General features: G+C 40.4%; 3 protein-coding genes across 4 annotated transcripts; 2 read left to right on the top strand and 1 right to left on the bottom strand.

The window, feature by feature from the left end:
* The first annotated feature begins 652 nt into the window (after positions 1-652).
* On the top strand, positions 653-5360 carry LOC131943346 (cytochrome P450 3A41). The gene is made up of 4 exons (XM_059303416.1): positions 653-699; positions 3026-3268; positions 3446-4618; positions 4966-5360. The coding sequence occupies exons 2-4, from the start codon at positions 3053-3055 to the stop codon at positions 5098-5100; spliced, it is 1524 nt and encodes a 507-aa protein (XP_059159399.1). The 5' UTR covers positions 653-699; positions 3026-3052; the 3' UTR covers positions 5101-5360.
* A 14697-nt stretch (positions 5361-20057) lies between these two features.
* On the bottom strand, positions 20058-25450 carry LOC131943317 (filaggrin-2-like). Its single transcript, XM_059303355.1, has 4 exons — positions 23164-25450; positions 22688-23003; positions 21604-22442; positions 20058-20236 (listed from the first exon to the last, which is right to left on the bottom strand). The coding sequence occupies exons 1-4, from the start codon at positions 25448-25450 to the stop codon at positions 20058-20060; spliced, it is 3621 nt and encodes a 1206-aa protein (XP_059159338.1).
* Positions 25451-29887: 4437 nt separating this feature from the next.
* Positions 29888-57315, top strand: LOC131943354 (homeobox protein Nkx-6.2-like). Of its 2 annotated transcripts, none has more exons than XM_059303431.1 (3): positions 29888-31117; positions 42316-42512; positions 54825-57315. In XM_059303431.1, the coding sequence occupies exons 1-3, from the start codon at positions 30601-30603 to the stop codon at positions 54999-55001; spliced, it is 891 nt and encodes a 296-aa protein (XP_059159414.1). In that variant the 5' UTR covers positions 29888-30600; the 3' UTR covers positions 55002-57315. The 2 variants fall into 2 exon arrangements, with proteins under 2 accessions (XP_059159414.1, XP_059159412.1); XM_059303429.1 differs by having other exon boundaries at positions 42313-42512.
* The last annotated feature ends 14774 nt before the right edge of the window (positions 57316-72089 follow it).

The raw sequence follows: 72089 nt of genomic DNA, 5'->3' as shown, positions 1-72089 counted from the left end.
TTTTTTTTTTGCACCATTACAAGACTTGCTCTATAGGCCTACTTCGTATATACGAGAAAGTAAAACTGAGCAAACAAACTATATTAATAAAAGTAATTAAAGTCGCCATGAATAAACCTACCAGTCGCCATGAATCCAGTCGCCTTGAATAAACCCACCATTCGCCATGAATAAATCAACCTGTCGCTATGAATAAAGTCGCCATGAATAAACCCACCATTCACCATGAATAAACCCACCAGTCGCCATGAATATACCCACCATTCGCCATGAATAAATCCACCTGTCGCTATGAATAAAGTCGCCATGAATAAACCCACCATTCACCATGAATAAACCCACCATTCGCCATGAATAACCCACATGAATAAACCCACCATTCGCCATGAATAAACCCACCATTCGCCATGAATAAACCCACCAATCCCCATGAATAAACCCACCAGTTTCCCGTCCCATCTATTCCAACGCTCACACAAGAAGCTCACACCAGCATTAACATAAAAACTATGTCCATTAAGCCCGCGCTAAAAGCATTTTGTCATTAACTGTAAATGAAACGAGACAGTATTGCCCTATTCCTAATGCAAAGCGGTCCATTTGTATTCCATCAACACAAGTTAAAAAGTAATTGGTCCTGAACCGTCCAGGTATTGCTGGGGTGACCGGTCGCTGGGACGGCTAGAGCTTTCATTAAATGTAAGTTTTCGGTTCTCTTCGTGATTGTGTGTACATTGTTTCGGTTTGTGTCGTTAACTCACGACAATCGTTGTTTTGTCGTCTCATGTGTGAGGCCCCCGGCGTTTGTTGACTGACGATTGCTCTGCGCCGGTGAGTTGTGTGGGTCGCGACCCCCCCACCCCCACCCCCCGGTCATGCGTTGTGTTGAGATGATACCTCCGCACGTTTTTAACAGGTAGATAGGTTTCTCTTTTGCAAGCGGATTAAAGAAAGTGATTTCATTTTGTATCTTGCTTCAAGCAGACAGGTTATATATAGTTCGTAACAGAAAACTTTAAAAATATTAATTGTGACTGGAGTAAGATGGAACGGCGTGGTCGAGTGTTAGACTGCTACCCTGCTAACCTGAAGGGATTGTAGGAAGTCCCTGTCCACTAAGCTCTAATGCGTCCTTTGTGCATGTTAGGGAATGTGAATGCGGCTGAGCATAATATCCCTTCATATTATGCCGAGGTCAAGAAACATGAACTCTACTTCATCTGCGCTATGGATCTTCTCGTCCGAAAGGGAACTTAGAAAAGACAACTTAAAATCTACTTCTGACAAAAAATAAACCGGGAGTGATCTCCCCTAAACTTTCTCGAATATTCTTATATAAAATAACAGGGGATGGGAACTCGGGCTATAGACATGATTTTTAATCCATTTTAAATACTTAAAGTTTTAAAAATAGAATAAAATCTCGTAGACAAATTAATTGCACACCAAGTGAACGCGAATAAAAAAGCGCATAATAGTGCGCAATATTATTAGTACTTTTAAAATTTACATTAGTTTTTTGAGAAATCGGAAGTAGCGTAAATAAGTACTTCCGGTCAACGAAAAATTCTCAAAATTTGACAGAAGGTAGAGAATTAGATCTTTCACTTACATATCAAATTTCATCTATCTATCTGAAATAGTACTCAAGTTATAGGCTTTTGAAAAATTCAAAGTAGAAAAAGTACCACTTCCGGTTATCCGAAATCGCTCAAAAGTTGATACGGATCTACGATTTTGATAAAATACTTGTATATGAAATTTCATCAACCTAGCTGTAACGGTACTCAAGTTATCGTGTTTACACACGGACACACACACACACACACACACACACACAGACACACAGACATACGGACAAGATTGCAAAATTGTGTTTTTCCGTATCAGTGAGATGTAAAACGTCGAGATTTGCAAAAATCTCGATTTTTTTTTTTGCACGATTACAAGACTTTCTCTATACTTCGTATATACGAGAAAGTAAAAAAAACACTTTTTGACGACTTGTTTTATTTTCCATTCGACTAAAATAAACCGGGAGTGATCTCCCCTAAACTTTCTCGAATATTCTTATATAAAATAACAGGGGATGGGAACTCGGGCTATAGACTTCTAGACATGATTTTTAATCCATTTTAAATACTTAAAGTTTTAAAAATAGAATAAAATCTCGTAGACAAATTAATTGCACACCAAGTGAACGCGAATAAAAAAGCGCATAATAGTGCGCAATATTATTAGTACTTTTAAAATTTACATTAGTTTTTTGAGAAATCGGAAGTAGCGTAAATAAGTACTTCCGGTCAACGAAAAATTCTCAAAATTTGACAGAAGGTAGAGAATTAGATCTTTTACTTACATGTGAAATTTCATTTATCTATCTGAAATAGTACTCAAGTTATAGGCTTTTGAAAAATTCAAAGTAGAAAAAGTACCACTTCCGGTTATCCGAAATCGCTCAAAAGTTGATACGGATCTACGATTTTGATAAAATACTTGTATATGAAATTTCATCAACCTAGCTGTAACGGTACTCAAGTTATCGTGTTTACACACGGACACACACACACACACACACACACACACACACACACAGACACACAGACATACGGACAAGATTGCAAAATTATGTTTTTCCGTATCAGTGAGATGTAAAACGTCGAGATTTGCAAAAATCTCGATTTTTTTTTTGTGCACGATTACAAGACTTTCTCTATACTTCGTATATACGAGAAAGTAAAAATGACGAATTCACTATATTATATATTGATGTACAAAGCGATTATCTAAGCTTTGATCAAATCTTTGATGTGACTGACTGTTAAATCTACCTTCATGTGAAGCTTGGTTATACTGTAAAATCTTACTTTTCGTGTCTGATTGTGTTAAATTAACCTTCATGTGAATCTTATGTTGAGTGTTAAATCTACCTTCATATGAAGCTTGGTTGTACTGTGAAATCTTACTTTCAGTTTTAAATCTACCTTCATGTGAAGCCTGGTTATACTGCTAATGTTACTTTCAGAAAGTAGCGGTTCCGACAAGTCTGTGAATGTTTGATCTCAGCCAGGTGCCAACATGGCTCGCACTTGCTGCGACCTGCGTCCTACTCTACGTCTACCTCATGTCCTCGACACACAACACCTTCAGGAAACTTGGCATCCCCGGCCCCCGCCCCCTGCCGGTGCTGGGAAACACCTTGTACACCTTCAGGCACGGCTTGTTTGACACGGTCATCAGAGGATACAGGCACTTCAAGAAACAAAAGGTCATTGTATCAAACTTAAATATTTTAAGAAATTAGACATTCGAATTCAGACTTTCGTTATATTATGAGTAATATACCATAATACTTTAAAGCTTATTAATGGCAGTAAGTCTACATTTTGTAGCTCTGAAATATCTCTATAAGATGATAAATTAATTGTGCTTCCTTTTTGTTTAGTGTTATGGAGTTTTTGAAGGCCGGACGCCAATCCTGACGGTCACCGACCTGGACATGCTACAGGAAATCATGGTAAAAAAATCTGGCCATTTCATCAACCGACGTCAGTATGCCAGTTTGAACCAGCCCCGCGTTGACAGCATCATGTTCAACGCTACGGGCGAGCAGTGGAAGCAGTACCGCTCCCTACTGAAGCCGGCTCTCAACCCCGCCCGTCTGAAGGCCGTCTGCCCCAGCACGCTTCACCTGCTGGAGAACGTCTGCAGCGTCTTCAAGGAAAAATCCTGTAACGGCGAGGACGTCGAGCTGTCGGAAGTTCTGGGCTGTTTTTGTATGGATCTCATCGCTCAGCTGGGTTTCGATCTCGAATGCGACTCGCTGAGAAACCCAAACCACGAATTTGTTCAAAAAGCTCGGCATATTCTCAACGAATTCGGTCCGCGAACTTTTATTTTTGAGTTTTTCGCGCCGTCAATTTTAAAGCGTGTCTTAGATTTTTTTGGAATACTTATCCTCCCCAAGAAAGATATCCTTTTTCTCCGAGATTTTACTCGGCGTGTTTTGGAGCTCAGGAAATCAAGAAAAAACAACCCCGCCGATTTCTTACAGTACATGATTGACAACAGTGAACTCAGCGACACAGCAAAAAGCAGCCGAAAATTTACTATAGAAGAAATGTATGGCTCGTCCTTGACGTTGATTTTGGCCGGGTACGACACGTCTGCGAAAGGTTTTTATCATGCTTTGTATTTACTTGCGATGAACCCGAAATGCTTCGCGCATGCGCAGAAGGAAGTGGATGAAGTTCTTCAAGGCGAGGCTCCCAACACATCCAACATCCAAGGACTTCACTACCTGGATATGTGCATCAAGGAAAGCAACCGGCTTTATCCACTGGGATATTTTGTGGAGCGAAGATGCAACAAGGAGACGACTATCCACGGATTACGGATACCAGCCGGGATGGTTATCCGTATCCCGACCGCCGGGATCCACCGTGACCCGGAGATTTACCCCGACCCAGATACGTACGAGCCTGAGAGATTTACTCCAGGTCAGACTGGGGCCAGACACCCCATGGCGTACATCCCGTTTGGTGCTGGACCGAGGTCATGCTTTGGTGAGCCGCTGGCACTGATGGTCATCAGGATGGGGATGGCTAAAATTCTACAAGTGGGTCAATTCTTTCTAGAGCCAAATGTTTTATATATAGGCTTATAAATATTTACTACATTAGAGTAAGCTATATCTACACAAACACACACACACACACATATATATATATATATATATATATATATATATATATATATATATATATATATATATATATATATATATATATATATATATATATATATTTATATATATATATATATATATATATATATATATATATATATATATATATATATATATATATATATATATATATATATATGTATATATGTGCATGGAAATAGAATTAAATCAATAAATATTGTTTCGTATAATTTGGTATTGTTATTTTTAATTTTCAGGAGTTCAACATCCGGTCATGTGATAAATCCGTGTATCCAATCAGATTGAAGCCCATGGATGACATCATAGCAGACCACGGGTTTTGGGTGAATGTCACACCCAGAAAGTTGGACAACCACAAAAGTTGTAATTGATATCAATCGGCGGGTTGCTGGGGTTGCTCAAGCAAAGCGTCACGCATGGCAGCTGACGTGGACACGTTCGATTGGTCACGTCCGTCATGAAGCATGATAGACGAGAATTTAAAGTTGTTTTAAGTTTTCATTACATGACGTCTCCATCAGCTTAATCCAAATCTGTTTCCCCAACACCAGCCGTTATTTTATTTGTTGCACGATCAAGTTGTCAAAATTCTGCTTGAAGTCAAGACCTCGTTCTAAATTATGAAATCTGGCATTAATAAAAAAAAACGTAAAGAAGTGGTGGTTTTTTTGTGGTGTAATGGTGGTAAAATGGAGCCGCGTGAAATTAGTGAAAGTCTTTCTTGTTTTCTACCACGCCCCGCCACGTCGGTTAAACCTTGATACGTCACGCTTCGCTGCATGCAATCGTATTATCCTTACACCAAAAATATAATAAAAAATTGAATTATTTTTTTCTTTGAGATATTTTTTACGCTAATTAAGATAACTTAATAAATGAATGATTAGTGGCCAGGATTCCATCTGTTTGACAGGCCAGCTAGCGTTGTGCTGTCGAATTGTAAAGAAACCGAAAGAAAGACCGAAATGGGGCCTCTAGAGACTTGCCTATACACTGGAAGCAAGTGCTACATAGAGACTTGGACGCCGCTGTAAAGTGTTTACCATGCCTGGCCAGTTACCGCCCTTTACCCGCCTATCAGAAGCGGTTTCTAAACCTTTAGGAAAACGAAGTCTTTCAGAAGCCGCCAAAAAAAATCGATTTGCTTTTTTGAGTTACTGTGTCGCCTGCATAATTTTCTCTGTTCGTCGGGAAAAGGCAGTTTTGTAATTGTATGTGTGAAGGCGCTATCAATCATAGAGGTCATGGATTGCTACATGATCAATCAATGGCAAACGAATGCTTAATTAACGTCTTAAATAAGCGACTAATATAAGTACACAGTCAATAGCACACGAATGCTTAATTACACTTCAACTATATATATGCTTCTTTTTTATGTATGGAATAAATAGCTGGTAAATGCTTAAATGGAGTAGAAAAATAAGTCGTTATTATGTACAGGTTAAATGCAGATCCCTGCCAAGAAAGTATTAATGTATAGGGACATTTTCTTATCGAAGCGAGAGTGTTTATTAAATGAATTGTATATGGGAAAATGAAATGAACATCTGAACGAAATCTCATGGTGATTATTTGTGGTCCTGGATTTTACAAGAAAACATCTGGTTGTTGGCTGAATTAGGGGTTGTTCATTTGATACTCCTAAAATATGAGGGGTGTTTCCTGTGAGGTTTGGGGGTGGGGGGGGGGGGGTGTTGATATGTCACCCCTAACATCTGAGAGACCAAAAGAATGCTTCAGTAAAGTAAGTAGTAAAGTGACCAAGCTGGTCATGTGGGTATCTGTGTGGTTGTGACGTCATATGGCCAGTGTTGATCGCACTTGACATCATTTACGTAGATTTTGCCGACAAATTCTTTTACAATCATACCTAAAGAATTTATAGATTCTTTTATGTTCTTATTTTTGCTGCATTTTAAGATTTTTATTTTATTTTCAAGATTTATTTTAAAATTGAATACATCTTTCATATTCTTTTTTTTTAGAATCATTATAGTATGTTGACATATAGACCTGCATTCTAAAAATCATTTTATACCGTATTTATTTTTCTATCAGAAATCCACAGGACTAAAATCTTTGCTTATAACCAGCTGGCTGCAATAAATGCCAGTTATCTGCCCCTTGATAGATCTTGTAATGGAGTGGTCTAGTGGTAAAGCGCATGCCTATTAACCAGAAATCTTGAGTTTGGATTCTGTACTGGAGGCCACAAAATATCCCAAGTTCAATAATGGAGATTAAAGACAGAGCATAGAAGTGACCATACTAGCTCTATCTTATCTGCCGTCCCAAATGGTAACCTTGTTTACTTTTACTATCGCCAGTTGTTTGTGAACACAGCTCATAAGGCTGACTGAGTGATCGGGATTGGTTGATTATCTCCCCTTATGTTATTGAAACTAATAATCTTCTAATATCTAATTAAATATCTAATTAGATTAAAAATTATATACTTTTGCGTTTTAATTGAAGATGCACTTATCTAAAAGTTTGAATGAAGTAGTTTCATTAAAAAATGTGTCCAAAATTAATTAAGAGAATATTTGGCCACAAACCCCCCCACACACACATAGACGAGTTTAGTTTTGTTTACATTATGTACAAGAAGTTCTGTGTGTCGTCTGTTCAGTTGTCTCTAGACTAGTTTTCATCCGCTAGTACGGGCGATTTGACGTCATTATTTCATTATTATTTTAGTAAGCTTTTATGCTTGTGCAGGGAAAAGGTGTTAAAATAATTTTGATAAATATTAATTACTTGTAAAATTTTAAAAAATTTTTTACAAGTAGTAATATATTTTCTTTTAAAAAATACACATTACAATTATATACAAATATCTCTCTGTCATTTAAAAATTAGCACAAATAAATGAAAAATATTCATATATTTATTCCTTTGAAATTGATATCATAATTATTTCAACCCAATTTAAAACGAAAATTTAAATGAAGTTTGAGGTAAGACCTAGGACAACATGCACAGTGAACCGGAGCTATGAAAAGTTTTAACTAACCTTTCGAGTAATAAAAAAAAATTCAATTACATCTAAAAGCTGTTACAAAACGCCAACTCACAAAAAAGCTGCAGAGATTTAAACAAAAAATTAAAAAACTGTAAAAAGATTTTTGTTAGAAAAAAAAACGGAGGAAACCTGAACAAAAACAAAGCCGCTTCGACATTTCATTAAAAACTCCAGGCTATAAAAAGATTTGGCCCTAACTTTTGGCTTCTTGTCAGCGTTTGATTTAGATGGCAGTTACAACGTGTGTGTTTTGTTAGTGCCCAGAATGTTATTTCAAAGATTTGGCGTGGTCGCCCACCAGTGAATGCTATTGACACGAGCAATCGGTGGTTATTATGGCAACTTGGCCCGCATTACTGCTATCCAGAGTTTCCAGGGGCTCGGTAGAAAATTAAACCGGAGGGCTAATCTTCGGTTTAGGCAAGCCAATGCGGAATGATCTTTTTACATACACAATACTCCAGACTAATGACGTCAAGGATTTTCTACTGCTAGATACGGACTATGGTTAGTGGGGAACAGTGGCGTTGTCAGGATTTTCGCTATAGGGAGGGGGTTTGAATTCTAATTGTTTTATTGTTTTTCCGTATATATATATATATATATATATATATATATATATATATATATATATATATATATATATATATATATATATATAAGCGACATAAGCGCTCAGTCGCTAATAGCAGTACTGTAGAATGATACTGTTGTCATTTAGGGGTTGCAGAAAGATGGGGGTTCTGATCCCCCATAACACCCCCTAGCTACGCCAATGTAAGTGAACATTGGTGGTAGATCGGAGGGGGCGGGGGGGGGGGATAATATTGCAAAGAATGGGGCGCAAGTGGTGAAACAAGTAGCGGGTAGGTCTGTTGTTAGGGACAGGGGTAGGGGTGGGTGATCGGTCGGTGAGAGGGATTTAAAGATTTCGTTGTTTTAGTAGCACTGGCGTCTTAAAGAGGCGTGGGATTAACGCGGATTATCGGCTCTTACCGCAGACGATACGAGGCTCATTATAACAAGCGACGTTGTCGGATGTTTTTAGCCAATAGATAAGCCAAGTAGTATTATTAAAACCTGGTGAAATTATTGCCAATTATACCGAGAATTCGCATTCAATTTTCTCTTTAAAATTTAATTATTTTTTCTTGCACTAACCAACAGCCTTGCTGTGAACTTCAAACAAAGTCACGCGCTAAGCGTCTTTGTCAAGTCATTAATATATTTCCGGAAACAGGTCAATTTTGTGTAATTATAGCAACGCAAATATTTGGCTACATATTTTACGTGTTTTTGGCCACGAGTGTAGAAAAATCTGGCCACGAGCCATTATATAAAACTACAATTTTGTTTCGCTTTCAAGCATTGTTTTTTTAATCTGCAGGGCGGGGCTAGATGAATTGTTCTTATCAAAACAACGATTGCTGACACAACTATATTCTGACACTGTGATCCTAATCTGGTTATTGGGTTTTCCCCATTATTGATTTTTTTGTGCAGTTCATTTGTGTTTAGAGATCATCTAGTTCGCTTCCTGCGTTGTCAAGAAGCCAACTTCTTGGCTAGACAAAGACAAGCGCTGCTAACATTTGGGATAGGTTTGGTTTAAGCAGGTTATAAATCTAAAATGTGGGATCGAGTACCAGTGACACCGACATTTTGACAGATTTATTTATTTGCAAATTTTATACAAAACGACTAACTCGTACATCACTGACTAACTGATTCAACAAATATTAGTGGTGTCACTGACAAACGGATCATGTGACAGGTGTCACTGACAAACTGGTAATGTGACATGTGTCACTGACAAAATGATCACGTATAATAATTATAACTGATAAACTGATCACGTTAGAATAAATAGTCCTCATTATTATCTTTTCCGTTTGTGCCAAAGAGGGAACATTAGTCAGCACTATGCAGAGCCTGGAGGGAACATTAGTCAACATTATGCCCAGCCTGGAGGGAACATTAGTCAACACTATACCCATCTGAGAGGGAACATTAGTCAACACTATGCCCAACAAGGAGGGAACATTAGTCAACACTATGCCCAACAAGGAGGGAACATTAGTCAACACTATGCCCAGCCGGGAGGGAACATTAGTCAACACTATGCCCAGTCTGGAGGGAACATTAGTCAACACTATGCCCAGCTGAGAGGGAACATTAGTCAACACTATGCCCAGCCGAAAGGGAACATTAGTCAACACTATGCCCAGCCAGGAGGGAACATTAGTCAACACTATGCCCAGCTGAAAGGGAACATTAGTCAACACTATGCCCAGCTGAAAGGGAACATTAGTCAACACTATGCCCAGCTGAAAGGGAACATTAGTCAACACTATGCCCAGCTGAAAGGGAACATTAGTCAACACTATGCCCAGCTGAAAGGGAACATTAGTCAACACTATGCCCAGCTGAAAGGGAACATTAGTCAACACTATGCCCAGCCAGGAGGGAACATTAGTCGACACTATGCCCAGCCAGGAGGGAACATTAGTCAACATTATGCCCAGCCAGGAGGGAACATTAGTCAACACTATGCCCAGCTGAAAGGGAACATTAGTCAACACTATGCCCAGCGGAGAGGGAACATTAGTCAACACTATGCCCAGCCAGGAGGGAACATTAGTCAACTCTATACCCAGCCGCCTTTGTTTCCCTAACGTGAGTTAGGTATCCACCGAAACTGAGTGGTATCAGGATGTTTTACTGATTTGAACCCGGATCCGAACTTGAGACTTTCTAGTTAGCAGTCTAGTGCTCTACCCGTAGAGTCCTGATATTGTCAAATAAATGTCTGGTTTTTGTTCGTGTAAGTCTTGAAGTCTCGAGTTCGGTTCCCGGGCTCGAGTTTGTAGCACGCCACTGAGTCCAACCAGCTCTCTTGAGTGCCTGGTCCACGTTAATATACATGTACATGGCCAATGAAGCAGATAAACTCTACTTCATCTGCCCCATGAGTCTTGGGCATGAACGGGAAAAGATTTTAATGATAGAAGAGCGCATAGCTATCAATTTGGCAAGAAAAAAAACCTAATATCACAAAACACATTAATTCGTTGAAAAATAAACGAAAACCAGCGTACACTTTATACAACAAAAACGTTTTAATATACAAAGGTCATGACCCACGAAATGTGATCGATTAATATTGCATCCGGGCATCTTGGCGCCCCAGTCGTAGAATGTTTACATGAGCCGATAGACTGGTTTTACTGTATAACTTCTAAAAGATCAAACACACCGCTAAAAACACAGCAATCAAACTCTCCTACCCTAGCTCATCCTTGAGATTTTTTACACAACAATGGTGCGACATTTAATGGTCCTTGTAGCTTATAAACACCGTTTTAACACTGAGGTTATATGGGTCTATCTGGGGCCATCATCACCCGGAGTCAGAGATGATGTAGGGCTGTGTTATCAGCATTCTCTTACACACAATCGCTAAAGCATGACAATAAACGTATCAGCGTCGTATCGTTACCACATTTCGTTCCTACGAGTTTCCTCTTGATCTATATAGAATGTCAGCGTTGCGCTGTTTGCGCTATCTTGCGCCGCGCTGCGGGAACTGACCTTTCTGTTGGCGCGGCCCAGGATTTGACTCCCCTGTTTACGGTGTTCCGTTTAACCGGAATATCAGCGTCTACTTCCGCTCTGCAATGCCGGAGTGGAGAAGTGGTTGGCATTTTCTCTGTTTATTGCTGGGAGAATTGGGAATACGAAGATGATTACCTGAAAATTTTAGCGGCGTCGTTTGGAACCTTCGGGATGGCAACTATGGAAAGGTTTGCTGTTGGGGTGGGAAACAATTGGATTGTTTTCTGTTTTCCAAAGCTATCTCCGGGAGAGTAAAGACGGCAATAGACAGAGTTGACAAGAAGATTCTTGCCATATGGTGCGGCTTTTGTCCCAGCGTTGTTGTCAGGATCATCAGGTTTTTGTTGTATCCCTGAAGTGTTGGCATGTCACGTGGTGAGGTTCGGCTATTTTTATCCACGGAGGAATGGTAAGGTCAAGGTCGAGTGAAGAGAGTAGACACGTGCGTGGGAGATTGGTGTGGGGGGGGGGGGGTAGGTGAGGACAGGGCCACACAGAAATGCTGGGCCCCGGCGGGCTTCAAACTATGACAAATTTTATGGCGCCTAGAAGATTGTAACACAAGAAGAAACAAAGATCTTATACAAGTTCAACTCCCCCCCCCCTCCCCATTTTTTCCACCGGATGCTGAATTAACTTTGGTTGCTATTGTTGATTTTTTTTTCAGATTTATGAACGATACTTGAAATCGATTTTTACTTTAGTAAAAACCCTACTAAAATCTAAGAGCATCCGAAATTTAACTGCTGTTTTTCATCGGCATCGTTTTCCAAACATGGGTCCATCAATCGATACACTCAAGGACGAGTATCGATATTTCTTACGGCGCTCTTCACTAGAGGATTTATTTTTAGCTGTAAACTTAAAGCAAGAGGAGAAATTAGCTTACAGGCCCATCATTACCTCTGTCAACGGCGTTGTTCGTCATGTAACTGTCCACTGTCATTTACGACTTTCGATAAACAAGGTCGAAAATTATATAAAAAAAAGTGAGTTTACTGAACGTGTTAAAATATGCGTTTACTAAACGTGTCAAAATTATGTTTACTAAACCTGTTGAAATATTCGTTTACTAAACGTGTTTAAATTAGGGGCGGAACTACCATACCGCCAGACCCCGAAATGGGGGGGAGGGGGTGGGGGGCAGGACGTTTTTTCATGTTTTTCGTGCATCTTGAAAGTGGTTTTGTAAAAAAAAAAACAGGTCTACTATAGCAGAGATTGTTGCGTAGAAAAATATTTTAAAATCTACAAGAGCTATAGTTTGAAAGGTAGGTAAACATTCACACTACCTCCATGACTTACTGCCCTTCTTTAAAATAGGGATGCCCACGAAGCTCATTTAAATAGTTTTGTACTATGTATATTAAAAAGCAATTGATTCTTTGAATTGTTACTTAAATAAGACGTACTATACAATAGTATAGCTATAAAGATCAATGTTTTCAAAATTGATATTATAAAAGCCAAAAATGAAAAAAATAAACATAACGCGGGAAACCATTTACAAATCAAGCTAACGTCTTTATATATTTTTGACCAGCATGCTTTGAAACATTTGGGATGCAGCATAAGTTTCGACTAAAATTGTTCTGATTTGTTCACTCAGAATGGTTATATATTGCAATGAAGTAGACTAAATTACTCAGTTAGGATATGTATTATATATATATATATATATATATATATATATATATATATATATATATATATATATATATATATATATATATATATATAGGGTGCCCTAATTTTTTCTTTGCGGGGGAGCCTTTTTTTCTAGTTCCGCCACTGGTTTAAATATGTGTTTACTTAACATATTAAAATATGTGTTTGCTGAAAACTTCTAAAAAGTTGTTTACTAAACACGCAATATATGTATTTTCTAAATATATGAAAAACATGTGTTTACTATGAAACATATGTAAAACATGAGTTGAGCTGATAGATATGAGATATGTGTATGGTGATCACGGAGAGGATTCATTTAACGGCGCGCCAAATGAAACGTTAGAAAATATCAGAAACGTACCGTAAGACTTCTAAAATTCCAATCAAATCTAACTAGATCTGATATTACTTGAACCGCTCTGACGTCACATGCTGGACCTCACTGAAATATTGGGACCACGGGCAGAAAGCTGGATCATGCTGTTACTTCAATTTCTGTGGGTTATTTACGGGTTAGGGAGAGGGGAGGTTGTTGAGATATGCATGTGTATAAATGCATAAAACATAAACGCGCGCGATATCCATATCTATTACAATCTACACAAACTAACATGGAAGCGGTGTTCATGAGATAAACCACCCCGGTATAATTGCTTTCTGTCACAGCAGTTCATCATTGCTTCCATCTGTAGATGGAGCTTTCGAATATGCCGGATAAAAAATCCGGGGCTAAAAAGTTTCAGTTCACCGGCGATATGGAAACATGGCGTTCCCGCATGGGAATACGGTGGTTAAAAACCCGTGGAGAAAGATGACAATTCTGACGCGGTTAATTTTGATGAATGGCCAGGAGAAAATAATTTAAGGGGATCAATCTGTGTTGTCACCGGCTCCACTGCAGAACGTGGTGTCTTGTTTTTAGACTGCTAAAGACTAAATCAGTGCTAAAAAGTGGAGTATTTATAAAACGTTGTTAGAGCAAAAATAAAAATTGGGTGTTGTAATGTGTTAGTCATGTTGATAATTTCAAACATTGACGTAGACAAAATGGCGCAGCTTTGTGGAGGGGAGATAATTTCTTCCAGCTCATCCTGTGCTGTGGAGATGAGAGAGAGGGGATGAGGGAGTCTGAGCACATCCATCATCCGAGACCGGAGCGTGAGATTCTTACGCGCCAGTGGCCTCACAACGACCGCGGATATTAGATTCCTTCCGCGAATCATTTTCCTCAATATTGGGATGGCTTCTAGCTCGCCTCAATCGCTCCTCTGTAGCCGCGAACCGAAGGAGAATATAATAAAAACAAAATGAATGCAGGATCTTACGCCCTTACACGTTTCTTTTATAGCGGCTTCACGGGCAAGGTTTGGTCGGGTTTGATTTATTTCACATAAAGACGTTGAAACGAGGGACCATCAATATACAACCAGGGACGGTCCTCTATTGTTGAACGTGTTAGAAGGCAAAGCTTTGATACATAAAACAGAAAATATATCAATATCTAAATGCGTGTGTTGCTGGGGGGAATGAATACATCCAATATGGGCCAGTGGAAATGATGCGTGTTTTTCTTGATACATATGTCCACATTATTTCATATTTGTACATGTTCTCGCCAGAGATGCTTCGAAACCTATGAAGGCCTTTGACGTGAACAAAAAAAAAAGTTTCACCGGAAATTAAAGTAAAAAAATCCAATAAAATATGTTTTGTGTATTAGAGTGACTTCCCTTTGTTGTATGTTTATGTAACAGTGGCTTGTAGGTTGGTGACCTACGTGTAATCGACTTGTTTGTTTGATTTGCCGGGTCGTCTGCTTGTGTCACGTGTCCTAACAAACAGCGCGTGCCGGAAGTCGGCGCTTCTTCGCGCGATGTAATCGTCGAATTTGTAAAGAAAACAAAAAATGGCGAAAGCGAGGCTGTGTGAAAGCAGTAAGGTGCCGGTCCGGAAGAATCTGTCCAAGACACACGAGCAGCACCAGATGGTTCTAGACAAGGGATTGGTTGGGGGTGGGGGGATTCCCTGGGTAGGGTGGCAGGGTAAGGTCATGGGCGGGTTAACTCGACATACTTACACCACGGACATCATATACATATGCGACATACATACATACACCACGGACATCATATACATATAGTAAAGACATACATAACACATACACAATCGACATAAACTACAGACATACATAACATATATATACCACAGACATACATAACAGAAAACAACAGATACACAATAGACATACGCAACAGAAATACACATGAGACTTACATAAACAAAGCTACATCACATAAAACATAAAGACATTCACGACAGATCATACACAACAAACAGAAACAGCAGACATACAAACCAAGGTAATCACAGAAAACATAAGAGAGTATCGCAAATATTATATTTCTATTTTAAAAGTGTTGCTATAAGCATATACCTTATTTCATTATTGAAGAATCACAATATTAATTTTTTTTAGTAAAGTATTAATATACCAGAACAAATATTTCCTCTAAAATAGAGTGTCTGTATTTACATTTTCGTTAAGAAAGAGCGTGTATCTTAAAACTTTAATTAAACCTGTGTGGCTATCTCTATATTTGTTTTAAGAAAGTGTGACTACCCTACTACTTTCGATAAGAACGTGTGGCACATTATACTTTCATTAAGAAAGCCTCCCCCCCCCCACATATTTTGTATGCTGCGACACACCAGAAGGATATTGGAACTGGGTAAAGATGTCGGCCGCCAGACAAAAGAAACAAGCACCTAGACCCTCCAGAGTCTCTGGTCATTTGTCACGCTCAAGGCTCTTCAGTCCACTAATAGAATTCCAGCTCGTATTTAGGACCAAACCTTTACAGCCAGTCTCCGTAGGTTGGGGGAGGGGGGAATGGTCCTCGATGATGGCCAGAAATTGGGGAATTATTCCCCTAAATTGGGGAATTATTCCCCTAAATTGTCGCTAATACGACGGCTGGGTCGTCAAAACAATGGCGACCTAATACGATTGTGGTGGCCGCATTTGTAAGCCCTCATCAATTACTGTTTATCACTGGCGAGTGGGTTCAGGAGCTCGTTAATATAGTAAACTGGTGGAGGTGTCAGCTTAAAGGACAGGAAGTTCTCGAGGGGGGGGGGGTGGTTGGTAGGGGCCCGGGGGTCAGGTAGTTCTTTATTTAAGACAAATCTGCGAGACCAGCCATTGTTTAAGTGGAAGACATCGGGTCAAGTTGGTAGATCAATCAGCCCAATACATTAGCAAACACTCAATACATCGGAACACTCAATACACAGGAGCACTCAATACACAGGAACACTCAGCTAGTCCAGTAGAATGCAATCTGTGAGTCTGGTATACAAAACATGAGCTTGTGTATGTCAACTATTTTTTTAAAACTCTGTATATGTTTGATGGCATGAGGGCAGTTAAAAGTAAACCTCCCCTTCTGAACCTGAAGTTCTATGGGGCAAGTGAAGTAGAGTTCACCTGTTTCTGTGACCTCGGCATATGAAGGGATATTGTGGTTAGCACTTTGCCCAGCCGCGTTTACTTTCCTTAACGTGTGTTAGGTACCCATCAGAGCTGGGTGGACTCAGGGACGTTTTACTGACTTGAGACGTTCGGGTTAGCAGTCTAGCTCTCTACTACTACACCACTCCGTCCCCATGAGGACATTGACCCAGGACAGAATAATAAAATGTGATAATTCTAGCTTGAAAGTACGAAATACAAATTTTAATCTGGTATCAATAGGAAGTTTAATTAAGCAAGAAAATATGTTGGCGTTGTTTATTAAAAAAAATATGTAGGCCTATATCAATTTTGAAACATACATTCGTGGGTAACAGAACACAATGAGGCTAGGATATTCATTAACTCATATTTTGTTCAGTTTTTACAATCCGCTCCTTTGTGTTCTACATTTTTAGACTCTGTGGATTTGGTGGGATATAAAATGTCTGGGCGTTAGCTTAGGTGCAGAGGACGGAGGAACTAAATTAAATTATTTATGAAAGAGTTTGTTGGTCCGACTGATATATACATTTATAACGAGAACTGCGGGTGATAGAGTCGTCTTCGACCTAGTTTAGTCACGTGATCAGACTGTCAATATCGACCTAATTTAGTCATTTCAATATCGACCTAATTTAGTCATATGATCAGACTGTCTATATCGACCTAATTTAGTCATTTCAATATCGACCTAATTTAGTCATGTGGTCAGACTGTCAATATCGACCTAATTTAGTCATTTCAATATCGACCTAATTTAGTCATGTGATCAGACTGTCAATATCGACCTAATTTAGTCACGTGATCAGACTGTCAATATCGACCTAATTTAGTCATGTCAATATCGACCTAATTTAGTCACGTGATTATAAGCAGCTAACCTGCTGTCAATATCGATTAAACTTTACGAGCAGACGTGTAATCAGCCGACATTAACAGGTGAAGATATTAGATCAGTTTTTGTAACAACAAAAACGGCTTAGCACCTATTCAAGTGCGTCGAAATGTTGGATCGGTTGTTCACTGCGCATTGGATTTAACACGGTCAGCAACACACGGTGCCCCGGCAAATTTAATTAAATAACACTCACTTTTATCTTGGGTATTAATTTTTGTAATAATTCGATGGGTTGGGCATGCGCGATATTGCAGGACCGCGGCATAATGAAGATAAAATGAACACGTCATAATTCCCCCCTCAATCCTAGTTCAACACCTGCTAAATGCGAACACAGAGTTTTTTCCCTTCATAAACTCGCTCCGCCTATCGGGTCGATTGTCTCCCTTTGATTGTCTCAAGTTTATTAAACAGGCCAACAAAGGCGAGACAAGGTGTCGGATCTTGATTTATCTAGAAATAATTAATTGTCCTCCGGTGTTATTAGCACTCATCGGAAATTATATTAAAATAGCTCCGGTTTCATTTATCATTCTGAAAAGAAAAATGTGATCATAACATTTGCAAGGAGGGTTCCTGCGTGGTCTGTGTGTTTTTTTTGTCTTTATTTCTTTAATATAAAATCCTATCTTTTGTTGTTCCTACATTCGGAACTTCCCGTGATTAATTACGACGACTTGTGGGAATCCCCGAATTCGCGTTAAGCGCGCACAACTGCATCACCTCGGCCACCGGCGCGGGATGATTTGTCGCTATCAAATTTTCCGGGTTGAATACGGCAGAAATTAGAACAATTATCACGATGCTCATTAGTATTAAATATAGTGAATGTTATTCCGTTGTTGGATTGTGAATATGGGAGGGGGCGCAGTTTTATCCCCCACCCCCCGGGCTTGGTGAATAGAAACAGAAGGTTAATGTGTCAGGCGCGTATTTTGTCTAGCCCCTTCTGATCCTGGCCAATCTCGACTGTGGGGAGCGGAGCGGCTGTTTTTATCGTAAATGTCCACAGCTGAATGGCTCCTCGAATCACACAACTTGTCCTGGCAACCCCGCTTTCACCGAAAACCTTTTGTGCTCTGCCGGCAAGACTGCTCTACCCGTGGCAATAGCCGGCTTTTGCCGTGAAAATAGCCGGCTCGGGACTACATTCCCAACATCCGCCTGATATATCACTTTTTTTTTGTTTTGTATCTTTTTATTCTAATGTGTTTTAGTAGCGTTGTCGATGTTTTAGGAAAAGTTGAAGAAGTTTTAATGGCGAAGCTCTGAGTGTTAGGGTCACGTGGCTTGGTGAGAGATGTTCACAGAGAAGTTGTCAGAGATCCTAATGTCCGGCTTTGATTAGATAATGGCAGTCCAAATGTTCGGTCATTTCAACAGGAGGTACTAAGACCGTCCAATTACTCAAGGAATTCAGCAATAACTGGCCGTCCAAATCTCCGATGAATTCAACAGCAAGTGACAAGAATGTGCAACGAATCAAGCATTAAATGGCCGTCCAGTGTCCGGTTAGTCCAACAACCAGCGACTGGCCGTCCAATGTCCGACAAGTCGAGCGACTGGCCGTCCAATGTCCAATGAGTCCAACTACCAACGACTGGCCGTCCAATGTCCGACTAGTCCAACTACCAACGACTGGCCGTCCAATGTCCGACTAGTCCAACTACCAACGACTGGCCGTCCAATGTCCGACTAGTCCAACTACCAACGACTGGCCGTCCAATGTCCGACTAGTCCAACTACCAACGACTGGCCGTCCAATGTCCAATAAGTCCAACAACCAGTGACTGGCCGTCCAATGTCCACAGATAAGTGCTGTTGAAAGTAATGTGTTCACAGTTCTAGCCTCCTAATCGCTTGACCTCCAGGCTCGCAGACCAAACGGTCAGTCTGGCATTAATCCCTGTACCTGAATGGCCCTCCGTTCTTTGGGTACCTGATATTTATTTCCCTCAAGGTACCAAGTCAAACAGCGCAATCGATGTTGGGGCTCACAGAATCTAAAGTTTATTATTTGTAACTATCTTATGGTTTAAAATATATGCTTTGTAACAACAACAAACAAAAAGTTGAAATGTCAAAAACTTTTGTAAATGTAACTTTTGTTATAAAATATCATTTGACAATCCTCGTATCATCGCTATTCATCACACGCAGCTAAAGGCCCAGGGGCGTGTTGAAATACACCTTATGTGGGTGGGGCTGATAACAACTTGTACCAAGAAATATTTGTGATTGTGTCAGGTTCATTGTCTGGATAGTGTGGCCAACGAGTCTATTGGAAGAATTTAGCATCTACATGGCATTTCTATTTGCCGTGTCAGCGAGGGTATGCCAAATTTATCTGCTGTGAGGGTATCAGTATGTTAATTCTATCTGCATTAAAGGCATCCGTATGTCAATTCTATCTGAGGGCATTAGTATATCAATTTTATCTGTTGTGAAGGCATCAGTATGTCAATTCTATCTGAGGGCATCGTCACTTCTATCTGCTGTGAGGGTATCAATATGACAATTCTATCTGCATTGAAGGCATCAGTATGCCTTTCTATTTGCTGTGAGGGCATTAGTCGAACAATCCTGCCTTGTTATCAAGGCACTATCCAGAAACTTCTGCCATGTATCCGGGCTCTGCCCTCAAACATGCTATCAAAGTACCTTTCTGCACTTCTGCCCTGTCTGGGCACCACTTCTGCCTTGTCTGGGCACCACTTGTACCATATGCCAGGGCATCACGCTTCCACTCCACTCCCGTCAACATAGAGGCGCCAGTCTGCCCTGACAGCAAGATAAATGTTTGCCACTAAGTTTAACGGATTAGCTCGGCCTAGCTAAATCCCTCTTGTAATCGGCCTTCGATTAAAGTACAATAAAAAGTAATGAAGAAAACTAACAAGACTTGAAAGGAGCACGGATACTGAACCTATTTATAGCAATGTCATGCTATCAAGTAGTGGGGGAAACCCAATCGGAAAAACCCAATTTTTGCTGTTTTTCAAATTTTAAAGAAGAAAATACTTTGTTGAAGTGCCAAATTAGCGACGAGATGAAATAAAAAATATATTTGATCGATATAGATCTTATCTTTTATAAGTTGGCGGTTTAAAAATTAATAGTTCAACAATTGATTGTAAAACCTTGCAAATAATTTTTTAGACGACTTAGATGTTATTAGGTTTTAAAAAATTGTTTGAGAATTGTTTTAATAGGGGATTAACACTATTTAAAAAGATACTATCCCAAACTACTTGTGGCTAACGACGTACTTTAACTAACATTATTGCTAGAAAATAGTTTACATACCCCTGACCTTAAGCTTTCACCTAACTCACACATTTAATCCTAGAATACGAACCAGAGGCGTCGCGAGGCGGGGGCAGGGTGCGGACCGCACCGGGTGACACCATTTATGGAGGTGACACCAAGACATAAAAAATGCAAGATTTTTAGCATAAATATGTTTTTTTTTTAAAGTTCAAGGAATGGTTAATTAGATTTAAAAAGTATTTTAAATACATACTTTCGATCCCGACAAGGGAGGGGGGGGGGGAGGAGGAGGAGGTGACACCATGACCTAATTATGCAAATTATAGAGAAAAAAATGCTACACCCTGTTGTATTAACAACCGATTATAGATAAACATCATTAGTATTAAATGCAAACAATTTATAGCTTTTACCCGGGTGGGGGGGGGGGGGGTGACACCAAATGCAAAATTTACAGATAAAAGTAATTGGTGGGGGGGGGGGGGGAGATAACACCATGAGGTGCCGCACCGGGTGACACCCGACCTAGCGGCGCCAATGCTACGAATTAATACCCGACCACCACCTTTACTTTTCTTACTAACCTAAAGCCAACACATGGTAAAGTTACAAATTGCAAGCCTGACAAAATGTAATTTTTAAAAATATTTGTTTCGGCCAAGTTTTTCGACAGAACGACAAATAGAAATGCTAGTTGAATTGGTCGATAAAATAGTTCAAAAATGTCTTTTAAAGCTTTAATTTAAAGGACTTACTTATAAGTTTTTAGTTTGAATCTTTTTTATTAATTTTTTAAAAATGTTTTCAAATGAACTTGAATTTTTAGTCAGTATCCCTGTTTTAAAAAAAAGTTTCATTTTGTTTACCACATAGGATACGTGTGGAGTAATTTGTGTGGCCGGTGGAGTAATGTGTATGGCTGGTGGAGTCATTTGTATGGCTGGTGGAGTAATTTGTGTGGCCGGTGGAGTAATTTGTGTGACCGGTGGAGTCATTTGTGTGGCCGGTGGAGTCATTTGTATGGCCGGTGGAGTAACTAGTGTGGCTGGTGGAGTCATTTGTGTGGCCGGTGGAGTTATTTGTATGGCCGGTGGAGTATTTTGTGTGGCCGGTGGAGTCATTTGTGTGGCCGGTGGAGTATTTTGTATGGCCGGTGGAGTCATTTGTGTGGCCGGTGGAGTATTTTGTGTGGCCGATGGAGTCATTTGTGTGGCCGGTGGAGTATTTTGTGTGGCCGGTGGAGTCAGTTGTGTGGCCGGTGGAGTATTTTGTGTGGCCGGTGGAGTCAGTTGTGTGGCCGGTGGAGTATTTTGTGTGGCCGGTGGAGTCAGTTGTGTGGCCGGTGGAGTTATTTGTATGGCCGGTGGAGTATTTTGTGTGGCCGGTGGAGTCATTTGTGTGGCCGGTGGAGTTATTTGTATGGCCGGTGGAGTATTTTGTGTGGCCGGTGGAGTCAGTTGTGTGGCCGGTGCAGTAACTAGTGTGGCTGGTGGAGTCATTTGTGTGGCCGGTGGAGTTATTTGTATGGCCGGTGGAGTATTTTGTGTGGCCGGTGGAGTCAGTTGTGTGGCCAGTGGAGTAACTAGTATGGCCGGTGGAGTTATTTGTGTGGCCGGTGGAGTCATTTGTGTGGCCGGTGGAGTCATTTGTATGGCCGGTGGAGTATTTTGTGTGGCCGGTGGAGTCATTTGTGTGGCCGGTGGAGTAACTAGTGTGGCTGGTGGAGTCATTTGTGTGGCCGGTGGAGTTATTTGTATGGCCGGTGGAGTATTTTGTGTGGCCGGTGGAGGTGGCCGGTGGAGCCATTTGTGTGACCGGTGGAGTTATTTGTGTGGCCGGTGGAGTATTTTGTGTGGCCGGTGGAGTCATTTGTGTGGCCGGTGGAGTAACTAGTGTGGCTGGTGGAGTCATTTGTGTGGCCGGTGGAGTTATTTGTATGGCCGGTGGAGTATTTTGTGTGGCCGGTGGAGGTGGCCGGTGGAGCCATTTGTGTGGCCGGTGGAGTAATTTGTGTGGCCGGTGGAGTCAGTTGTGTGGCCGGTGGAGTTATTTGTATGGCCGGTGGAGTATTTTGTGTGGCCGGTGGAGTCATTTGTGTGGCCGGTGGAGTTATTTGTATGGCCGGTGGAGTCATTTGTGTGGCCGGTGGAGTAACTAGTGTGGCCGGTGGAGTAACTAGTGTGGCCGGTGGAGTCATTTGTGTGGCCGGTGGAGTATTTTGTGTGGCCGGTGGAGTCATTTGTATGGCCGGTGGAGTTATTTGTATGGCCGGTGGAGTTATTTGTATGGCCGGTGGAGTATTTTGTGTGGCCGGTGGAGTCAGTTGTGTGGCCGGTGGAGTTATTTGTATGGCCGGTGGAGTATTTTGTGTGGCCGGTGGAGTCATTTGTGTGGCCGGTGGAGTATTTTGTGTGGCCGGTAGAGTCATTTTGTGTGGCCGGTGGAGTCATTTGTGTGGCCGGTGGAGTCATTGGTGTGGCCGGTGGAGTCATTTGTGTGGCCGGTGGAGTCATTTGTGTGGCCCATGGAGTCATTTGTGTGGCCTGTGGAGTAATTTGTATGGCTGGTGGAGTCATTTGTGTGGCCCATGGAGTCATTTGTGTGGCCTGTGGAGTCATTTGTGTGGCCGGTGGAGTCATTTGTGTGGCCGATGGAGTCATTTGTGTGGCCGGTGGAGTATTTTGTGTGGCCGGTGGAGTCATTTGTGTGGCCGGTGGAGTAACTAGTGTGGCTGGTGGAGTCATTTGTGTGGCCGGTGGAGTTATTTGTATGGCCGGTGGAGTATTTTGTGTGGCCGGTGGAGTCATTTGTGTGGCCGGTGGAGTAACTAGTGTGGCTGGTGGAGTCATTTGTGTGGCCGGTGGAGTTATTTGTATGGCCGGTGGAGTATTTTGTGTGGCCGGTGGAGTAACTAGTATGGCCGGTGGAGTTATTTGTGTGGCCGGTGGAGTAACTAGTATGGCCGGTGGAGTTATTTGTGTGGCCGGTGGAGTCATTTGTGTGGCCGGTGGAGTCATTTGTATGGCCGGTGGAGTATTTTGTGTGGCCGGTGGAGTCATTTGTGTGGCCGGTGGAGTAACTAGTGTGGCTGGTGGAGTCATTTGTGTGGCCGGTGGAGTCATTTGTGTGGCCGGTGGAGTCATTTATGTGACCAGTGGAGTCATTTGTGTGGCCGGTGGAGTAACTAGTGTGGCTGGTGGAGTCATTTGTGTGGCCGGTGGAGTTATTTGTATGGCCGGTGGAGTATTTTGTGTGGCCGGTGGAGTAACTAGTATGGCCGGTGGAGTTATTTGTGTGGCCGGTGGAGTAACTAGTATGGCCGGTGGAGTTATTTGTGTGGCCGGTGGAGTCATTTGTGTGGCCGGTGGAGTAACTAGTGTGGCTGGTGGAGTATTTTGTGTGGCCGGTGGAGTATTTTGTGTGGCCGGTGGAGTTATTTGTATGGCCGGTGGAGTATTTTGTGTGGCCGGTGGAGTCAGTTGTGTGGCCGGTGGAGTTATTTGTGTGGCCGGTGGAGTAACTAGTGTGGCTGGTGGAGTATTTTGTGTGGCTGGTGGAGTCATTTGTATGGCCGGTGGAGTTATTTGTATGGCCGGTGGAGTATTTTGTGTGGCCGGTGGAGTCAGTTGTGTGGCCGGTGGAGTTATTTGTATGGCCGGTGGAGTATTTTGTGTGGCCGATGGAGTCATTTGTGTGGCCGGTGGAGTCATTTGTATGGCCGGTGGAGTCATTTGTGTGGCCGGTGGAGTCACTTGTGTGGCCGGTGGATTTATTTGTGTGGCCGGTGGAGTCATTTGTGTGGCCGGTGGAGTCATTTGTGTGGCCGGTGGAGTCATGTGTATGGCCGGTGGATTTATTTGTATCGCCGGTGGAGTCATTTGTGTGGCCGGTGGAGTCATTTGTGTGGCCGGTGGAGTCATTTATGTGACCAGTGGAGTCATTTGTATGACCGGTGGAGTAACTAGTGTGGCTGGTGGAGTATTTTGTGTGGCCGGTGGAGTATTTTGTGTGGCCGGTGGAGTTATTTGTATGGCCGGTGGAGTATTTTGTGTGGCCGGTGGAGTCAGTTGTGTGGCCGGTGGAGTTATTTGTGTGGCCGGTGGAGTAACTAGTGTGGCTGGTGGAGTATTTTGTGTGGCTGGTGGAGTCATTTGTATGGCCGGTGGAGTTATTTGTATGGCCGGTGGAGTATTTTGTGTGGCCGGTGGAGTCAGTTGTGTGGCCGGTGGAGTTATTTGTATGGCCGGTGGAGTATTTTGTGTGGCCGATGGAGTCATTTGTGTGGCCGGTGGAGTCATTTGTATGGCCGGTGGAGTCATTTGTGTGGCCGGTGGAGTCACTTGTGTGGCCGGTGGATTTATTTGTGTGGCCGGTGGAGTCATTTGTGTGGCCGGTGGAGTCATTTGTGTGGCCGGTGGAGTCATGTGTATGGCCGGTGGATTTATTTGTATCGCCGGTGGAGTCATTTGTGTGGCCGGTGGAGTCATTTGTGTGGCCGGTGGAGTCATTTATGTGACCAGTGGAGTCATTTGTGTGGCCGGTGGAGTCATTTGTATGGCCGCTGGAGTCATTTGTATGGCCGGTGGAGTCATGTGTATGGCCGGTGGATTTATTTGTATCGCCGGTGGAGTCATTTGTGTGGCCGGTGGAGTCATTTGTGTGGCCGGTGGAGTCATTTATGTGACCAGTGGAGTCATTTGTGTGGACTGAACTGACGGATATCATCGCCAGTGGGGGGACGTTTGTAAATCATAAAGTGTTAATAATTTTTTTTTTGTCATGTAAAGGCTGAACGGTGGTTAATATTGCCTATGTAAACATTGTGTGAAATGTGTTATCGTATATGGTGGTGTTGTGTTGTGTGGAATTTATTATCGTATATGTTATTATTGATTATGGTAATTAAACTGTATGAGGTCAACTATAGGTACAAATACAAGATACATATAGTAAGCAAAATAAACATGAAAAAATAATAGTGGATATACATAAACAGAACAAACCACAATTAATCATAACAAAGTACTTAAGAACATAACAAACCACATAAAAACATAACAACCGATACAGGAACAAAATAAACTAAAGAGGAACATAATAAACATAACAAAACACCGCACACTACACACATATGTAACACATTACATATACAAATTAACAGCTTGACATAAACATTACAAACTACGCATAAACATAACACAACTACACAAACATAACTAACTACACATAAACATAACAAAGGCATATAACGCAATTATACTTCAAACTAACAAGAGCAGATACCGTAGTACACATACACCATACAAAAATGCGCATGAACATATCAATAATAGTAATATGGTGAAACGTACAGTGCTATACAAACACAATGAAACAGATACATCGTGACTACACGGGGTGGGGGAGCAAGGGGGGGGGGACAATTCTCTGGTGCAGTTGTCTGCCATCATGGAGCAAAACAATGATGAAATACTTTCCTTGTCTAGACGATCAATTTCCTGTTTAACACCAAGTTGAACCGGAATAAAAAGGCCGGCTCGATCAAGTTGAACCGGAATGCTAGCCGTGCCGTAGCTATTGAGTACATTGTTAGAATTCATTTCCTCGTGTCCGAGTCATTGTCCCCCCCCCCCCCCTCAGCTCGTGACGTAGGTCCATGACAACCAGAGTGATCGTCCCTGATTTAATCTGCCGTGAAGAGGGAAATTTAAAAAGTTGAACCTATGATCAAACTTTTATTTCACTAATCTCACCGCATCAATAATTCTGGCGTCGATTAATTAGAACTTTATATTTTATTCATAAGCAAACGGTCGTTGTATATTTATTTTTAAACAGTATTTGAAGGAGTATTGACTTCTACGTAACGTATAAACTAATTAAATTGTACATAAATTTTGGATAGGTCTGTATAATTGTAGACAAAATTTGTGGTCGATATTATACTTAAGTCTAGCGTCAACTGGGGATAGGAGAGGTTTATAATGTCATCAGTAAGCAAATTAATTAATTTTTACACATTAATCACATCGTAGAACGTATGGAAATGGCTGGGTGATTGGTTTTAAAAGTTTACTTTTAAAACATTCATCAGGACAAGTTAAGTTTAGTTGACAGGTGAGTCTAGTTTGACAGGTTAGTTGACAGGTGAGTCTAGTTTGACAGGTTAGTTGACAGGTGAGTCTAGTTGACAGGTGAGTCTAGTTGACAGTGAGTTGACAGATGAGTCTAGTTGACAGGTTAGTTGACAGATGAGTCTAGTTGACAGGTGAGTCTAGTTGACAGGTGAGTCTAGTTGACATGTGAGTTGACAGGTGAGTCTAGTTGACAGGTGAGTCTAGTTGACAGGTGAGTTGACAGGTGAGTCTAGTTGACAGGTGAGTCTAGTTGACAGGTGAGTCTAGTTGACAGGTGAGTTTAGTTGACAGGTGAGTTTAGTAGACAGGTGAGTCTAGTTGACAGGTGAGTCTAGTTGACACGTTAGTTGACAGGTGAGTCTAGTGACAGGTGAGTCTAGTTGACAGGTGAGTTGACAGGTGAGTCTAGTTGACAGGTGAGTTGACAGGTGAGTCTAGTTGACAGGTGAGTCTAGTTGACAGGTGAGTTGACAGGTGAGTCTAGTTGACAGGTGAGTCTAGTTGACAGGTGAGTCTAGTTGACAGGTGAGTCTAGTTGACAGGTGAGTCTAGTTGACAGGTGAGTTTAGTAGACAGGTGAGTCTAGTTGACAGGTGAGTCAAGTTGACAGGTGAGTCTAGTTGACAGGTGAGTCTAGTTGACAGGTTAATTGACAGGTGAGTCAAGTTGACAGGTGAGTCAAGTTGACAGGTGAGTCTAGTTGACAGGTGAGTCTAGTTGACAGGTGAGTCTAGTATCACAGGTGAGTCTAGTATCACAGGTGAGTCTAGTATCACAGGTGAGTCTAGTTGACAGGTGAGTTGACAGGTGTGTCTAGTTGAAAGGTGAGTTGACAGGTGTGTCTAGTTGAAAGGTGAGTCTAGTATCACAGGTGAGTCTAATATCACAGGTGAGTCTAGTATCACAGGTGTGTCTAGTTGAAAGGTGAGTCTAGTTGACAGAAGAGTCTAGTTGACAGGTGAGTCTAGTTGACAGGTGAGTTGACAGGTGAGTCTAGTTGACAGGTGAGTCTAGTTGACAGGTGAGTCTAGTTGACAGGTGAGTTGACAGGTGAGTCTAGTTGACAGGTGAGTCTAGTTGACAGGTTAGTCTAGTTGACAGGTTAATTGACAGGTTAGTTGACAGGTGAGTCTAGTTGACAGATGAGTCTAGTTGACAGGTGAGTCTAGTTGACAGGTGAGTCTAGTTGACAGGTGAGTTGACAGGCGAGTCTAGTTGACAGGTGAGTTGGCAGGTGTGTTGACATGTGTGTCTAGTTGACAGGTGAGTTGACAGGTGAGTCTAGTTGACAGTGTGTTATCAGGTGTGTTGACAGGTGAGTCTAGTTGACAGGTTAGTTGACAGGTGAGTCTAGTTGACAGGTTAATTGACAGGTGAGTCTAGTTAACAGGTGAGTCTAGTTGACAGGTGAGCTTTAGGACAGGTAAGGTTTGTTGCACACAACGTATATCGTGGAAAAAAACAACAATTCTCAACAAAAATAGGAAAGGTTGAGAAACGATGTGTATCTTAAAACTGGTACAAATGGTAGGACGTTGAACTATCTACAGAAGGCTTTCGATCGAAACCACTTTGCAACTATTTCGATTATTTTCACCATCTGCTCTCCCACATTCAAAAGTTAAACGTCTCCCACAGCTTGGTTGGTTGACTTGAGCATGACACAGTCATCTTAAGCTGGATGACATCAAATACAGAGACTTCACTTAATCCTCTTTACTCCTTGTGGAGCATAGGGCCTCAACCACAGCCTTCCATTTTGTCCGGTTTCGGCTGTTATTTGTCTCCCTGTCTTTATTTTTTTCAATGACTTCGCCTCCAAAATGCACAGTATTAGATGAAAAATACGCGTTTATAAGTTTTGGCTAGGACACGGTTTTGTGGTGGCTAAGTCCTGGTTAAGTCCTGGTTAAGTCCTGGTTAAGTCCTGGTTAAGTCCTGGTCTAGTCCTGGTCAAGTTCATTTCCTGTCATGGCTTAGTCGTGGATAAGTTCAGTTAAAGGCATGATAAGGAGGTAGTTTAGTCCTGGTTAAGAGCCGTTATTTAAATGTGCCATTTAATTTAGCACAAGAGAGTGACCAAACAAAAAACTTTTTCTCTAAATGTAGTTTTTTTTTTTCATGTGTGTGCGCAAGATGGTAGGCCTTTATAATAAAATAAGCCTATCGAGAGGCTTGTTTTGTCCGTATGTCGGTAAGCCTGTATGTAGACAGGCCCATCGAGAGGCTTGTTTTGTCCGTATGTCTGTAAGCCTCTATCTAGGTAAGCCTGTATAAAGACAAGCCCATATTGAACCTGTGTTTTCTTGTATGTAGACGAGCCCGTAGAGAGGCTTGTTTTGTCTGCATGTAGGTAAGCCTGTATATAGACGAGCCCTGTGTTTTCTTGTATGTAGACCAGCCCATAGAGAGGCTTGTCTTTTATTTTATTTTTTCCCCTTCCCCCTGGACCATAAAAAACTTTGCGGCTTGCCCGGCCGTGCTGAAGTGGACAGATGTCAAGCAGCGCCACAGGCCAGTGAATGTCGCGGGCCTAACTGCTGGGAACTTCACGCTTGGGAAGGTTGGACAGATTCTATTTCCCTGCTGTGTGGCCGCCTGCTTCGATCAGCTCCGCTTGGCATGCTCACACCCAACAGCACAAGCAGCGAGTTGCCTCCCCTCAATCCCCGCATTCAAAAACTATCGACTGGAATAAAGATCTCAAGTCTGCAGGGGAAATAACCCGTGATATCTCTCTACTAAACCGCAGGGCCAATAGCGACGGATAAACCATCCTCCCACTTCTGACAGCTTATCGCCCGGCTCGACCAATGAGATTGCAGGAAACGAAATCGGTTCGGCCCCCAGCGCGTGAAACGAAAGCTGGGTCAATGATGGCGGACAGAATTAATGGTGAAGGCTGGGAAATGGGCGGTGAAATGGGAAATGGTTCAGGCTTGTAGGGTCAGCCCCCAATTTACGAGCGGTGGGTCCCGGCAAGTTTGTAGCCCCGCAGATAGCCGGATTGTAACCTATGATTGAGGAGAGTGATGCCGTCATCACAATACCACCCTTCTCATTAGAAGCGCGTGTAGGGTGTATAAAGAAGTTGGATAGTGACATTTTATTGCACAACGCAGAGAGTAGTACGCTTAAGAACTCCATCGCTTTCGTATAAGTAACCCATCCATGGTCCACGGACGTAGGGACTAGCTGGACATTCGGACTTGGTTGGACATTCGAACATCCTGACCAGTTGGATTCTCAGTTCGTGTGTGCGTCGTTATTTACTTCAAGTGATAGCTAGAAATAATTGTTATATTAATAGTATAAACTAATACGGAAAGTTTGTTTCGTTATATCGAGCAGAGACGTGAGTTTTACATTAATTTTTAAAATTTAAATACAAATTATGTGACAAATAATGATTTTATATTGTGAAAATAATAATAATTTTAAAAAGAATATTGTATAGGTTAAATTTGAAAGATATTTATTACAAGTTAAAAAAAACCGTGTCGTGTGATGATTTAAACTAAGCAGACGACTTAAGGTAGCCAGGCGAGATTAACGCCTGGGGATTTCTGGAACAATTCTTTCCTCAAGACGACGAGCCGAGAGCTCCCTTCCAACGGCAGGCTGACGCACCACAGCTCCCCCTACAACTACGCAGACTTTGCTGCCTGGTTCCCCGGACACATCACATCGCCAGCGTCGTCGTCGTCCTCCTCCTCGCCGGAGACCAGCGTCGCCGAGATGTTGGACTACTGCAGCAACGTCGGCAACGACGCGGCTCAGAACGGCTACGGCAGCCACGGGCATCACCACCACTCACACCACAGTCCGGTTGCCGGAGCCGGTGCCGGTTCCGGGTCCGGCGGACCTCCGTCTATGGCGTCTATCTTGAACATGAACCACCAGAGCGGGCTGGAGTCTTCCCGGCAGCAGAGCGCGTTTGTCTTGAGTTCTCCGCCCCTGGCAGCCCTGCACAACCTGACGGAGATGAAGTTCCCCTCGACATCGTCCTCGTTCCTCTCCCAGGACTACTCGCCGGATACCCTCAAGCAGATGCAGGCTGCCATGTCACACGCCTTGTCCACCCCCCATGGCATCAATGACATTCTGAGCAGGCCACACGCGGCCCTCGGTCTCCCCAGACTGAGCACCAGCATGTACCTGGGCCATCAGACCCGGTTCCCCAAGTTGGCCGAGCTGCCGGGTCGGCCACCCATCTACTGGCCAGGTGTCTTACCCCAGCCGTGGCGTCCTCCAGGTGAGTCAAACATTTCCCTTTCATCTTTTCTCGTCTTGCGACCAGCGAGAAAACAGTGGCTGCTATAGTTCTATGATTTCAATATTCTATTCATCAGCTTTTAATGGTAAATGACAGCAAAATAATTTTATACCGCTAACAAATAGTCTTGTATACTTCAAAACAGATTTTTATAGTCTAACCATAAAGATTTATATTATTTTTACAATTTTTAGTGTTATTATCATTATTATTATTATTATTATTATTAGCCTAGGTCTATTTATTATTATTTTTTACTATTATTATTATTATTATTATTATCATTATTATTATTAGGTCCTATTATTATTATTATTAAGCCCTATTATTTTATTATTACCATCATCTTCATTATAATTACTATTATTGATATTATTATCGTTAGTAGTTGTAGTAGTAGAAGTATTATCCATTATCATCACTATCGCCATCATCACCTATTATTCTTATTATTCTTAACGGTTCCCATTGTTATTACTTTATTATTTAAAAAGCAAGATTTAACCCATAAATCAGTAGTTTAAATTAAATAACCAAAAATCTTTTTCCTACTTATCGAGACTGAGATTTCCAAGCCAAATAGTTACATCCGTTTCAAATTGTTAGTTTTTGTGTAAAAGGCCTGTCTGTTTCACATTGTTAGTTTTTGTGTTATATCTGTTTCACATAGTTTTTGTGTTATATCTGTTTCACATAGTTTTTGTGTTATATTTGTTTCACATAGTTTTTGTGTTATATCTGTTTCACATAGTTTTTGTGTTATATTTGTTTCACATAGTTTTTGTGTTATATTTGTTTCACATAGTTTTTGTGTTATATCTGTTTCACATAGTTTTTGTGTTATATTTGTTTCACATAGTTTTTATGTTTTATCTGTTTCACATAGTTTTTGTGTTGTATTTGTTTCACATAGTTTTTTTGTTTTATCTGTTTCACATAGTTTTTGTGTTATATCTGTTTCACATAGCTAGTTTGTATCTGATTATTTTTTGTTATTTTCGAGCCATTATTCCACCAGTGTAGTTTATACACTTTTGATACGTGAAGTATCTGCCTAAATATCTTTATTACTGATTTCATCAATTATTGATCAAACTGTATGATCAAACGAGCGATGAATGTATTAGAGCCACAAAACTAGCGTTTGTCTATAACATGTTTAAAACTTTAAAACATTTCCGTTCGAAACTTAATTATCAAAATAATTAATTGGCAGGTTCGGATAAAAAGTCGACATTCAAAACATAGATCAACACATATACACACAGATTTTAGATCACACATCAACACACACAGATTTTAGATCACACATCAACACACACAGATTTTAGATCACACATCAACACACACAGATTTTAGATCACACATCAACACACACTGATTTTAGATCACACATCAACACACGCAGATTTTAGATCACACATCAACACACACTGATTTTAGATCACACATCAACACACACAGATTTTAGATCACACATCAACACACACAGATTTTAGATCACACATCAACACACACAGATTTTCGATCACACATATCTTATACCAGACATCAACAAACGCATATTTTAAACCAAACTTCAACACACACGCATATTTTAAATCAAACATCAACACACACACAGATTTTAAACCAAATATGAACAGACACAAATGTTTGACCACACATCAAAACACGCACACAGATTTTAAACCAAACATCAACACACAGACACATGTTAGACCACACATCAAAACACACACACACACACACACACTTATTTTAAACCAAACATGAAAACACACAGATTTTAGACTACACATCAACACACACACACAGAGAATAGATCACAGTCCAACACACGAAGTATAAATACCACCCATCTACAACTTAGAATTTACAACATACACCTGGGGATTGTAAGAACGCACGCGTATATTAGAATACATCGATACACAGAGATTTCATAACACATATACAAACTTAGACCTTATGACTTACGACAGATCTAAACACTATTAAAATTATGTCGGCGCATTAAACACACACACTAACACATGCAGAACCATCTTCTATGAATCACACAAACACCTAGAGGATACTTCGGTACTTTTAAAACACAACCTGTTTAACAATTTTCCAACAACGATGTACGTTGATACGTCTATTTCATTAAAATCATTTTCTCAAACACCCTAAACATTACAATAACAATTTATAAATAACCTATTTGTTTACTGTCGTATTAAAGTCTTCATATTTCTGAAATAATATAAGTCTAATACGTTTTTGTTTTCTTTTGTCGGTGTAGGAAAATGTTTATAATCCAGTAAAGATTATTTTTTGTTGTTCTTCTAACACAATCCAAACTTCAAATTACTAGAAGCATTAATCTAAAACTAGAAACAACTTAGCCTAAATATTTATGAAAAAATAAAACAACAGCTTAAGTAATAACAAAATACGAATTCCAATTTTACCAAACATTCGAAATAAAATAAAAATATTTAAAAAATCGGCATTATTTATGTTTATTCTAGTTTTTTGTAGACTATCTGATAATATTAACTGGAATACTTAACAAAAAAAAATAGTCTTTGGTTAACAACCTAGCACACCTAGCGGTATAAAACATAAAATTATGTTCTTAAAATTTTAAACTAAATAGGAATTAAAATAATCTGTCTATTAAAATTATCCGTGAAATCAAATTTTCGAAATATGTTGTTAAAGTTAAAGCTAATAAAGAAGCAATTTTAATTCAGTGTAGGCCTTATAGTCCCAAGGACTGGTGTAAAGTTGTCTAAAAGATCATTAACTAACTATCTGGTGTAAAAGACCATTAACTAACTATCTGGTGTAAAAGATCATTAACTAACTATCTGGTGTAAAAGATCATTAACTAACTCTCTGGTGTAAAAGATCATTAACTAACTCTCTGGTGTAAAAGATCATTAACTAACTATCTGGTGTAAAAGATCATTACCGTGTTGTGGGGGTGGTGTAACGTTCCCCTGGGGCCCGGGGCAGGGCTGTACTGGTCAAGATGTCAGCGGGGTGCCTCTAAGTGACGTTAAGTGAGCGGTCAGTTCCTGGCCCCGTACAGAGCCCACAGTTGTAGCTGTTGACGTCACGAGATCCGTTCACGCTGGGCCCTATCAATATCTAGACAATAATTGTACCAGCCCATAGGTTATAAACATTTTCCTATCGATATCTAGACAATAATTGTAACAGCCCATAGGTTTTACAGTTTCCTATCAATATCTAGACAATACTTGTACCAGCCCATAGGTTTTAAAGTTTCATATAAATGCGTCTACAATAATAAACAACAACTTAAAGCTTATACACTCTTATCCCTATCAATATCTAGACAATAATTGTAACAGCCCATAGGTTTTACACCGTTTCCTATCAATATCTAGACAATACTTGTACCAGCCCATAGGTTTTAAAGTTTCATATAAATGCGTCTACAATAATAAACAACAACTTAAAGCTTATACACTCTTATCCCTATCAATATCTAGACAATAATTGTAACAGCCCATAGGTTTTACACCGTTTCCTATCAATATCTAGACAATACTTGTACCAGCCCATAGGTTTTAAAGTTTCATATAAATGCGTCTACAATAATAAACAACAACTTAAAGCTTATACACTCTTATCCCTATCAATATCTAGACAATAATTGTAACAGCCCATAGGTTTTACACCGTTTCCTATCAATATCTAGACAATACTTGTACCAGCCCATAGGTTTTAAAGTTTCATATACATGCGTCTACAATAATAAACAACAACTTAAAGCTTATACACTCTTATCCCTATCAATATCTAGACAATAATTGTACCAGCCCATAGGTTTTACACCGTTTCCTATCAATATCTAGACAATACTTGTACCAGCCCATAGGTTTTAAAGTTTCATATAAATGCGTCTACAATAATAAACAACAACTTAAAGCTTATACACTCTTATCCCTATCAATATCTAGACAATAATTGTACCAGCCCATAGGTTTTACAGTTTCAAATAAATATCTCTACAATAATAAGCTCTAACCTAAAGGCTATACACTATTATGCCTATCAATATCTAGACAATAATTATACCAACATGCACTCTTATCCCTATCAATGTCTAGACAATAATTATACCAGCAAATAGGTTATAAACACTTACCTAAAAATATCAATACAACATTATTCCAACATATAGCATATACACTCTTATCCGTATCAATATCTAGACAATAATTGTAACTGCCAATAGGTTATACATATTTCCCCAAAAATATATATACCATATTATACCATCATATAGTATAATTATACACTCTTATCCCTATCAACATAGAGGCAATATTATGGCAACCTACCCAACCCAACAGAGGCGTAGCGATGGGGCGGGGGGGGGGGGGGCAGGGGGGCGCCAAAATGGGTTGTAAAAACAAATTAAAATGTCAATTTAGCTGTATTTTTGCAGTTTGAGGGGGGGGGGGTGCAAATCGAAAAGTTGAGGGGGGTGCAAATCGAAAAGTTGAGGGGGGGGGGGGGTGAAAATCAAAAAGTTGAGGGGGGTGCAAATTGAAAATTTTTGCTCCCTAGGGGGGGCGCCAAATTGAAAGTTTGTCCCCGGGCGCCGGGAAGGGTCGCTACGCCTCTGCAACCCAAACTATCTCAGCGATATGTAGGTCTATGTTGCAGAAAAATAAATTTCCAACCGCAGCTAGAATTTTAAGCTCGCTGTCAATCATCTTAGGACCAATGTCTCACACATAACATTGTGGTGTGTACACTCGCTTGCCAATACTTAATTAATTACATATTTTTGCTGTTTATTTAAAACGTGAGCAAAAATGGGATTAATTAAATAAAACACTAATTGTTAGCTGCAACTATTTTCTTTATCACCGGCGGTAAGATAAAGTTTAAAAAAAAAAATAGATGTTTCAATTAATACAGTGAAAAATCTAAAACAAAAATAAAAACAAACTATGTACACTTATCCTAATTAATTTTATGTTAATTATTAATTATTTTTTAAAATAAAAAACGTTTGCACCACTGACTGCGGGTTGTACCACTGACGTCACATTTAACGGTTGCACCACTGACGTCACATTTAACGGTTGCACCACTGACGTCACATTTAACGGTTGCACCACTGACATCAGTTTTAACGGTTAATAATCCTACCACAGTAGGGTACATCTAGGTACGGTGGGAGAGCACTGCTGTTCAACAAGACATATCAACAAACAAGGGTTTCAACGCGTTGATCAACTCTAAAATACACATGTTCATCAACACGGTGATATACATTGATAAAAAAATATGACGTCTTTCAACGCTTTGATATAATTTTTTTTTACACTTTAATATAAAAATTATCGTCGTTTCGTACACAATTTTTCAACACGTCAACCTATAATTTATCAACACATTAGTATAGAATTATCAACACGTTTAACTACACTTAACAACATGTGTACCAACACATTGATGCTTTTATCAACACACTGACGTTTATATATATATATATATATATATATATATATATATATATATATATATATATATATATATATATATATATATATATATATCGATAAATCTTCCAATACACTATACACGCACCTATCTTGTAATGTTGACTATGTCACATGCTATTCTTCTTTTTCCTTCCGAACTCAGTAGAATTCTCTAACAGTGCTTAAATATCCGACCAGCCATCCCATAATTCTAAGCAGTCGTCTTAGTACTCAACAGTTCAAATACATGCAGTCTGCAGTACAACCAACAAACATGTACAAACTAAATTACAGAACATGTAATAGATCGACATAATATATTTAAAATTATGAAAGCAAAATTTACACAAAATTAGATAAAGCCTGAGCAAAAGTAAGAGAAAATGAAAATTTAAAACCCAACTAAGATAAAAACATCCTTCAAAAATGTGATATTATTTAACTGCTGAAAGCAGAATTCACATTTTAAAACATGCCAGATAATGAGTCACAATGCCATGCAATAATTAACGTAAAATTACTTTATTTTTAAAGGTTACCATTCGTTTCATAAGTACAGAACTAAAACCCATCACAAAAAACCAAAGAAAATTTATCGACAGAAAACATTCGATACAAATTAAAATTAGCACCCAACCAACCACTGCTTGTTACCTGCAGTTTAATTAATTATCTAATTAGGTGCGCACAGAAAACATGCAGACAAAGAAGCATCGCGTTAATTAAAATCGTGTTAAGCTTTAATTACTTCTCCCCCCCCCCCCCCTTTCCCCATATCACTCTACAAACTGTACAATCAAACCAGCCGAAACAAAGTCGATGATGACTACAAATAAAAACATTCGCTCCGTTTGATTCCGCCGATAAGCCTGCAATCAGCAACACTCTTCTCTAGGTTAGTTCATTTCAAACACTCATCATCGGCACGTGCATTCGATTCAATAGGCCAGGCCAATATATCCTTTAGGGTTTTATTGATCATCAATAGGGGCGGGCGGGTAGGTGGGGGTGAGCATAAATAATACAGCCTGTGTGTACCATTTCAGAGGTTTTACAGCTAAATGGAAGGGGAAGGAATCCATTTGCATGCCACGTAAAAGGGAAACTACTGTATAGAAAAGAAGAGAGATGGCCAATATCTCGAGAAATATTCGGCAAATTTAGTTTAAATACCCCAATCAAAGCGTGGGCTTGCTTGCTTGCTCATTTCCGGAAGTTTAATGAAAACTCATAACGAGGCAAGCTAGCTGCTAATTTGATTTCGTGTTGAATAGTCGGGGATTGTCCGCAACATAGTGGTTTTTTTCTTTCGTTTTTTTTTTGTGTGGTTCTGGTTTTTAAAAAACCGTAAGAACATTGCCAGAACTGATTGGTGGGTTGCGGGTTGTTCTATAGAAAGTAACAACCCGGGATGATCGTTGCAACAACAACCGTCTCCTCCGGTCTTCCCATTCATGTGGACGTGCCTTCTTTCTGCGGGTATTGATTCTGACACAAAACTCCATGAGAATATTAGCAATAAAGTTTTTTTACCTATAGAAGATGGGACAGCCTGAATTGCGGGTTGAAAGGTTGCTGTATGCGAATACGATGTGACAACAATTGTGTACAAAGATGTATTTTATTGAAATAATTCTCTTTAAAAAACTGAACACATTTTATAGATATGGAGATTAAATATTTTTTTTAGATAAAGAATCAAACTAGTAAAATTGGGGTAAAAACCTTTAGAATAAGTACTCAGTCCGTTTTCCGTGCAAAGTTATCGTTCTTGATGCTCCAAAATATTAAAGGGCTCTAGAGTATTGTCACAACATTGTGTGTTATTGTTTTTTTTTAATTGTATCGTTGTTACGCTTAGGGATAAAGTTAGGATCAGGGATAGGGTTAGTATTAAGGTAGTGTTAGGGTTGGTACCAGAGTTAAGGTTAGGGAAGCAATACCTTAATATAAATAATATCGAAATCGTTCAACGATTGAAAAAAAAACCTTAATGTTTTTTCTTTAAATGATGCTTTAATACACAAGACTCACCGTGAAACAAGATGGCATTAGTTTTCAATTAAATTAACTCAATTAATGTTGCAATGTCGTGGAGCTATAAAATTAATTGCGCGTCTTTTGTCGAGTAATGATAGAAATGCTTTAAGGTTTATAAAAAAACAAGAGACGCTGAAGGAAATATAAATAAACAAACGCCGTTTTGATACACAGAATAGCATAAACATCTTCTAGTTGTAATGTGGGGAGGGGTGTGATGGGGATAACAGATGAAACATTTCCTGATGGCTTTTCCGGAGGACATAAAACATTCGTCTGGGCCAGATTTTCGTGTTGGGGTCTTCAGACTTGCAACGGCATCTGGTGGTAGGGAATTAACGGAATGTTCGCTAGGTGGCAGTATTGCGGGAGATAGAGGGTTAATATGTAGGCGGTAGGCAGCAATCTTACGAGAGAAAGGGTTAATATGTAGAGGTAATCTTACGGGGGATAGGGGGTTAATAATGTAGGAGGCAATCCTTTGGAAAATAGGGGTTAATATGTTGGAGGCAACACTAGAATAGAAATGGGTTCAATATGTAGGAAGCAATCGTGCGAGAGAAGGAGGCGAGGGGTTAATATGAAGGAAGAACTCTTGCAGAGGATTAAAGTGTAGATGTAAGCCAACAGGATGGATGGGGTTAAAATATAGAGTACAGTCCAACTGTAGAGGGTTAACGGTCTTAGGATTTAGGATTTAGTGACGTATAAGTATGAATTAGAGAAGTGTGGGGATGTATTAGAGAAGTGTGAGTATGTATTAGTGATGTGTGGGTATGTATTAGTGATGTGTGGGTATGTATTAGTGATGTGTGGGTATGTATTAGTGATGTGTGTATTAGTGATGTGTGGGGATGTATTAGTGATGTGTGAGTATGTATTAGTGATGTGTGGGTATATATTAGAGAAGTGTGGGTATGCATGAGTGATGTGTGGATATATATTAGAGAAGATGGGTATGTATTAGTGATGTGTGGGTATGTATTTGTGTATATGGTGATGTATTAGTAACGTGGTGAGATTTATTGAGGTAGATAGAGAGATAATCTAAAGATGTGCGAGAGATAGAAAATCAATAAGCACATGATAGATTTTCACAGAATAGACTGACAGTCAACAGATTAACAAGGAACATCTGGAGATGGATAGATTATTGTAGAGCAGATTAACTAGGGAGCAGATTAGCCGAGGTTATTATAGGATAGATTAGCCAGGAATTGCGTGTGGGGAAATCGTTAAATGTGTAGCAGACTAACCAACCGGATTAAAAAAAGATGAGGAAAATGTTATTATAAAACAGTTTAGCGAAAATCGGATTAATGTGGAGATTATTGACTGGATTTTAAAAGAAAAAATATAGTAGACTAACATAGGATATAGAATTTTTAAAAATATAAAATAGCGCATTTAAGGGTATAATCTGAAAAAACAAAAACGAGTATTGGAACATTTTTCCGACTTTGGATTTGAAAAAAAAAAACAATAGACCAACATAAACATAGCAATATGTTTACAAAATAGCGCCATTTAAGGGGATTACCCGGAAATACAAAAAACCAGGATTGGAAGATTTCTCCGACTTGTTTTTCCCATCAAACTACTGTCGGTAGTGACGTATTTTTAATGAACCAGTCCTCTCTTGTCCCCATTGAGAGCCAAGTATCTGTAAGTATTTCAAGCCTGATGGTCATACAGTCTGGGGGGTGACGGAGAATCACTTAGCCCCAGCAATTGAGAACCGGCTTCCCTAATTTGTTGATGGTTTCCTAATGGCCGCCAGGAGAGGGCGGCCCGCGTAGGGGGTCGGGCTGCATTTACCGGCGACAAACAACCCCCAAGGCGATCTTTACACAGCGGCGTGACGAGGGGGGTCGCGACCCCGCGGTCTGCTGGTCCCATCTCGGCGTAGGCGAGGTGGGTCTTGATGGGGATCATGTGTGGGGATAGGAAAACCAGAGGCGGGTCTAATGGAGGCCCGGTGGTGGGGGACTTCAAGGAGATGATGAGTTCTACAGCAGGGGCCACCGTTGTCGCTCAAGGGAGGTGGGGAGCCAAGGGAGGACCAGGGGAGTATCAGGGGAGGCGGGGAGGATCCGCTGCTCAGAGGTCCCCAGCGATCGGTGTCTGGCGAAATGCTAACGACCGTCTAACATGTTGGGATAGTTGGTGACCCCCAGTGGTAGTATTTACCACAGCGACTTGGGAATCAAAAGGCGGACATGTTTCCCACACACAACACGTGTTGCGGTCTGGGTTGGTGTGTGTGGGGGGGGGGGGGATGAAAAGATGTAAGTGTCAGATTGAATGTTAAACGTTACACCATTTTCAGTGATTTTACATGCTCTATTTTCTGTTTATTTATTTTTTTGATTGAAGAGTTCGTTGCAAGCAAAATAAATACAAACGTTTTTGTGTCGTTTAAGTAAAGATGCAGACAATTGTTATTTTATAATTATTTTATTTACTTTTTTTACACTTTAGTACAAAAAAATATAATCATCCAAAATCGAAAGCTAGAAACCGTTTGTTAATTAAAAATTATCAAGCTACTTTATAAAAAAAAATTAAAAAGTAGACATTGTGCTTGCTATGTTGGAACTAACATTTCATTAAATGTTCGGACCGAAGCTTAATTAGGTGACGTCACGCCGGTCTAGCACGGTCCCCTGCTGGTCTGTCATACTTGACGCACCAGGCGAGTGTTGAAGCGTGATGGACGGTCGTGTCCAGCACCTCACTGGACTCTTGTGTCAGTGGGTTGTGACGGTGACGTCATGGTCAGTGGACTGACCGCCCATGATGACAACACCATCAGTCACACAAACGTCCTCTGTTCCCTGACTTTCGGGGAGTTCAGTTTTCATCTTAAAGATCTGTTTTTCTGTTTAATTCACCTAATCTTTTCATGTTTAAAAAAAGTAAATAATTTTACCCGTCTAAATGGAAATTGTTCTAATAGTAAAGGTATTAAAATACTTTCTTCCATAGTGTCATGTTGCCTTTGCAACTAATAACAAGTCCCTTCGGGTGGAGAACGACTACATAATTTTATTAAAAAAAAACAACTAAATCCAAAATCAGTCGAAAAAGATATCTTTTAGCATAACACAATTAATATTTGCAATACATTAACATTTAAAAATAATTCGGTTAAAATTAGTTCAAACAATACTACGATAAACACATTAAAATATAATCGTAAAAACATCTTTCATCACATAGATCGTTGAAACACCGTGTAAATAGCCTCATTTGACAATGAAACGCCTTGTAAATAGCCTTATTTGACGTGTAAATAGCAACATTTGGCATGTAACAATGACGCGAGTGTAGACAAAAAACACTGGCAACAGACCTTCATATTTATTTTTTTTCTCTTTTATCATCAAGTTCATTTATACTCATCAATATTGTAAGATGATCTTCATTTATTTTTGTTTGTTTTGTTATAATAAGGTCCATTGACACTCACCAATAATGTAACACGATCCTTATTTATTTATGTTTTATAATGAGGTTCATTAATACTCATCGACTCCGTAACAAGATGCCAATGAATGTACTTAACAGTGTGTATCACGTGCATGTACTCACCAACTGCTTATCTCCCAGCAGGCTCGTGTCAGCGGTACGGGTCACAGTCGGCAACGGTCGTGGTGGACAAGGACGGCAAGAAGAAACACACCAGGCCCACCTTCTCCGGTCAGCAGATCTTCGCCCTCGAGAAAACATTCGAGCAGACAAAATATCTGGCCGGGCCCGAACGTGCCAGATTGGCATACGCTCTCGGGATGTCAGAGTCACAGGTCAAGGTAGGTCGTAAACTGGTTGTAGGATTGGTTGGGGGTTGGTTGGGGGTTGGTTGTGGGTTGGTTTGGTTGTAGGGTTGGTTGTGGGATGTTGTGGGTTGGTTGTTGGTTGGCTAGATACAAAGTTGGGTGTAGGGTTGGTTGTGGAGTGGTTGTGGGTTGGTTGTGGGTTGTTGTGGATTGTCGTTTGTTGGCTGCTAGATACAAAGTTGGGTGTAGGGTTGGTTGTGGGTGGGTGGGTGTTGGGTTGGTTGTGGGTTGTTCTGGGTTGTCTTGGGTTAGTTGTGGTTGTTCTAGGTTGGTTGTGGGTTGGCTAACAACAAGATTCTGGTTTAAGGTTGGCTGTGTGTTGATCAGCCTCCCGATTACAGGGTTTGTGTATCTAAGTGTTGAGAAGCAAAGGGTTCTGAAAATACTGGCATACACTTAAGTTGTCATCTCTTAAATATAGGAAACAATAAAGGAAACAAACATTAGGCTATATTAGGTCCAATGAAGAAGTTTATAATCTAAATAGAGATGTATAGTTTCATCAATGTTATATATATATATACATACATACATATATATATATATATATATATAAATATATATATATATATATATATATATATATATATATATATATATATATATATATATATATATATATATATATATATGTATCTATATCTATATATATATATATATATATATATATATATATATATATATATATATATATATATATATATCGATAAATATTCTTGAATATATAATTATGCATGTATATGAAAATGTGTACAAAGGAGATATCAACCTAGACATATTCTATTCGGTATTTTACTTCATTATTCTATATTATTATCATAAAGTCTATTCATTTGAATATATTTTATAATATATATTGTTTAATGTAATTACTAAGCGTATGTTTCTACCTCTCTTACATATATAATTATAACGAAAAATGAACATATTAATAACCTGAACACATCTGCCGATGTTAACTAAAGATGTAAAAATGTGCATAATAATTAGTTTTAGCCGCTGGATTAAACGAAATTAATAACGTGGCTAAATAGCGGCAAAAAGATGCGGGCTATTTTACTCTGTGAGTCACTTAGTTACTGCCCCTGTATTGCCTCGCGCGGTTGATTAAAGGGAAGCCATCTTTCTCTATCCTTCATTAGCCCTTGTCTTTTCCTTGTGGTTATTCTAATAACCGGCATGATAGAGTTGACTCGAAAAATTAAAGTTAATTTCAATAAAAATTGTTATCGCCCACTATATGCAGCTCTAGGTAAATTATACACCGTGTGGATTAGATCTAATTGGTTTCTAAAATTAGCGACACCATGCAGGCTTTATCTTTGAAATAATTGATGAAGTCACGGAGGTTGCCAGAGTAGATAGAAAAATTGCCGGTAACATCACGTGATGGGGGTCACACTCCACAGAATTCATGGTGGTCATCTTCACGCATCACCACCTCACATATGGCGGTCCCACATTAAAGTTCATGAAAACTCAGTTTCACTCAGTATTTTTAATTCTGCTTGCAGTCATTTATAAGTTATAAAGATGGTTTCATGGTAATATTCTGAAATTATTATCTTTTAAACTTTAAAATCAAACTTAAGCAACCGAAATTTAAAAAAAAAAAATAAATAAACCAAGTTCCGTGAGCAAGGAAGAAACCTTTAAAAACCCGATTTACAAAGTTTACGGTATTTATTTTAGACAAAAAGCTTGTTTCTTTTTAATGTCTCACTGATAAAACTTTGAGTTAGGACGAGGACACTGCAGTAGATGCTGCGTTAGTTGATTTATTTTCCTGAAAACGAATACTTTAAATTAATCTAAATTAAATTAAGTCGTTCTGTTTGATCAAGCTTAGGGATTAATTTAAGACTACATTTAAGCCGTTGTTTATTAAAGCAAACCCTCATCCCCACAAACCCGCACACTATTTCCTTTACGTTGATATTTAACCAACAATCTACCCATGTTATTTCCTTCAATGTAACATGACTACGCTGTTTAATACGAACGCAAAGTACTTTAAGCCTGTATAGAGACTTGCCATGGTCTATGTACTTTAAGCCTGTATCAACACTTGCCATTGTCTGGCCACAGTACTTTAAGCCTGTATCAAGACTTGCCATTGTCTAGGTACTTTTAGCCTGTATCAAGACTTGCCATTGTCTAGGTACTTTTAGCCTGTATCAAGACTTGCCATTGTCTAGGTACTTTTAGCCTGAATCAAGACTTGCCATAGTCTAAGTACTTTAAGCCTGTATCAAGACTTGCCATTGTCTAGGTACTTTTAGCCTGTATCAAGACTTGCCATTGTCTAGGTACTTTAAGCCTGTATCAAGACTTGCCATTGGCTAGGTACTTTAAGCCTGTATCAAGACTTGCCATTGTCCGGTCAATGTCCGCCCATATGTTTATTTCCGTGTTTGACAGCTCGGACATTTTCATAACCTTCAGCTGCCGAGACCTTCAGTACGGGGGGGGGGGGGTGTCAGAAAAACCCATGGGGGTGGGAAGGGGTGTGGTAGGTATGGTGTAAAGTAATTGGAGCTGGGTCTAGCTCAATGTCGTTCGACATTTTTCCCCCTTAGTTTTGTGAAAAGAAAAGTCGTCAAAATGTCGGAGATCTGTGCTCGCCATTCTACGACAAATCCGTTGGTAAATGACACATGCATCAGATCAGGCTGATGAACAGGCTGGCGCTGGCGTCCGTGTTCGCTCTCTCAGTTCCAGACCTCTCGGCAGACGATTCCAGACCTCTCGGCAGACGACTCCGTGTTCACGGCGGACACGAGTGACTGGTGTTTATTTTTCCGCGGATGTTGAATGGCGCGTACAAAGAGGGAGGCTATTTTTCTTGCACAATAGGAGCGGAGGGGAGGGGGAGGAGAGGCTGGCATTATTAGGAGGTGCCGAGTCAATCGCTTCTCAATGGATGCCAGCCCTGTGCGAGCCGGGGCCGAGGGTAATGTTTGATCAAGTCAAACGAGAAGGGAATTTATATTTTCCTCATTAAATGCCGGTGTTTGGTTGTGGGTAGGTTCTCGTTGCCTTTAGGTTCAAGAGAGAGCGAGCTGGGAATTGGGGGAGGGGGGAGGGGGTCGGAGTCAGAAATCACAGGCTCAGTTTTTTGTTTGTTGAGTTCTGGGAAACCCCGTTGTAGAAGCTTTCACTGACGAGTTATGAGCGAGATTTGTCGAGAAATTGCGAGACTCGGCGACACACAAAGAGAAATCAAATGGATGCTAGAATCCATGTGTTCAGTTGGTCGTCTGCTAGGTCCAATAGACAACTACAATAGTTACGGTCTAGATGAAATTCTCTAAGAAAATAATCAACAAAGCAACCAAAAACCCAACTCTACAGCGTCCACTCATTCAGTCTAACAGACATAATGTTAGGTCTGACCGGACGTTTTCGCTTCACTTTATCCCGACAACAAAAAAAAAAAACTTCAAATAATTGTGTGTGGCTGCTCTAAAAAAATGTCTGATGTATCTTTGTGCTGCTAAATATAATCAATGTACACTACGTTGTGTACGCATACCACTAACATGTACTCTAAAAAGAGGGAAACTCAATCTGTTTTATGTATTCTAATACACACGGTACTTTAACACACATAGTACCCTAAAAACGGGTACTCAGACAAAGTTCTTTGAGATAGTACTCTAACAAAAAAACTGACTATTGAAGTACCATAACAAAAGTATTATTTTAACTAGCTAACATGCAGTAAACAGCAGTCTAGCAAACATAGTACTCTGACAAATTAAATATAGTATTCTAAAATTATTGTATCTCAAAAAAAATAATAAAACAACCAGCTAGTATTTTATTTCACGTCATACGTTGCCATATTATGTTTTAGACTACCTATCCTGTAAGACCTTAAACAAAATGTTAACTGACGTTAGCCGATAAAACAGCCTTGACCTCGTATACAGACACATCCTGTTAAGAACGATGTTGCTAATTTGCAACAAAAAGTAGGTCAGTTCATGACTAGAGTCTCACTATAACATTGCTCAAACCAAAGCTGGAGCATGTAGTTGGACAAAGTTTACGTGTCTATTAATTAAATGATTTTACTTCGTTAATGTGAGTTGTCTTAACTAATTAGTTTGTAGTTGGGACACGGTAGGTATTCATTTGTAATTTAAAGAGGATTTCCTGTTGCATAATAAATGTAGCAGATATCAAAATGTAGTAAAATTCTGGAATAAAGATTCACTGACCACTAGCCTTTGATAAAAAATTAAAATTTTTGGTAGCCTGACGTAGACAATAATTTTTTTTAAAATGAGATAAAACTGTATGAGTAAGATATCACAACAGCCGCTGCCTTGTAGTTTGTTCCTAAATTGACAAAGGCTGTGGAAGAAAATACAAAATGAAAACTGAAGACTGAAATCCCAGTAGACGGTTTATATGGCGCATAAAAAGTTGACACGTAATACTTAGTTTTATTGGAGGTAATCCCGTCTAACATTACTATAAGAACGAAGAATTTTTTTTTTAAAAAGATATCAATATATAATTTTAGACTGCTTTAAACTCGTCTGTTAATGTGCACCTACGTTTCTGATTCCTTCACTTGCAACTAAATTAGCCGGTGGGAGAATTAACGTTCAAACAGTTTTTGTAAAGACGATCAATTTGACACGTGCACATTGGCTGCTCATATCTAATGTCACTTATTCTCTACAGCTTGACGCTTTGTGACCAACATTGTGCACTCTATACGTCGCCTCTTCATTATCAGATAACTCCATTGTTCATTATCTGTTCGTTATGTAAAAACGAATGGCGTGGGCGTCGCATCTGTTGTCACGTGTGTTGCAGTGTTTGAGCACATTTTGGTGTCATTGAGTTGACTCAGCATCGACGAGTACCTGGCGTTGCAGTGTTTGAGCACATTTTGGTGTCATTGAGTTGACTCAGCATCGACGAGTACCCTTGTTATTTTGTTAGAAGCATCCCCAGTTAATCTATTTATATACTCGGTTATGTTTTCACGTGAACTCTACTGCGTTTGTTCGGAGGACGAACAGAAGTCACGACAGAGCAGCAAAGTCAACAGTGACTTTATTTTTTATGACTTTATCGCTACTCGATTCCTTATTAGGATCAGGGCTTGGGTTTGTATCAGGGCTTCGGTCTAGGTTAGTGTTAGGGTATCGATACTGAAAAAACAATATCGATTGCTTCCGGTCGACGTTTTAGGAAGATCAAAAACGTTAACTTCTGCTTTAACGCTTGATGTATGCGGTTAAGCTCTATGCATAGTTTAGTCCCACGTATACGTGAGCTCTTAACTCACGCTTAATGAGCTCACTGATCTCGAGCTGGTATTCATTAAAACATCGTCATGCCTGACTGCACCACTGCACGACCAAACGACACGCTCGCCTGTTGCCTGCAGGACAGGACGTACTCACCTAGGACCCGTATACACCGCGTGTTGGCGCTGGTCGGAGGGGGGGGGGAGGTAGGGGTGAATTATGGCTGGGGGTTTTAATAATATTCATAATTATCCTCAACATCATCCAGTTTATACAGAGTTAGTACCAACGTTCGCATACATGTCAAACTACTGACATCTGCCGACAACTCATACATACACACATACATACATACGTGTGATGTAGTATGTGTAGAAATTTAATCCTGCTCCTTACAGCGATCATACGCATACTTTTTCCCTATAAACCTAAATGCTACGGTTTATTAAGACGACCTAAACGATTTTACAAAACTACAACAGCAGATCATGGTGTTATATAATAAATTTCATGTTATAAGATAAATAATGTAGTATAGCTAGTATACAGTGAAAAATTTTTTACAGTCCTTGCGATACACGTAAACGTCATGTGACCTACGATGAACTCTATCACGTGGTTGTAGCTAAAAAGTGCTCGCCCTTTAGCTTCGTCACTCAAAATACAACGTCATCGCTCTCCTTCAGGGTGACGTCACACAATTAAGTAACAGTGAATGACGTTCACTTCAATGCGTCACAGAACGATGCCTACTCCCTCCCCCCCCCCCCTCCAACCTCCAATCACATTGTCATATATAATAGTAGATACCTCTTTTCTCTCATCGTATATATGACGGACCCTAATCCCGCAAGTCAAAAAGAATACATAAATATCTAAAGGCCTCACATCTTTAAGGTAAATCCCCTATTTTCTTAGTATGTATTAAAAATATACAGCAATTAATAACTTAAACGTTTTAAAATTTAGAAAATAAATAAATACAAAAGTTGAAGAACTTCAAAGGGATTTAACTCTCGGATATACCCGGTCAACTGGGGGGGGGGGGGGGTGATTGATTTGGACATAACTCTGGCTTTTCTCTTTAGTGCCTTAAGCTTTTCGCGGCTCAATTTTACACCCTAGCTTTAATGGCACAGCTTTAAAACTGTCATTTTATGTTAATGTTTCTAAGGGCTGAAACTAATTTGCATAGGCGAATCCAACTGTGCACGTGCGCCGATTTTTTCCCCCCACCAATCCGCGCGCTTTATCGCCCGGGACGTGACAATATAAGCACGTGCGTGAGAGCGAGCGTGAACAGATTTAGGGCGGGCGAAGAAGGGCGGAAGCGTCTCACCCGTCATGCGCAGTCGCTCACTCATTAAATATGTCGGTAGCGTGACGACTCCCATCATGCTTTGCACTAAAATAAAACGCTGTTTTTGGACACGGGCTCTTGTTTTCCTCACTCGGCAATCTCCGGAACAATACGCTAGTTTCAGTTAACGGGCTCTCTGGCGAGGGCTGACCCCCGGGGAAAATGGCGACATCTCTCTATTCTTGCCGCGTGTAACCCAGTCTTTATAGAGCGTTGATACTAATTTCATTTTCTTGTTGATGGGGTACCGCGCCAAACGAGGCTCCAGCCTCATAAGGTCGTTTTTAACCCGGGATGCGTGTCGTAAATTAGCGCGTGTTTCCCGCCTGATTAAACCACACCTCCACACCCGTGACGTCACCGCGTGTCCACGGACTGACTAGCTGTCTGCGTGTTCCCGTGCTGACTGCTCACCCGGGGATTTACAGTCACAGCTGAAAGTGAAAACTTACTCACGCATGAACGCGCGTTTTCACCCCAAGTGAGTGACCCGGTGTTTCCGGTAATGACGTAACTAAAAGTCACGTGTCTCCTGGGGAGAATTAGCCGTGAGTAAACCCTGTTCGATGCGTGTGAAGCCGGCATTGATCCGGCAAAACTTTTTTTTTCTCGTGACAAGGACAAAATGGCATTTTCTGAAAATAAACGGCATTTCGGCCGAGTCGTTAAGGAAAGGAAAAATAAACCCCCAGCTCCATCAATTAGAAATACCTCGGGATTTCAAAGTACTTGATCCATCACTACATTAAACGTGAGCCTTAAGAACTATGCTGTTTCAAACTGTTTCAAACTGCTTCGATGTTAAAAATAAAAAATTAAAAAAAAAAAACAAAAAAAAAACAAATTAAAAAAAAACATGTATAGTGACTAAATTTAGTACTAATTCGAAGCCATTTTTAATACTATCGCTACCCTAGCCCTAACCTTAATCTTAATACAGACGACTATCAATAACGGTAGAAAATACATTCAGTTTGTACTCTATTGGTCTACTATGACGTATTGAACTATTCATGCCTCACCCAGGGTGGTCTTTTATCTACCTCATGCGCACCGTGCGATATGGTGCTGGTGCGGAAATTCAGCGCAGATTCTCGGATAAAATTAAAAAACGGGAAAATGTGTTTTACTTGTGTATGAATGAACAGAGTGATGAATATTTGTACCACGTGGTATGTTCACATCTGAAGAAGAGTTTGTTTTTCTAGTACTTTCGGTCGCGACGAAATGACCAGATTCTGCACAAGGTATCCTGCGTCATTTCGGCACAGCTTAAAGCAAACAGATCTTGGGGTCGCGATAGTAGGTTGGTGATGTGTTCTCCAGCACAGAGGGCTACGTCGGGGACAGGAAAGGGGGGGAGGTAGACGTTGGGAGGGGGTGTAGACTGTCTTAAGGGGGGGGGGGGGGGTTGAGGGATAGGATTAAAATAAAAGTCTATAACTCAACTTTTGACGCGAGATTTGTCAATTTGCGAGTGATTCAAAGATGATCCGAAAGATGAAAAGATTGGTATATGAACTGACATCTGAAAAGGGTGAAAAGATTGGTATATGAAGTGACAATCGGTTTTCTGCCAGTATCATCTGTCGAATATGAATAGATTATCTGATGGATTATGTAAATCAATAGATAGATTATAAAGTATATTTACACCATATGTACAGCAATAGTCAGAAATGATAATATATCTATATTTAAAAATTAAAAATGAATCCTTTCTCAAAATTTTACTTTCTATAAAGATGATTTTAATTATCAACATTTGATTTAACATTTAATGCTTATAAAAAACAAAGTTTTTTAAATTTATACTTAAAGGTCCTAACTCAAATTTCTGTATCCTGTTTCTGGTGAATATAAGAAAATAAACAATATGTCAATCTCATTGTTGATCTTAATTATCATCACGCGTTAAACACCATATCTCGCCCCCCCCCCCCCCCCCCCACCCACGGGGTGGTAAATCGTTACCATGCTAATGTTAGATAAACATAAAAGTTAATTACCGGAGAGAAGGCACGCGTCCGTCCTCTCATTTAAAACAAAGACGTTTGGATTAAGTTTATCTCTTCATATCAAAGTTAAAATGTTGATACTAATCTCATAGCAATGGTAAAATGTTGATAATAATTCCATATCTATGGTATAATGTTGATACTAACCAAATTTCAATGGTAAAATGTTGATAATAATCTCATATCAATATTCAAATGTTGATACTAATCTCATTTCTATGGTAAAATGTTGAATTATATATCATCATATCAATGATAAAGTGTTAATGTATATATCATCATATCAATGATAAACTAAGCTCGATGAGGTTTAACTCACTTAAAAGCTAAACTAGAACTGTTGATTTTTATTCCCCCCCCCCCTCCCCCCCCCCCCCAACCCCAGCCCCCAATAGACACACATGGATTAGAGCGGTAACAAAAGAAACGATTATTCCCGATCTAAAGTCACGAGAGACCGCGTCGTTTTGTGCTGGGATTCTGTGGTTGAGAGCTGTCAGCTCCTGCAGCTGTCACAGCTCCGGATCAACAATTTATGATGGCCCGGTCGTTATATACCATCCTACCATCCGCTTTATACCATCCCTGCCAGCATACGCCACAATGTGTATACCGAACAAAAAAAAAAACAACAATGCAGTTTAAAAAATTAATTGCACATCAGGCGGGATTAAGAGTCAATGCTACCCGTTAGGGCTTAATCTTCAGCGCTGATGCCTCGACTTAATCCTTAGCGCCGATGTGCGATTTAATCCTCAACTCCGATGTGCGATTTAATCCTCAACGCCCATGTGCGATTTAATCCGTATCGCAAAAGAGTGAATGTATAATTTGCTGCCGCTTCAAAACAAAACAAATAAAACGCAAGGCAGAAAAAGTAATGACTCCTGCAATTAAAAAAAGAAAAGTTTTCTCTCCAGCATTGAAAAATTCGCTGGAGTGGAAGGGTGGGGGGAGGGGAAGGGTGAGGGGTACGTCTGCGAGCCGCTAACTGGATTCAACATATGGCGATAAACCTACAACACTCTCAAACTTTTTTTGTTTAATATTTTTTTCGGTAAAATTTTACGCTCGTAATTTTTTAAAATGTTTAATCGTTTTTCATTCAATGTTCGCGTTTCCCCGCTTCCCCCACCCCCCACGCTGTGATAGATTAGGGTTGAATGTTTCAGCCCATTTTCACTAATAAAAGCGGTTTTCTGTGTTTACGTCATGGGTGAGAGACCGACGGACCACCCCGGGGCCGGCGGCAAGCGGCAATTGAAAGGTTCGCTTGTCGGCAGGGCATAGGCGCTCTTTGATAGCCGAGATGTGCCTGTGCCAGCCACGATAGCATACAAAGAAAATATCAGACAGCAAACTTAGTTTCTGCTAAATGCATTATGGGATATAAAATGGCCGCACGGTGGTTGACTTTGGGTCTATTCATTTTCTTTTTTTACTGTAAAATAAAAATACCGGTCGATTTTTTGTGCACAGATATTATTTATGTGTATGTTATTATGAATGTTATTTAAATGTAAATATACAGGAAATGTTAAGTATTGGGTAAATAAGAGCTGTAGGAATTTTTAAATCGATATTTTGTTTTTATTCGTGTATCAGTAAGGACAAGTGGAAATAGCACCAGCTATGTTAGATGATTACCCCCCTCCCCCCGGATCATTCTTGTTGGCAAGGATGAAAAACGTACTTTTGTTAGTTTCGCCCTCTGAGTGGCAGCTTCGGTTAATTAATAAAAATAAAACCAATTGATGCTGAAAAACAATTTACAAATATAATGTTTTAATACTATGTTATAAAATGTTCAAATTATTCAGAATACTTTACAATATCTTTTTGCCTTTAAGGCTTCGTTTCTATTTATTTAAATCACTTAGAAATTTAAATACGGAAAGCTTCACTTTAGAAATAAAATCTTTCATTCGCTCTCCCATTGGTCAGGAGTTGAATTTATGTACCCCCCCCCCCCCCCTTCCCCGCACACACTTTTTATTCACAATTTCCCCGTAATAAGGAAACTAAAAAAAAATTCAATTTCTTTTGTTTAGATACTAAAATTACTGAGAAGGTGAAATAAATCCAACCTTTAGAAACGTTTTACAAAAAAACCACACGATCACATTTTATAAATATGACAACACATTACACAGTCTAAAACGAGACTCTACTTTATCTGCTCAGTGTTTTAGGCACGAACGAGAAAAGACGATATGTTAAAAAACCGTTAGCTTATATGAAGCCCGTGTGAGCAGCTAGTATGAAAGTCCTTGACTCGAGTGAGTACGATTGAGATGAGATTCGGGCAACTAAACCCAATTCACCACGGATACCCCGGATCTCAACAAAACCGAGCGGTTAATTATCCCTATCACGTGACATGATTGCCTGTCATATTCGTGACCCCCCCCCCCCCCCCTTTAATTACAGGCCGCCATCTTTACCTCGCCGCGATTTACACAAATGTTTATTTAAATTGGGCCGCGCGAGAACAACGTCATCGCAACGAGATTTTAACGAGGCACTTTGAAATGCAGACGAGAGGGCTAAAAATGGCGGATGAGCGCGCAATAAACTGGTTCTTATTGCAGTCGTGGTAATCACCGAACCAATCAGGCTCACGATTATAAATATTTCACTTAGGTTATATCCATAATGATGATTACCAAGATGTTAATGAAGCGAATTAAATGGATTCGATTACTCTCATGAAGATTAATTAAGTGCGTGAGTGTTGTATGGACGGGGAAGATTTTGTCTTGTTGCTAACTTACAGAACAACTACAATACTAGGCGTGTAAATAGTACTTATTGTATAAATGTATAGTTGTTACTTTGGATTATAATATAACAAAAGTGTTTGTTTTGAAAATGTAATAAATAACAAATAATAGAAACCAAGATATATATATATATATATATATATATAAATATATATATATATATATATATATATATATATATATATATATATATATATATAACTCTTTAATTTGAAAAACACTTGGTTTTCAAATGTTTTTATTGTTTTCTTTTATCACAATGTAACCTTAGGATAATTTAAAAATTAAGGATAAGGATGATTGTAACGTATCATTTATTGTTAGGCTAGAATAACTTTAGAACCTTATGATTGTGTGATTGTATGTTAACCCGATTGTAAAGATGTTTTGGATACATTGTTTAATGTGAAGTTTGAGATATTGTTATGTGAAAATTTTGGTAAACACAACATATAACGTGGTTATGTGCTGGGTTTATTTTTTCACAATACTACATGGGAGAAAGTTAACCAAAACGATAAAAACTTCAATCTAACGTAAACTATTATAACAATTTATTATTTCATAGTTGACACTGGCGACGATATTAGAGATGTATATTACGATAGTAACAGTGTAATCTAGACATGATAATAACTATTGACAAAACGATAATTTTTAACAACACAATTAACGATACGCGTAACTGTGATTATCTAATTCTGATACTAACGATAAATCTAATCATAATACTCAAGATACAATTATTGATAATGTAAACGATATATATATTAGAAAAATATGTTGAAACGATAATGTAACAATGCAATTCGAAACAAAAACAAAATAACAATATTATTTTTTCATCGCAGGTCTGGTTTCAAAATCGCCGCACAAAATGGCGGAAGAAGCACGCGGCAGAGATGGCGACGGCCAAGAAAAAACAAGAACAGGCAGAAGACATGGAGGGCAACTCCGAACCGGAAGACGAAAATGGCGACCACGTCTTGAAAGGGGACTGTAACTTCCTGGACGGTGTGGATTTGTAGAGCCCTTCCAGTTTGGCCAATTAGCTGATAATTTGTAACGGGAACTTTAAAACTTGATTAATGAACCTTTGTCCAGTATGTTGGGTGGAGACTTAGTCAGGTGTGAGCCAGAAGATGAGTGCCATTCGCTGGACAACGGCGACACAACCCAGGAATCGTCTGCTTCAGTTCGGGTTATTGAACCACGTGATTGATTCAGGAACTAAAAACAATTTCACAGACTCCTTCAATATTGTTGATGTGTCTGGCGATGTTTCTGTCGACGACAGGTGATCGTTATCTACACACACATCGTTGACGATGTAGCTCGGCTGCTTCAGACTTCGAATTCCTGCTGTTTCGGACTCCGAACTCTTTCACTGTCACACCCAGATGACACGGGAAAAAAATCGCTCCTGGAAGAGAAATCGAATCTTGTGACTGAACCAAGTATCGATATTTTGAAATGCAACTCAGCGACTTGATAATTTCATTCAACGTGTTCTACACACCAGCATTTCAAATATTGCGAGAAAATAATCGAATCTGTTTCACACGGCAATCGCCATTAATGGACAGTAAACTCGACGCATAAATTATGATAAATACTCCAATATCGCAATCATGTTTCATTGATACTAAAATACAGTATCGATACTCTGTACTCATGATGATAAAGTTGCCGGTAATCGATTTCTTCATGCAGTAATAATTAAACTCTCAGCTCCAATGTGTTTTAGACAAAGATGCTGATGATATTCTTTAATAATCAAGTGTGCAATTAATGAGAGACTGAGGAAATACCTTCGTTTTTTAATTGACATGACATTAAATTCACACATATGTAATCATTTACATTTCTGCAAGCGAGTTTTTATTTTTTCAGCGCAAATGTTATTTTTAAAATAGTGACTTGATTGTAGAAATAACTTTATGGATTAACTATACAGTTTTAATTGATTAGTTAACAATTTCATGATAGCTTAATATTTGCCAACATTACATATTGTTTTTAAATTAATGATTGTGAGTTGAGAAATATGGGCTTTGATGGTGTGTGTTTATATGCACGCATGTGTATGTGCTTGTTCGTGTGTCTTTGTGTATATATGTGTGTGTGCGTGTGTGTGTTTATGTGTACGCGTGTGTATGTGCTTGCTCGTGTGTGTGTGTATTTGTGTGTGTGCGTAAATGTGTGTATGTTAATGTGCATGTGTGTGTATGTGCTTGCTTGTGTGTGTGTATTTGTGTGTGGGCGTAAATGTGTGTATGTTAATGTGCATGTGTGTGTATGTGCTTGCTTGTGTGTGTGTATTTGTGTGTGTGCGAGCGACTGCTAGCGTGTCCAAAACATGAGCCCATGCTGACGTCATATTATTGACGTCCCTCTGTACAAAAGGCCACGGACACACACATTTATTTTATTTTAATCGGAGCCCTTTTGTCGGCGCTAGTCCTACCCCCATGTAACTGGTCCCTGTGAACAAAGCGGCTTGATTTCCCAATGCGCCCGACGCAGGCGACCTTCTCCTGCAAGTCTATTGACTTAAGCTTGCTCGCCTCTCACTAATCATACAACCCTCGCGATCCTCGATAACACCAGACAAGTCCCGTGCTCCCCCCACCCCTAAAGCGGGGCGTCGCTAGGCCACGGCTCCATCCCTACAGCCCGTCTCTAGGAAGCTTATCTGCTGGTATCCCCGTGGTATCCCCTCGGTAAACCTATGGTATCCCCAACCTAACAGTCGCAACTTTCATAATCAACAACTCCCGACGACGAGAATTTTCCTCCCCAACTTGCGATCAAAACACGACAAGGGCCTCGCGTTCTATTTTTTAATAAAGTCCCCTACTGTCAGGACTAGTTTGAACGCTGTATCTCTGAACTTTGACCTGGGTTCGTACAATTGCCGAAAACGTCGAGATATCCAGCGCTTGTCGGATTGCAACTTTATGGTTTCTCATTTTATGATAAAGTGTTATTTATGCCTTAACGCGCGGGCCATCCACACACCCATTTGAGCCACCCCCGGGATTTATAGCCGATCTAGCCGGATCATCATTCGCTCTCCCATTTCGGAGTGAACTTTAATCCGCGCTTGGATTAATCATCGTTTATATCTTTAATCCATTCTCCTTACTTCCTCTTCCCAGATGTGTTAAATATTTTTTTTATATTTTGTAAATAATGATACTTCGACGAATGTTTTGATTTTCAACTGTTCTAAGATTATATTTCATATGTAGAGGCTGCAAACATGTAGACATTTAAACATGTCATGAGAAAGTGTGTAAGTTATTCAGAAATTTGAATACATCGTCAAATATTTCATGATACTTCGTGTTTCTTTGTGTATATTTTTGTGCGAGTTTTTGTGGATGTATGTGTTTCTGTATTACAATTGGAAGGTATTTGTATGAGAGTGTATATTTATGTGTATTTCGTGTTGGGAATACAGGTGTAATTTTGGGACGGCGTTGTTGAATGGTATAGCATACGCCTGCTAACCTGAAAGTCTCGAGTTCGAATCCGGTTTCAAGTCAGAACAACGTACCTGAGTTCACCCAGCTCCAATGGGTACCTAACTCACATTAGAGAAAGTATAGACCGCTGGGAATAGTGCTTACTACATTATCCCTTCATATACGGAAGTCGAGAAACATATAAACTCTACTTCACCTATCTAATGGATCGGCAGGTCTAAGGAGGAACCTTTACTTTTACTTATCTTTACTTTTGTATCCATTGTTTTTATAGAAAGTCGCGTGTACTTTAATCTATGCGTCTGTGCGTCTGTCTGTCTGTCTGTCTGTTCGTCTGTCCGTCTATGTGTGTGTAAAAAAAACCTCCTGTCTGATAAATTAGCAGACGTACGATCTTGGTATTTGATAAAAGATTGTGTCAATAGTTTTGTTTTATTTGAACAATTTTTGTGGCATCAGCACTAATCTCCCCGGCTGATTTATCAGGAGGCGTTGCCTAGTTTACTGACAAAATGCCGAGTTTACTGACAAAATGCCGAGTTTACTGACAAGATGCCGAGTTTACTGACAAGATGCCGAGTTTACTGACAAGATGCCGAGTTTACTGACAAAATGCCGAGTTTACTGACAAAATGCCGAGTTTACTGACAAGATGCCGAGTTTACTGACAAGATGCCGAGTTTACTAACAAGATGCCGAGTTTACTGACAAGATGTCGAGTTTACTGACAAAATGCCGAGTTTACTGACAAGATGTCGAGTTTACTGACAAGATGCCGAGTTTACTGACAAGATGCCGAGTTTACTGATAAGATGCCGAGTTTACTAACAAGATGCCGAGTTTACTGACAAGATGTTACCTGAAAAGAACAACTTACATTTACAACGTGAAAATGGATACCCCTTGATCACAGCAACATAGAAAGTAATCCTTTTAAAGCATCATTTTAAAGCAAATAGTCCATTTAAAGAGACAGTAACGATAATATTTATTTTAAATTCGTTAAGTATTCATTTCTTAAATTTTAAATGATATTTAATTCGTATGTCAGTGCGAAAAAAATAGTATTTTTTAATTGTATGTTTATGTTATTTATTTTTAAATTAATTACATACAGACAATCTTAGCTGGTGTGTTATTTGATATCGTACATTCACCAACACATACTGTACACTGCCCTCATAGACTTGGCATTACTCTCCCTCGTAGACTTGTCATTTACCTCCCTTCCCCATAGACTTGTCACTTACCTACCTACTTCATAGACTTGTCATTTACCTCCCTTCCCCATAGACTTGTCACTTACCTCCCTCCCTCATAGACTTGTCACTTACCTCCCTTCCCCATAGACTTGTCACTTACCTCCCTCCCTCATAGACTTGTCATTTACCTCCCTTCCCCATAGACTTGTCACTTACCCCTCTCCTTCGTAGACTTGTTATTGACCTCTATACCTAGAATCCATCGCCTAATTTCCCCCAAAAATATAAATTGTAGAATTAACACAAAAAACGCGTCCAACAAATCTGTAAACTGTTTCAAACAAAAGTTGCCAAGTGGTAACTTGATACAGAATGGTCAAGTTTTCAGCTGGCCGACAGGGCAACAATGAAACCAAGGCTAACAAAATACACCAGATCGAATGTTTGCTGCTCTGCTCTTAAAATAGAGACCAGCTTCTCATAGGGTCAACTTGTCATAGCGACCACTCATAGAAAATAGAAAACACTATCTGAAATAAAATAGCGACCACTAACTCAAATAAAATAGAGACCACTAACTCAAAAAAACAGAGACCACCATTTCAAATAAATACCAGACCAGTGGCCAAGGTCCACACAGAAAACGGATCACAATCTCCGTGGATAAAGTTAGCACATGAGCACCGTCTGTGGAGACAAGGTTAAGGGCAGCCATGTGTATGGACCACATGAACCAAGTCACCACCATCCACAAGGACCACGTCATCAAGTCACCATCCGGTATCTAGAAAACCAGCCAACCCAGAGTGGATCTAGAATATCGCAAGAAAGTCATGAGACTAGTCAAATGTCAGTCTTATATTTTCTATATGAACCTATTGTTAGTTTGTTTATCGCCCTTCCTGAGACATAGGCAGTCTCTCCAACTGTCCCAGGTATATCTAATCTTCTTAGTGTCTTCTTCCAGGTCACGTCTCCAGGTCTTCCTTTTTGGGAACCTATTTGAAATGACACTATTTTCTTTTTAATCTACCACTATATCGTGCCACTATATTGCCTGTTTCCAAACTACACTATCTGTGGTTACTCCAGATTGCTTGCTTTCAAGCTATATGACTTCTAGCTATATTGTCTGTTTTCAAACAAGACTATATTACTATATTTCAAACAAGGCTATATTACTAGATTTCAAAGTAGACGAGTTGTCGCTATATTGCCCGTTTTCAAACTACAGCTTGAGGCTGTACTGTTTAAAAACTAGACGGCTAATCTAAACTACTTGATTTCAATTTGTACGTAAATTGCCTCAATCTTTCAAACAACAACCGGAGACTGGCCTAACCTTCACGGTCTATCCGTACTCAACTTACCGGACCACTACCGGTACTCAACCTACCGGACCACTACCCGTACTCAACCTACCGGACCACTACCCGTACTCAACTTACCGGCCCACTACCCGTACTCAACTTAACGCACCACTTTTAAGACCTCTGAAAGTGGGGTTTTCATCCCTGCGTAAGTCAAACGGCGACAATTTATTTTTGTTCCGTTAAAATATGATCGCGTCGACGTTAAAAAATGATATTCTAATAACGGTAGCTCTACACGAAGCATTCAACAACTTCACCTCGTATTAATTTATGTAAGCGAGTATTCCATCACAAAAGATCTACTGCTTTACTAATTTATGTAAATGAAAAAGTAGCAGCAGAAAGCCTTTAAACAGACTGAGCCAAGACTTACATTCAGTCAAAGAGTTTTATTTTCTATTGACAAATAACAAACGGTGGTCGACACTTGTGACGAGGTGGACCATGGTATATGTGTGTTTGTTGAATCAATCATTGGCGACACTCGTGGGGGGGGGGGGGTGATTTGTTAGGAGGGGGGACACAAGTCGTCGAACGGAATTAACATATCTTTGATACAGTTGCGATTCACCTGTCATAATTGGGAGTTAAAAGGAATAAATCTACCAGCAAAACTGGGCTGTTGTATTCTATCGGGATCGTCGTGGTACCCGCTTTATAGCAGGCAATGTAAACTGGGAGGTGGGGGGTGGGGGTAGCTCAGGTTAGGAGCATGAGTCGGTTCTATAACTGTGATACGGTTAATTGTTCTATAACTGTGTACCAGTTAATTTTTCTATAACTGTGATACAGTGTAACAGTTGATTGCTCCATGGCTATGGTACAGTTAATTGTTCCACAACTATTGTACAACTAATTGTTCCCCAACCGTGGACAGTTAATTGTTCCATGATAGATTACTGAAGATTCTTCTATTACAGTTGTCACAGACTGTATAATTATGTATGTTTATATTATATTGTGTTTTACATGAAGTTGCATGAATGAAGAATACCTGGCTAGCGGAAGGACTGTCTGAGCGATCCTCATGTGTTTATCCATGCTTTTGGGTGAGATCGCTCATGTACGTAAGGGGAGAGAAAGTAGTGAATAAAAGGGAGAGCAAAAGGTGAACGGTTGTTGTGTGCTAGAACTTGAACCTGAGGACTGTGGCTGTGAATGTAGGATGTTACTACGACACTTTGTTTCTTGACTGTGATTGTACTTATACCAGTTGTGACCATGGATTTACTATGGATCTATTAATTCTCTGTACAAAGTGTAAATAAAGTTATTGTTTCACAACTACTGTTGCTCGTATGAGTATATTGAAGAACCCACAATAACAACAAAGAATTCATGTTGTTACATATGGTGTCAGAAGTGGAGGCAATAAAGTGATGTTGCTACATTGTATTACTGTTACTTATGATGTCACAAGTGGTTGAAGAATTGGTGCTACATATGTCAGAAATGGAGATATTACAGTCTGTGGTCTTCCACTGTTTACCAAGTACGTCAAGTTCTTGAAAGTCATCTATCTACACTCAAGTCAGAAGGGTTGCTGTAGTCAAGTCAGACGTTTTGTTCAAGTCAAGTCATCAACGTGATAATTTTTATCACCTTATTTCGATATTGTCTCACCAATGTCGAGTAAATATCGTCTGTGTGTTTTTTCTGTTTGGATTTAGCCGATCAAGTCTTAGTGTTTCTTTTCTACTGTTTGGATTTAGCTGTTCAAGTTTTTTCTATATGGATTAGCTGTTCAAGTTTTTCTACTGTTTGGATTTAGCAGATCAAGTTTATTTTTGTAACTGTTCCTAAAGATGTCTTATCTAAAACTGGACAAATTTCTACTCTGTAACAGGCTACTAGAACTATTTTGAATTTTTTTCAACTTTTTGGAATCAACAAAGTGAACTATTTTTTGGACGTCTATGAACTTTTCTTGGATTACCAGATGTCTGTAATCAACTGAACAAAGCCAGAATACAAGAAATGGTATTGGTAAATTAATTAACACTTACCTATTGTTAACTAATGAATTTATATTTTATGTCATAAATAGAAAATATATCAAAATGTTATGTTTTGAAGAATATCTAGCACTAGCGAGGGCGCAAGGCATTAAGAAGATGAAGAAGCAGATAGCCTGGGCAAACACTCGATTTGACCGAGACATAGAAAAAGCATTAGAAGCATGGGACGAAGAAAATGAACAACCCAGACTAGCTCATGGAAAAGTAATAAGAGAATTAGATGGTGAGACAGAAATAGTGCGTAATAGATCAAGAGCTATTACAGAGGTGCAAAAAGAAGAAGAAATGTCAGATGGAGATAAAGTAGAGGAGACTGTACAACCAAAAGGAAAGAGAAAAAAAAGAAACAGAAAACAGAGAGCAGATAAAAGGGCTGAAACTTTGGAAAAACAAGTTGGCCTACATGAACTAGTATATAAACAAGAACTATTAGAAATGAAAGCTATAACAGACACAAATGAACCAAAATTAGAAAGTGAACAGACAGAATTTAAAGCAGAACTTGAAGAAGTAAATATTGGCAACCTTTGGAATGAAGAACTAAGTAACATAGTCCAGGAAGAATTGAAACCCAAGGATAAAACAGAGGTTGAACTTAATAATGATTTAAAGGTGACAGATACATTAGAATGTCTTAAGATTGACTCTTTATTGACTCAAACGCAGGTACACGAGAATATTATTGAAAGTTGTATCACAAGTCCATCAGAGAATGGCAGTCAACAAGAAACAAGTACATCAGAGAATGGTAGTCAAAATGATTTAATAAGCCCATCAGTCAATGGCAGTGATGATTTAATAAGTCCATCGGAGAATGGCAGGAATCATGATAAACTAATGATGATTAATGAATCAGTGAACTTAATAAGCCACAATGAAGAGAACGTACCTATTGAAGATTTACTTCGAAAATTGGAGTCAAACTATAAAGAAGATATACTAGAACTCAAGGATAAATTTAACAAAGAAATGGAGAAATTAACCCAGAAATTTATGTGTGAATTAGAATCAATAAAGAAGCATAAGGAAGTTAAGAAAGATGAAACAATATCTAGAAACTACAATGTCAATAAATTACAAACTGACAGTAAAAGAAACGTATCAAACTTTGAATACAGTCACCATGTTAATAAGAATGTCATTAATGTCATTAATGCACAGAATGAAAGAAAAAGAAATTTTGCAAACTATGAATACAGTCACCATGTTTATAAGAAGCCAAAATCTAGATGTTTTTACTGCGGAAAAGCAGGTCATTACCAAAATCAATGTTGGCATAGGTTGGCAAATCAGAGAAGAAACAATTATGTACACAGAAAGTTATGTGAGAAATACAGTCATTTAAGAAATAATGTATCAAGTTCAAATCAGAATAACAAAAGTATGAATAGGTATACTAATGGAAGATACCGAAGCAAGATGTATTATGAAAGGCCAAAGCAATGCCATAATATTTATATTGAGTTGGTTGATGAACCAAACGAACGTACACAAAGCAAGATAACTACTGACGTTGTTCAGAAACCAGAGAAGAATATTAAAACAAATGAAGTAACACAAGTTACACGAAATCTAGGAAATAATTATGGTAACAAAGCTAAAAGATACACATACAATTTGAGGGAGAGATGGCAAACAGGCCATCGTCAACTACACAAGAACGATTACTCATGCTATTGAGTTAAACAAGGATGCTAAGATTAAATTGTCAATTGACAGTTCATTAATATTATACAGTCTGTAACTGTAAAATATGGATATCAAACAATTTGTATCAGTAATATAAACTGTGTAATATTTCAAAAGAATGAAAACTGTATTATGTTAAACCTATTCTATACTATTAATTAACAGTGAATAAAGTAAATCAAGTAAAAGTTAGAGACTATTATTCCGCATAACAATAAGACGGAAGTCTCAATGATGAATTGTGTGTTAGTCATACCTGTGAAAGGCAATGTTGTTGTGTTGTGACCTAGATATGACTGAAATGGGTCGACTAGGGGAGACAACAAAGTATATTACTCATGCGTGGTAATAACATACCTTGATGATAAGGAAGTCTTTGTTTTTACTACATAGGATATAGTTATTTAAATTATGAGTTGAATCAAGTCTTTGATAATTTCAACGATGTATTATAGTTTGGTAATTTACTAAACTCATTTATCTTGTTTATACTACAATTACTGGGTAATAGAAATGTTTTTTTCTCCTATGTGAATGTATATTGATGCATTAAATATTACATATAATGCTTGTACATTTAAAGTTTTTGTTCAAAACACTGACATATTTCAATTATCAGTGATATAGTCACTACATACTGTTGTCTTTTGTATGCACTATAAATTTATGACTACAAGTGCTTAGTCTAAAATGAATATATTTTACTCTACTTTGAGTTGTACACAATTTTTTGTTGTCTGGCACACGATCCTGCCCTACCAATATTGTATTTATAAATTTTGTTACACAAAATTTTATTTGAAGGGGGGACGTGTCACAGACTGTATAATTATGTATGTTTATATTATATTGTGTTTTACATGAAGTTGCATGAATGAAGAATACCTGGCTAGCGGAAGGACTGTCTGAGCGATCCTCATGTGTTTATCCATGCTTTTGGGTGAGATCGCTCATGTACGTAAGGGGAGAGAAAGTAGTGAATAAAAGGGAGAGCAAAAGGTGAACGGTTGTTGTGTGCTAGAACTTGAACCTGAGGACTGTGGCTGTGAATGTAGGATGTTACTACGACACTTTGTTTCTTGACTGTGATTGTACTTATACCAGTTGTGACCATGGATTTACTATGGATCTATTAATTCTCTGTACAAAGTGTAAATAAAGTTATTGTTTCACAACTACTGTTGCTCGTATGAGTATATTGAAGAACCCACAATAACAACAAAGAATTCATGTTGTTACAACAGTAAATCATCTGTACTTTCATTGGTAGGTACAACTTAGTCTACTGGTAATTGGAATTGCAACTTTTCTTTGTATAAGTTTTCTTATGCATCAAGATTGACATTAAATCTGATATTAGTTTTAACATCAGTTTTATCAAGGTTAATTATAACTCAATTTATAGCATTTAACGAAGATTAACTTTAAATAATTAACATTTTACATGAACTTTACCAGAATGAACTTAAAATGGATTAATGGGATCAACGTTAATTAACTGACTCTAATTAGGGCAGAATGTTGGATGGATAGCTGATTGATTTTAATCCGGTACGTCGTTCACGAAAGTGTAAAATTACTAAATAGCAAGGGATCTAAGCAAGGGACGTAATGAAAAACAAAGGGAGGTAACTACAATGCTCTTTGTCCCTGGTAAGTATTGAACGCGGTGAATGCGCACCAGCCGCGCCGAACTGCATGCTGGTAGGTTTGTTGTCATCAACTAACCGTAACAGCACCCCGCTACCCACATGAAACCTAAATCGATTTTACAATTATTCGCACGCATCGTTAGGATAATTGAGTTCGGTCTCGAGTTTATATTGTGCGCACATTTCACAGGCTGCACCCTACAGTTAGGTGCACTGACGTCACTAAGCTCTGGAACACATAAGCAAAGCAATTTACTTGTTGCTTGCCTCCAATCAATTTGTCCGGATTACGCTGTCACGGTTTCCGGAAAATCTGTCCCGGTCTCCGGGATTTAGCCGGCCCCCGTTCTCCGGTAATATTTCTCCGTCTTATTATTTCCCTTTCTGCGACGGAGATACCCACTGGGCTGATTTAATCCATTCGATGCCGGCTGGACCGGCTGATGAATGGAGCTGGGTCTAAGCTAAGGAGCCGGTTGGCTGACAGCCGGCTAGTCCGGTCACTCTGAGAGGTTGGTGGTGGAAAAGAAGGAAGCTGTTGAGATGTTGGTAACAGACTTAGAACGTAAGTAAAAGATCCTCTAGCTGTAAAAAAAAAAGACCCTGAATCTGTTTGGTAAAAAGACCCCGAATCTGTTTGGAAAAAAAATACCTTGAATGTTTGGTAAAATGCCTTCTAGCTGTTGGTAAAATGACACTGAATCTGTTTGGTAAAAAGACCCCGAATCTGTTTGGTAAAAAGACCCCGAATCTGTTTGGCAAAAAGACCTTTAGTGTTTGGTAAAATGCCTTCCAGCTGTTAGTAAAATTACACTGAATCTGTTCGGTAAAATAACCAAGAAGCTGTTGTTGTTTTTTCAATCCACTGGGATGTGTAGGCCTACATAAGGAAAAGATGTTCTAGATCAGTACTTGATACGAGCTGCACATGACTTTAGTCAGTCATAAAGTCATTGAATACAGCACATGACTTTGGTCAGTCTAGATCACATGACTTGCGCTTGGATACATATTTAAATCTGTTAGATATCGTGATAAAACGGGTCGACGTTATGATGGTTACCGATAAAGACAGATTGCATGGATAAAGTTGGATACTATTCAAACCACCCTTCCTCCCTTCATCCCCCCCCCCTTCTCCAACAGCACACATAATTCAGAAAGAGCATAATAATTTATCATTCACGGGGTATGCGGGTGTGACGCAGACACAACAAAGGCAGTCGTCACCAACAACAAAATAGTTAATTGCAATTGATTTTTGTAACGACAAATTTAGTCGTATAGTGGTGGCCAAAGGGTAACGCGATTATTAGCTGTGGCCAAAAGGTAACAAGATTATTAGGTGTGGCCAAAAGGTAACGAGATTATAAGGTGTGGCCAAAAGGTAACGAGATTATAAGGTGTGGCCAAAAGGTAACGAGATTATAAGGTGTGGCCAAAAGGTAACGAGATTATAAGGTGTGGCCAAAAGGTAACGAGATTATAAGGTGTAGCCAAAAGGTAACAAGATTATAAGGTGTAGCCAAAAGGTAACGAGATTATAAGGTGTGGCCAAAAGGTAACAAGATTATTAGGTGTGACCATAACTAAGCAAATGAGAATGGCACTAGTACTACCATATAGAAGATGGTTCTAATACAAGGTTCCTGTCAAGTTTTCAAGACCAAAGCCAAACGGAAATAATTATCGATCGGCATAAAATATGTAGGACAGACTCAACAATGTAAAAAAATACTTTCTTTGATCGTATCAAAGTTTCCCCGGCCAACGTCCCAGCCAGATTCGATCCGGTCCCACACGCGTGAGAACCCAACATATTTCCAGTGCGTCAACTCCGGGATTTAGTCCGCCTTATTAATGGCTACCTTTTGTTGAAATCTCCCTCTTTTATCAGTGGTCTTAGATCCTGTATCGCTAGCAGTTTAAAACCCTTATCTTTCAAGTTTTTAGATCTAATTTAGCATCATTTCTTTGCGGGGAAACCCGTTGGCTAAACAAAGATTATTGAAAGAATAAATCTAATGATGCATAGAGCAATGGGAATTGGAGGAATAAATCGGACAGTTAGAAACCAGCTTTATTAACAATTTTTATTGCTTAGAGAAGGGAGGGAGAGATTGGGGGGAGCGGGAATGGTTGAGTTTGATAAATTGAACTTGGAAAGGTACAATATATTATAGGACAAATGAGGAATTGAGATATAGGAGAGGAGGGGGGGGGGGGCTATACAGCCCTGCTCGTTGAGTGTCCAAGACACGCCCCTCTTGACCGAATCTGGCTCACAAGACGGCCCCAAATTTGTTGGAATCGAATTAAGGATTAATTTCCCCGGCGGCCCCCTTGATGAAACGGGGGCCCCGGGTAATGAGAAGCCTGCCAGATTAATCATCATTACCCCGCCATTTCGGGCGGACTCGGGGCGGGCGGAGACAGCCCCGCCACCTAGGTGAACAAGGGGGAAGAGTATTGGGTGCTCTGGGGGAGGGGCGGGACGGGGTGGGTCAAGATTCGTCACAAGTGTAAAAGACGCCGAGGAAATCGTTGGGTTTTTTCATAGGGGGAAAGGGCTGTGTCCAGTCTATGACTTGATCAGTTGACTGCACGTGTTGTTTCAGTCATGTGACTTGACCAGTGGGAGCATGTCAGGAATTGGACACATGTGGGCCGCTTATGAGGTGCTGGACACATGACCAGTGGGCCGCTTATGAGGTGCTGGACACATGACCAGTGGGCCGCTTATGAGGTGCTGGACACATGACCAGTGGGCCGCTTATGAGGTGCTGGACACATGACCAGTGGGCCGCTTATGTCTGGACACATGACCAGTGGGCCGCTTATGTCTGGACACATGACCAGTGGGCCGCTTATGTCTGGACACATGACCAGTGGGCCGCTTATGTCTGGACACATGACCAGTGGGCCGCTTATGTCTGGACACATGACCAGTGGGCCGCTTATGAGGTGTTGGACACATGACCAGTGGGCCGCTTATGTCTGGACACATGACCAGTGGGCCGCTTATGTCTGGACACATGACCAGTGGGCCGCTTATGAGGTGCTGGACACATGACCAGTGGACCGCTTATGAGGTGCTGGACACATGACCAGTGGGCCGCTTATGTCTGGACACATGACCAGTGGGCCGCTTATGAGGTGCTGGACACATGACCAGTGGGCCGCTTATGTCTGGACACATGACCAGTGGGCCGCTTATGTCTGGACACATGACCAGTGGGCCGCTTATGTCTGGACACATGACCAGTGGGCCGCTTATGAGGTGCTGGACACATGACCAGTGGGCCGCTTATGTCTGGACACATGACCTGTGGGCCGCTTATGTCTGGACACATGACCAGTGGGCCGCTTATGTCTGGACACATGACCAGTGGGCCGCTTATGTCTGGACACATGACCTGTGGGCCGCTTATGTCTGGACACATGACCAGTGGGCCGCTTATGTCTGGACACATGACCAGTGGGCCGCTTATGAGGTGTTGGACACATGACCAGTGGGCCGCTTATGAGGTGTTGGACACATGACCAGTGGGCCGCTTATGTCTGGACACATGACCAGTGGGCCGCTTACGTCTGGACACAAGACCAGTGGGCTGCTTACGTCTGGACACATGACCAATGGGCCGCTTATGAGGTGTTGGATACATGACCAGTGGACCGCTTATGAGGTGCTGGACACATGACCAGTGGGCCGCTTATGTCTGGACACATGACCAGTGGGCCGCTTATGAGGTGTTGGACACATGACCAGTGGACCGCTTATGAGGTGCTGGACACATGACCAGTGGGCCGCTTATGTCTGGACACATGACCTGTGGGCCGCTTATGAGGTGTTGGACACATGACCAGTGGACCGCTTATGAGGTGTTGGACACATGACCAGTGGGCCGCTTATGTCTGGACACATGACCAGTGGGCCGCTTACGTCTGGACACAAGACCAGTGGGCTGCTTACGTCTGGACACATGACCAATGGGCCGCTTATGAGGTGTTGGACACATGACCAGTGGACCGCTTATGAGGTGCTGGACACATGACCAGTGGGCCGCTTATGTCTGGACACATGACCAGTGGGCCGTTTATGAGGTGCTGGACACATGACCAGTGGGCCGCTTATGAGGAGCTGGACACATGACCAGTGGGCCGCTTATGTCTGGACACATGACCAGTGGGCCGCTTACGTCTGGACACATGACCAGTGGGCCGCTTACGTCTGGACACATGACCAGTGGGCCGCTTATGTCTGGACACATGACCAGTGGGCCGCTTATGAGGTGCTGGACACATGACCAGTGGGCCGCTTATGTCTGGACTCATGACCAGTGGGCCGCTTATGAGGTGCTGGACACATGACCAGTGGGCCGCTTATGTCTGGACACATGACCAGTGGGCCGCTTACGTCTGGACACATGACCAGTGGGCCGCTTACGTCTGGACACAAGACCAGTGGGCTGCTTACGTCTGGACACATGACCAGTGGACCGCTTATGAGGTGCTGGACACATGACCAGTGGGCCGCTTATGAGGTGTTGGACACATGACCAGTGGACCGCTTATGAGGTGCTGGACACATGACCAGTGGGCCGCTTATGTCTGGACACATGACCAGTGGGCCGCTTACGTCTGGACACAAGACCAGTGGGCTGCTTACGTCTGGACACATGACCAATGGGCCGCTTATGAGGTGTTGGACACATGACCAGTGGACCGCTTATGAGGTGCTGGACACATGACCAGTGGGCCGCTTATGTCTGGACACATGACCAGTGGGCCGTTTATGAGGTGCTGGACACATGACCAGTGGGCCGCTTATGAGGAGCTGGACACATGACCAGTGGGCCGCTTATGTCTGGACACATGACCAGTGGGCCGCTTACGTCTGGACACAAGACCAGTGGGCTGCTTACGTCTGGACACATGACCAGTGGACCGCTTATGAGGTGCTGGACACATGACCAGTGGGCCGCTTATGAGGTGTTGGACACATGACCAGTGGACCGCTTATGAGGTGCTGGACACATGACCAGTGGGCCGCTTATGTCTGGACACATGACCAGTGGGCCGCTTACGTCTGGACACAAGACCAGTGGGCTGCTTACGTCTGGACACATGACCAATGGGCCGCTTATGAGGTGTTGGACACATGACCAGTGGACCGCTTATGAGGTGCTGGACACATGACCAGTGGGCCGCTTATGTCTGGACACATGACCAGTGGGCCGTTTATGAGGTGCTGGACACATGACCAGTGGGCCGCTTATGAGGAGCTGGACACATGACCAGTGGGCCGCTTATGTCTGGACACATGACCAGTGGGCCGCTTACGTCTGGACACATGACCAGTGGGCCGCTTATGTCTGGACACATGACCAGTGGGCCGCTTATGAGGTGCTGGACACATGACCAGTGGGCCGCTTATGAGGTGCTGGACACATGACCAGTGGGCCGCTTATGTCTGGACACATGACCAGTGGGCCGCTTATGTCTGGACTCATGACCAGTGGGCCGCTTATGAGGTGCTGGACACATGACCAGTGGGCCGCTTATGTCTGGACACATGACCAGTGGGCCGCTTATGAGGTGCTGGACACATGACCAGTGGGCCGCTTACGTCTGGACACATGACCAGTGGGCCGCTTACGTCTGGACACATGACCAGTGGGCCGCTTATGAGGACCTGGAAACATGACGCTGAAGAAGAAGACAACGCTTGTAGCGCTGAACACATGCCTTGACCATTAGACTCCACATCACCAATCGGACATATCATGAGATGACCAATTGACTTCACAGACTGGACACACCTTAGTTTGACCACATCAAACCCCCACCCATTATAAAACTGCCAGACCCCGTCAGGCCGGACACAGACCCACCGGAACGTCACAGCTGAGCAGGCCATCTTTTCCGGACGTGACGTCACATGTGAAAGTCTCCATTATAACTCTCTAACGATCGGATTGTAAAAGGGATCTCCTTCCATTAAAGGGCCATTTAAAAGCTATCACCACGGCCTCACCACTCGGCTCTATGGCCGCGACTGCCGCAAGATGGCCGATCATTGTTCGACACTTTGTATGCCCGATTTGATTCGAACCTCTCTTTGAATGGACCCCAGCAGGAATTTGAATAGACTTAAGACAAGACTTGTGTCCCCTGTGCTCTGATGGGAACCGTCCTAGCTTGAAGCAAGGTGAAAAAAAAAAAACCTCGAGTGAAGATTTGTATTGAAAACGAGTGAAGTAGGGCCGGGGACGGGGGCTGAATGCAGCGTCAAAAAAGCCAACGAAGCAGTCTTAAAAAGGGCTGGGCAAACCCGGCGAATAACATTTCCACAAATTTAGTGTTGTGAAAACAGTGGCCCGAGTGGCCCATTGAGCCCACTGCCTGGAGCCGCCGCTGACAACATCAACCACCCCAATATAAAGGACCTCAACAGGAATTTATAGCCTGCCTGTTCGTAAAGGGAGTTTAAAAAAAAAAGTTTTTAAAACAGAAACTTGACTGTTTTTCCCACCCTCACCCCACGCATCTTGACTCCGCTTTCCATCTTAAGTAGTAAATACATACGTGGGCTGACCACAGAGCTAAGGCTCGTAACTCACTTCAAACGATGAAAGGATCAAAGGTCGCAGGTGTTGGGTCGTATACCCACCTAGCCATTAAGCCACAC

Source organism: Physella acuta, unplaced genomic scaffold (assembly GCF_028476545.2).
Source record: "Physella acuta isolate Inbredline_101_S28 unplaced genomic scaffold, ASM2847654v3 ptg000453l, whole genome shotgun sequence".
Taxonomy (NCBI): Eukaryota; Metazoa; Mollusca; class Gastropoda; family Physidae; genus Physella; species Physella acuta.
The sequence above is the reverse complement of the archived record's forward strand: the minus strand, read 5'-3'. Positions and strand labels throughout refer to the sequence as shown.

What these genes read in the sequence shown, in the direction of transcription:
- LOC131943346 (XM_059303416.1), top strand. Translation starts at nt 3,053, where the DNA reads ATGTTTGATCTCAGCCAGGTGCCAACATGGCTCGCACTTGCTGCGACC. An exon ending in GGCACTTCAAGAAACAAAAG is followed by an intron (nt 3,269 to 3,445) that starts GTCATTGTATCA and finishes CTTTTTGTTTAG; the next exon opens with TGTTATGGAGTTTTTGAAGG. An exon ending in GGATGGCTAAAATTCTACAA is followed by an intron (nt 4,619 to 4,965) that starts GTGGGTCAATTC and finishes TTTAATTTTCAG; the next exon opens with GAGTTCAACATCCGGTCATG.
- LOC131943317 (XM_059303355.1), bottom strand. Translation starts at nt 25,450, where the DNA reads ATGATATCCGTCAGTTCAGTCCACACAAATGACTCCACTGGTCACATA. An exon ending in TCCACCGGCCACCTCCACCG is followed by an intron (nt 22,443 to 22,687) that starts GCCACACAAAAT and finishes TGACTCCACCAG; the next exon opens with CCACACTAGTTACTCCACCG. An exon ending in CCACACAAATTACTCCACAC is followed by an intron (nt 20,237 to 21,603) that starts GTATCCTATGTG and finishes TCTTGCTGTCAG; the next exon opens with GGCAGACTGGCGCCTCTATG.
- LOC131943354 (XM_059303429.1), top strand. Translation starts at nt 30,601, where the DNA reads ATGTTGGACTACTGCAGCAACGTCGGCAACGACGCGGCTCAGAACGGC. An exon ending in CCAGCCGTGGCGTCCTCCAG is followed by an intron (nt 31,118 to 42,312) that starts GTGAGTCAAACA and finishes CTTATCTCCCAG; the next exon opens with CAGGCTCGTGTCAGCGGTAC. An exon ending in TGTCAGAGTCACAGGTCAAG is followed by an intron (nt 42,513 to 54,824) that starts GTAGGTCGTAAA and finishes TTTTCATCGCAG; the next exon opens with GTCTGGTTTCAAAATCGCCG.